General features: G+C 37.5%; 5 protein-coding genes across 7 annotated transcripts in view; 1 reads left to right on the forward strand and 4 right to left on the reverse strand.

The window, feature by feature from the left end:
- The first annotated feature begins 7,447 nt into the window (after window positions 1–7,447).
- On the forward strand, window positions 7,448–20,767 carry ccdc33 (coiled-coil domain containing 33). Its single transcript, XM_084396303.1, has 11 exons — window positions 7,448–7,501; window positions 8,350–8,522; window positions 8,637–8,700; window positions 13,080–13,275; window positions 18,363–18,451; window positions 18,821–18,952; window positions 19,344–19,437; window positions 19,694–19,818; window positions 19,970–20,059; window positions 20,422–20,538; window positions 20,671–20,767. The coding sequence occupies exons 1-11, from the start codon at window positions 7,457–7,459 to the stop codon at window positions 20,731–20,733; spliced, it is 1,188 nt and encodes a 395-aa protein (XP_084252429.1). The 5' UTR covers window positions 7,448–7,456; the 3' UTR covers window positions 20,734–20,767.
- A 734-nt stretch (window positions 20,768–21,501) lies between these two features.
- LOC311282917 (cholesterol side-chain cleavage enzyme, mitochondrial-like) lies at window positions 21,502–29,321 on the reverse strand. Its single transcript, XM_084397030.1, has 9 exons — window positions 29,002–29,321; window positions 26,372–26,527; window positions 26,098–26,297; window positions 25,307–25,510; window positions 24,050–24,210; window positions 23,511–23,677; window positions 22,524–22,602; window positions 22,248–22,439; window positions 21,502–22,144 (listed from the first exon to the last, which is right to left on the reverse strand). Exons 1-9 carry the CDS (start codon window positions 29,256–29,258, stop codon window positions 22,022–22,024), a joined length of 1,539 nt encoding a protein of 512 aa, XP_084253156.1. The 5' UTR covers window positions 29,259–29,321; the 3' UTR covers window positions 21,502–22,021.
- A 4,751-nt stretch (window positions 29,322–34,072) lies between these two features.
- On the reverse strand, window positions 34,073–39,765 carry stoml1 (stomatin (EPB72)-like 1). Of its 2 annotated transcripts, none has more exons than XM_084397034.1 (7): window positions 39,395–39,765; window positions 38,813–38,919; window positions 38,584–38,733; window positions 38,294–38,497; window positions 37,992–38,208; window positions 37,092–37,280; window positions 34,073–34,472 (listed from the first exon to the last, which is right to left on the reverse strand). In XM_084397034.1, exons 1-7 carry the CDS (start codon window positions 39,567–39,569, stop codon window positions 34,273–34,275), a joined length of 1,242 nt encoding a protein of 413 aa, XP_084253160.1. In that variant the 5' UTR covers window positions 39,570–39,765; the 3' UTR covers window positions 34,073–34,272. The 2 variants fall into 2 exon arrangements, with proteins under 2 accessions (XP_084253160.1, XP_084253161.1); XM_084397035.1 differs by having other exon boundaries at window positions 37,092–37,274; window positions 39,395–39,707.
- Window positions 39,766–40,170: 405 nt separating this feature from the next.
- On the reverse strand, window positions 40,171–44,869 carry nr2e3 (nuclear receptor subfamily 2, group E, member 3). The gene is made up of 8 exons (XM_084397031.1): window positions 43,608–44,869; window positions 43,136–43,286; window positions 42,920–43,023; window positions 42,558–42,830; window positions 41,714–41,895; window positions 41,268–41,508; window positions 41,064–41,169; window positions 40,171–40,935 (listed from the first exon to the last, which is right to left on the reverse strand). The coding sequence occupies exons 1-8, from the start codon at window positions 43,693–43,695 to the stop codon at window positions 40,803–40,805; spliced, it is 1,278 nt and encodes a 425-aa protein (XP_084253157.1). The 5' UTR covers window positions 43,696–44,869; the 3' UTR covers window positions 40,171–40,802.
- Window positions 44,870–62,774: 17,905 nt separating this feature from the next.
- Window positions 62,775–71,928, reverse strand: part of hexa (hexosaminidase A (alpha polypeptide)) — a 17,100-nt gene continuing 7,946 nt past the window's right edge. For both annotated transcript variants that reach the window (XM_084396350.1, XM_084396349.1), the window contains 13 exons: window positions 71,388–71,492; window positions 71,138–71,203; window positions 70,990–71,036; window positions 70,790–70,900; window positions 70,233–70,334; window positions 69,953–70,085; window positions 68,678–68,858; window positions 68,494–68,580; window positions 67,629–67,701; window positions 64,812–64,986; window positions 64,151–64,241; window positions 63,951–64,058; window positions 62,775–62,989 (listed from right to left, as the gene is read on the reverse strand). In XM_084396350.1, coding sequence (XP_084252476.1) covers window positions 62,926–62,989; window positions 63,951–64,058; window positions 64,151–64,241; window positions 64,812–64,986; window positions 67,629–67,701; window positions 68,494–68,580; window positions 68,678–68,858; window positions 69,953–70,085; window positions 70,233–70,334; window positions 70,790–70,900; window positions 70,990–71,036; window positions 71,138–71,203; window positions 71,388–71,492 — 1,343 coding nt within the window. In that variant the 3' untranslated portion in view covers window positions 62,775–62,925. The remainder of the gene's footprint in view (window positions 62,990–63,950; window positions 64,059–64,150; window positions 64,242–64,811; window positions 64,987–67,628; window positions 67,702–68,493; window positions 68,581–68,677; window positions 68,859–69,952; window positions 70,086–70,232; window positions 70,335–70,789; window positions 70,901–70,989; window positions 71,037–71,137; window positions 71,204–71,387; window positions 71,493–71,928) is intronic.

Consider the following 71,928-nt stretch of genomic DNA (forward strand, 5'->3'; position numbering starts at 1 on the left):
CGTTCACTTTGCTGACGAGGCATTACTGAGATCTTGCCTAGCCAGTCCAGCCCACTTGGGAATCAACTGATTTAATTCATGTAGTGCCGTATGTCATATCCAAAGGCAAACAATGGAATTTAGTTGGATTTAAGCCGTGATAATGATGTTTTAGAGTAATAGATGTGAATTATGATCAGTTATTGAAGCTTATATGTGCACGATCACATCCAATAAACATGATTACACTAAACAAATAAGATTATCAGCACTGTGATTTTAAATTATTAGTGACAGGTCTTGGGCTGCTACACTAAAATTTATTTTATATTCTGTATATAGCATATTTAATAATAACATAATATATTCATAATGTACATACATTCACTATAGAATAAAATCTTAAGACAAGTGGCATTTTTTTCTGGTTGTTAAAAATTATTTGAACATTATATAATATAATATATTATATTTTTATATATTTTTTTATTTAATTTTTGTATAATACATAATGTATAAATGAGATTTTAAAAATGAATACAAAAAATAAATGAATAAAAATATATGATAAAAAAAATAAAAAAATTATATACAGTATATAGTATACAACTAACAGTGTATATATATATTTTTTCTAAATAAGCGAGGAGATTAACATTACAAGCAGTATAAATTAAAGAAGTTGATCTCTGCTTCCTGTTAAAGGAAGAGGATGTGGATCTGACCGATGCATTAAAAATTTATCTGGCTTTCAGATTGTCCACACACACACACACACACACACACACACACACACACACACACACACACACACACACACACACACAGAAAAGAAAAACAGACGCTTGTGTTCGGCTTGTGTTTCATTCCCTCATCTGAATCGCTTGGCAGGGGGTGTGATTCTTTATATTGAACATTAATATGAATGAGACACTTTGGAACAGATTGCTTTTTCAGAGAGTCTCATTTCAGTGTGCTCGTATGGACATTGATGGGACTTTTATTTATGCAGGCAAATAAATGTGTATTTTAGGTGTTTTTGTTCAGGATAACGCCCTCGTAGTTGACTTGAACGTAATGCTAGTTATCTGTATGCATGGCAAGTTTTATGAAGTGGAATGGTGAAATGTTGGTCTGCATCTCACATAAAACTATCAGAAGACTCCAGAAGATTTGGACTTTACTTTTCCTTTAAGAAACTCAAAAACAGCGGGTGTATAAATCTATCCTTTCATTTTTCTTCACAAACACTCTTCTCTATGTCATGTGCACACACACACCATCATCGGTGCCTCCATTAACACGTCCAGGCGCCTGTCACTAGGAGGGCGAGAGTCGACAGGGAAAGTGTGAGAGAGAAAATTGCAGGCCGTTTTAAAATCAAAAGGTCTTTGAGACCAGATTGAAAGTGAATGAAACCTGATTCATTTGTAAAAGATCATGTTATTTATTACCCTACAGGATTTTCCCTGTTCTTTTGAAATCATTAAAAAATTGGCATGTTATTGACATCTCAGCCATGAGCACATTAATATATGACGCCCACACTTGCATATTCAACATTCAAGGGTTACTCATTTTACAAGTGAAGAGCTTAACCAATCATAAAAGAGTTGATTTGCATATGAAACTCTTAAAGGTACAGTATGGTTTTAAAAGCCGATTTAATTCTGATGTTCAGCAAGAGGGTGAAAAATAGTTGTAAAAAGCTAAATTACAATGGTTTTTGATGCAAGAAACTAATGAAAATGATAAGTAAACTTCAGGGGGTTCAAATTTAATTGAAATAATAATAATAAAAAAAAAGGACTATTAAGTTCTGGCTCAACCAATGGGCATGAGTTTTGGGTGAGACTATATGCTTGTCCAACCAATGACACACAAGGAAACTTGTTTGGAAACTTCAGTTCAATCATGACAACTCTCAAAATAGTTTTAGCATGCTAATGAATATGGCAGTGGTTATGTATTTGGTCTTGGCGGACTAGATCTGCTACGCTGCTGCTGCCAATACTGTCAATAGATAAACTGGCACGCTGTATGCTGTTAAAATATGCTGCTACTGCATAAATTGACATACAGTACATACAGTAAATCCCATTGCAGATCTAGGCAGGTGGAGCTGGGGAAGGAGGAGGGTTTCAAAGGGAACTGTAGGACCAGCCTACAGAAAACACTGACTGAACTACTTATTCTTCAGATTTGGTTTGTTGCTGTTTTAGCCTAAAGTCGGCATTAAATGGAAGTTGTGATGTTTTTTCTTCCCTATTGTGACATATATCCAAGTGAAACGCTTCTCGAACTAGAACAAATTTCCCCCATTGGGAATTGATTGGATGGTTTGCTATTGGTGGATCTCATATAATGATGTGCAGAGATAAATCATTTATAAGAAATACTGCAATATTCCTTAAAAAAAAAAAAAGAATTGTATTTTGATTGTGTTGTGTTCTCACTAAAGATATCTGTTTTTAAAACGTGTGCGATTATTAAAGGGGTCATATAATGGTACATGCACTTTTACAAGTTGATTGTACTGAAATGTGTGTTGGCAGTGCCTGTACACAACCATCGTAAAATGATAAAAATCCATCCAGTGTTTTTTTTTAATCTCCTTATATGTTTTCCCCCATCTCAAATCAAGCCGTCCGATTTTGTGACGTCACAAAATCGACGCCCCTCCCACGATTGTTGATTGACAGCAGCGTTTCAACACAGACCCGCCCTCGCTCGTGAGCGAGCTGTCAATCATAGTCCGCCATTGTTGATACGCTGGAGCAGAATGTCTAAGAGATTGTGGTGTTCTGTTCTTGAGTGTAATGAGTGTAATAAGGAACACAGCAGTCATTTTGATGTTCCTAAATCCGAACCGCTGAAGACGCAGTGGCTGAGTTTGTTTTCGAAGGGAATATTCCCCACGATCAACGTCAATGTTTTCATGTTTGCGCGAATCATTTCACACACCAGACTGCTTTATAAACGAGGGTCAGTATAAAGCTGGATTTGCTAAGAAGCTGCTCCTGAAAAAAGGATCGGTACCAACTATTCGTGTTCCTGCTGCACCTCCAGAAGAAGAAGTGAGTGTAACGTTTTATTAACCTTTATATTAATCTTTATATTAATCTTTGCAAATCGCTTGCTGCACGCTTCACGATGAATGCGGCTGTTTACACTCGGTACATTACGGCATGTTTTCTATATACGACGTTCTCAATATAATTCATAATCCCACGTTTATAATGAACAACGCGTTATGGTTATTGTGTTATTGTGTTACGGTGTACGCACAGAACAGAGGGGCGGGGTGAGCAAAGCTCATTATCATTTAAAGACACATGCACTTAAACGGTATGCTGAAAACAGAGCTGTTTTTGACCAGGTAAAATGAGTGTTTTCTTACAATACTAATGAGAATTTTTAATTAAAATATATTACAAACTTTTCATTTAGACCCTAAAGAATCATATTAGCTTGTACAAAAATGGCATTATATGACCCCTTTAAGGCAAATAATGTGATGGGTGTTAAAAATAGAAAAAAGGTGAACCAAAAAGCATACAGGAAAGGACATAGAGAGCGACAAATGAAGCGAAAAAGGCATCTCAGTGGAGAAGACTCTGGAGACGTCGCCCCGTTCTGAGGGTAATTGAGCTCCGTGTGGCGGCAGACTCAGTCCTGTCAGTCTTCTGAAGCCCCATTTGCTGTGTTTAGCAGGTTGTGTGCTGAATACAGATGTAGGGATGAAAAGACAAGCACAGACCATACGGCACACCGCAATCACCGGCCAATCTAGTGTCACAGCCCTCTTACCCCCGTCTGTCAGTCTCTCTCTCCCCTCACATCCAGATCCGCCCCGGTCTGATGGACACGGATCAGTTCTCGGCTCAGCCCGAGGTGGCAAACGTTCTGCTGGTCTGAATGTGAAATGAAGGTTTTCTAAACGTTGGACGCAGTTTGCTTTCTCTCCTGCTTTCGTCGTCTCTTTCTGAGCACATAGCTGCAAGGACAGAGTGAATAATTCATTAGGAATTTAAGTAGTCGGTTTGGAGGAGTAATATTTACCTTATTAGATCTTCCTTATGGTTAATATTTTAAGCCTGAGAGGAAAGTCTGGGAAAATACTTCCACAAATTGAAAATAGACATGCAATTAATTTTATTAATTGAAAAGAAAAGTCTCTTTCATTTCGCCATGAGAACAAAATAAGCAGCATCTTTGGCTTTTGGTTAGTTATTTTTTGTTTTAGTCTGACTGGCGGTCAAGTGTTCGTATGGTTGAAACATTCTCTGCTGCACTCTTGATTGGTTTTAGTCTGCGGTGTTGCCATAGTAATGCAAAATTAGAGAGACGAATCATTTGATTAATTCACATTGTTATTTTTAAATGGAAGTAATTTAAAGAAATGAAAAACCCAAACAATAGCAATTATTGCCTCAAATTATTGCCTCTTTTTTATTCAAAAAAAGAAAGCTGTCTTGGTTCTAAACTAATTGCATATTGTTATTGGACTCAGCATGGCTGTTTGCCGCAGTATTGCTTTTTCTCTCATGAGAGGGATGTGATAAACAGGCTCATCTGGACGTGATTGACACACACACATACACACACTCTCACACAGCCTTAAGATAACACCATTATTATTTAGGTTATTTCAGTATGTTAAGATTTTGGATTTTGAAATTAATATTTTTATTCAGAATTTAAAGGATGCATTAAATTGATCAAAAGTGTCAGTAAAGGAATTTTAGAATGTTTCAAAAGATTTCAAATAAATGCTGTTCTTTTGAACTTTCTGTTCATCAAAGACTCCTGAAATAAATATTAAGAACAATAATAATAATGTTTTTTTGACCAGCAAATCATTATATTCGAGTGATTTCTGAAGGATCATGTGACACTGAAGACTGATGCTGAAAATTCAGCTTTGATCACAGGAATAAATTATTTTTAAATATATTTAAATTAAAAACAGTTCATGATTAAAACAGGTAGTAGTATAAACAGATAATATAGATAACAATTGTAATATGTTTAATTAGTACTATTTTATTGTATTTATAATGTTAAACTAAGTATTTTCACATGCATGGCTATTTTCCACCCTTTTAGTACCTTTAAAATCTCTATATGCAAATGGCCTATGTCATGATTGGCTAATCGTATAGTATGTTCATTTCATCATGGTTCTGAACATACTTCAGAAAATCCTTTTTTAAATCATGTCCTTTAAAGCAAAACCATAATATTCAGAGTTCCTTGTCGTCAGATGATTGTCTAATGGCTCATGGTGGCACTTAATGAATATTAATATGCGGTAACCTTTGTCACGGGGAGAGGAACACATTGTATTTGGAAGTGTACAGGTGTCATGCTGAGCTGACAGAATAAGGAACAAGCTCCTCACAGCATGAGCAGAAGTCATTAGCAGTCGCTGCTCATCAATCTCCTGTGTGCCACAGTCCAGACCACAGCGCCATTGATTTAACATGGCCTTTCAGGAAACAAGATGGTGGAGTTCACACATGTCAAAATTTAAGGTCATGTGATCTCAGTGTGAGTGCCGTCATCAGTCAGTGGAGGTACGAGAAGAAATTTACATTGCCAACTATATAGAAAAGAGCCCAGACATAAGTTTTATTCTGGGCCCAGGGTGGAACCAACCTTAATTAAGCATAAATATAAAAGAAAAAAAACTGAATACATTATCATTTTTCAAAAAGTTTTTTTTTTATTTTTTTTTTATGTATTACACTTAAAGGGATACTCCACTTTTTTTGGAAATAGGCTCATTTTACAACTCCCCCAGAGTTAAACAGTTGAGTTTTACCGTTTTCGAATCCATTCAGCCGATCTCCACTTTTAGCATAGCTTAGCATAGATCATTGAATCGGACAGGACCATTAGCATCTCTCTCAAAAAAATGACCAAAGAGTTTCGATATTTTTCCTGTTTAAAACTTGACTCTTCTGTAGTTAGCCTACATCGTGTACTAAGACCGACGGAAAATGTAAAGTTGCGATTTTCTAGGCTGATATGGCTAGGAACTATACTCTCATTCCTGTGTAATACTCAAGAAACTTTGCTGCCGTACCATGAGTCCAGCAGGCGTAATGATATGACGCAGCGCCTGAAAATAGGTCTAATAGGTCAGACAAACTTAGTCCCGGTCACGTTGGAAGTTACTGAGCTGGGGACTATTTTCAGGCGCTGCGTCATATCATTACGCCTATGCTAAAAGTGGTACTGCCAGACCCGGAGATCGGCTGAATGGATTCGAAAATGGTAAAACTCAACTGTTTAACTCTGGGGGAGTTGTAAAATGAACCTATTTCCAAAAAAAGTGGAGTATCCCTTTAAAGGGATACTCCACTTTTTTCGGAAATATGCTCATTTTACATCTCCCCCAGAGTTAAACAGTTGAGTTTTACCGTTTTAGAATCCATTCAGCCGAACTCCGGGTCTGACGGTACCACTTTTAGCATAGCTTAGCACAGATCATTGATTCTGATGAGTCCAGTAGCATTTCTTTCAAAATGACCAAAGAGTTTCAATATTTTTCCTATTTAAAACTTGACTCTTCTGTAGTTAAACCGTGTACTAAGATCGACGGAAAATGAAAAGTTGCGATTTTCTAAGCCTATATGGCTAGGAACTACTCTCATTCCGGCGTAATAATCAAGGAACTGTGCGGCTGTACCATGAGTGCAGCAGGCGTAGTGATATGACGCTGCGCCTGGAAATAGGTCTAATAGGTTAGACAAACTTAGTCCCGGTCACGTTGGAAGAAGTTACCGAGCTGGGGACTATTTTCAGGCGCTGCGTCATATCATTACGCCTGCTGCACCCATGGTACAGCCACATAGTTCCTTGATTATTACGCTGGAATGAGAGTAGTTCCTAGCCATATAGGCTTAGAAAATCGCAACTTTTCATTTTCCGTCGATCTTAGTACACGGTTTAACTACAGAAGAGTCAAGTTTTAAATAGGAAAAATATTGAAACTCTTTGGTCATTTTGAAAGAAATGCTACTGGACTCATCAGAATCAATGATCTATGCTAAGCTATGCTAAAAGTGGTACCGTCAGACCCGGAGTTCGGCTGAATGGATTCTAAAACGGTAAAACTCAACTGTTTAACTCTGGGGGAGATGTAAAATGAGCTTATTTCCGAAAAAAGTGGAGTATCCCTTTAAGGTAAACTTCACTTTTTTTTATTATTTTTTTTATATTTATAATTTTAAAATGTATATTTCATATTGTACATTTATATTAAAGTATTGTTTTCTCTCATTGTATCTGTGATCTTGATTAGCATGAATGTTGTGCTGTCTGTTTAGCTGCTATAAATGTTGCCAGGCAGGGTTTGTGTTGTGGTAACCCAAGCTCAGGTTGCTAACAGAGTCAGAGCTGTCTCTTCATCCAGCCATTCATTCACCTACTTAATATTCCTGACAAGATCTCAGAACCTTTCAGCCTCATGCAGAACTCGGAGAATCCACAGAATGAACCTGCGAGCGCACAGGTAAATAACCTGTTAACAGATGCTGGTGGTCTGATGGATGGCCTTTACTGCTGATCTCAGAACAGGTCTTTGCGTGTGATGGTTTATGGTAGAATGGAGAAGAAACAGGATCCTTGAGTGAATAGAGAAAGAGTGAGGTTACATAGGGGGAGTGTGTGTGTGTGTGTGTTTGAACGAGATGGGTTGGTGGTAGTTGGACTTCTGTCCTATTTACATTACACTGAGGCAAAAGCGTTATGTAAGGCTAACTGTGTTTCGCGATGAGTTTAAGACCTTCATTCTCATGAAACTCTCTAAGTGGCCACGGTTTGGATTGTATGTATGTAGTTTATTACTATACATTTTTGAAAATGCTGAAATATTACAGGCCAGTAACCTGCTCTGTAAGTACTGGGATATATAATACACTGTAGTAGCTTAATGTTTGTTGTCTAGGCTTAAAAATAAGCCGCATTTTTACATTCTCTACTTTACATGGCAGGTATGTAATGTGTTATACAAACAAATTGTTACAATGACCTCTATTGCATTTTGTCAGGATCTGTTATTAAAGTCGGCATGAAACAGAAGTTGCGCTTGTCTTTTCTTCCCTATTGTGACGTATGTCCAAGTGAAACAACTTCTCGAAAAAGAAGGAATGTAGGGCGGGACTTGATTTTGTCCATTGGGAATTGATTCGATGGTTGTGGTTTGCTATTGGTCGATCTCATGTGAGTGACAGGTTGCCCCGCCCTCGCGCCATTAAACACATCATCAGAGAAGAGAAGTTTCTGTAAGAGGGAGGGGAAGTTATTAGAAGATAAAACATTGCAGTTTTCTTTCAACATTATGTTTGTTTTTCCCCTCAGATGGAAAGGGATTCCTATGATTTACCATCACATGACGCCCTCTCAAAGATCCTCCAGGAGTATCTTCACCTCGTCAAAAATCCTAAAACTCAGACCAGGACAGAATCTCTACCGCAGAAAAAGTCAAACTCCCGGCTCAACCGAACCTTTGACGTGCATTCAGCTAAAAAAAGGTAAAAGAATACCACATGATGGCCACTATGATTATTAATTACAGCTTTTAGCTTTGGATTGAACCTATAATTTCCATTTACTTTTATTTGTTGCTGTAAATATTTCCTTTTCAGTTCATCACTACCTGATTTCAAAAATGATCCTCATGCAAGTGAAGTCACTGAACATCAAACTAAAGTAAGTAATAAAACTGTAGATCCTTCTAGAAGTTTCCCAGAAGTGTTGCCTTTCCTCAAAGAGACTTTCAAACTCATAACCAGACTTTGAGTTGTTGGCATAAGGTGTAGTCCACTTTCCATCTTCGGACGAAAGTATAATTCAGTTTTAACGCGAACACTTCCGCACATCCGAACGCATAGCCTTTCAAATTATATACTCCATTTGATGGTGTAAGCGAACACCGGTGCTCGACATGTGCGCACTGGAAAGTTTAAAGATAGAGTAGGCAATGTTTTTCATTAACACTTTTTTGTTATACTGGTTGAAACTCTCTTCACATCCTGATAGCAATCAATAATAGAAGTGGTCTAAATATTAAAACATGTACATATATCCTCTGTGGAAGTCTCAGGACCAAAAAATATTCATCCAATCATTGCATTCGGTCCGGATGCATTGATAGGATGTCCTAGCTGCCTGTCAACATATTCATTTCCATAACTCCACACACCTCCTCCACGATAAAAATACATTTGTTGTTTTAGTTTAAACTAGAGTTGCGAGTATCTCTTTAGCCCTATTCAGACGGGACTAGTTTAACATGGAGAGGTGGGGTAAAGTAATAATTATCAGAGCTTCTCTGTGATTTTAGTCCCGTCCATCTCAGTAATCATTATGGGCAATGTCAGTAAAGATTACAGCGACTTTTACCTTCAGTAAAAAGGTCTGGAAAAATTACCTCAGGCAATACTAATCCCGTGCGAATAGACCCGCTGTAAATATGTACGAAAATGTTTCGTCATTTCTTGTTTAAAAGCAGTTTTCCGTGGTTTTTCAAGCATGGAGAAAAGCATTCAGTCGCGTTCTAGACGCTGGAACGAGTCTGTGGCAAAACTCAAGTGTTTTCCACACACCATTCAGATCAGAAAGAAGATCGAAAGCACTTGTTAGAGGCACGAAACATCTTTTAGCGTTAATTTTTTAAAGTTAATTAATACATCGTTTGACCGGACATAACTGTTTTATATATATAAATATCTTGTTTGCGCACGTGATATCAGGAAGCAACGTAATACGCACATGACGACAGGAGGGTGACGGCGATGCGCAAATCGAGTTACTCCTCCCACTTCTGCTAGATTTACTGAGATTTGGCGAATTGGCCATTTCTATTACAGACGTGCTGTGGTAAAATTACATTACTCCATCTACCCTTGTAAAGTTCATCCCGTCCGAATAGGGCTTTAGCCGCCTCACAAAAGTGCTTGTCAACTGTTGTTGCGTCTCCAGTAGTTTTTTTTTTGCTGCAAAACAATAGCTCAGGGCGGTGACACCATCTTGTGAACCAAGTAATTACAGCAAAAATGCCTTCTGAGGACCCATACAGATTATCCCTGCGTCCGAATATGCATAATTCCACACTTAAGTAGGCGAAAAACAATATGTGAGCTGAGTCGCATGTCTGAATTCACAGTATTCATAAAACAGTAGGCGAAAAGCACCCTGATGACCTACTACGTCCGGCGAGATTCTGAAGTGCGCATTCACTGGACACTTTACTATCCCAATGAGGCCACGGGAGAGGATTTATGAATGGAAGTGAAACTGACGCCGTAGGTCACATGACAGTGACAACATGGCTAATGTAGTACGCCTGAATTTCATTCATACTACACACATCATACTATATAGAATGTACTTTTTAACAGTCGGAAAGTAGGCCTACGTTTCAAACCAAATGTAGTACTTACAGTATGCAACAAATCTGGCTGCGCGCCTACAGTACCGATGACGCTGAGTCACGTATACTATACGTATACCCTAGCATATGCGTAAAAATCTAAGTTTATTTCGGCTACGTAATTATTCGTCATGAATATTCACACCATGATTCGGGAATTCAAATAAAAACCCCTCCAGACCATCTCAAGGTGACCCTTATATATGTCCACAGTGTTCATTCTACAGTATGAAGGTTTGATGAAATTGACCGTCTTTGCTTTTCTCATCATATCGGAATCATTGCAAAGCACCCTGCTGAGAAAGAAAGAGAGCGGGAGAGCAGCACATATGTGCTTTTATAATGTGATTGTTTGAAGCAACAGTATATACAGACTGCGCAGGACCTCTGTCTGCGGCGTCTACGGGGACCAATCTCTCTCTCCATTCACTTTTTCATTGGGCTCAGATGATTCCCTCCGTCTCCTCCCCTCCGCGGGCCCCATCTCATCACCGATCATCATTCTCACCTTGCATGTGTGCCCTTTCAATTAAGCGCTCAATTTCTTTCAGACGACCCCAGGGAGCCACAAGCACGCTGGCCCAGATTGGAATCGCCTAATCGGTCCCTCTCCCACCCCTCCCGTTTCTGCGCGCCGACCCCCGACGCAGACCCCCTTCCTGCACACAGTGACCCTGAGTGAAAAGCAGACGCCTCTGTGGCATGTTACATGACATGCGACATACGAATAACACAATGGCACAAAAGGATGCCTGGAAGTGCGGCACATCCCACAATGGCCCTGGTCTGCGGTCTATTTAGCACAATACAATGTCTCAAAAATGCTATTGTTCAGTTCTATAGAATGAACTAAGGTAAAGACAAGTTGACAAATGTAGATGTGCCGACTTTGTTACACTTTGTTCATCCCATTTGTGTGAATACGCTTTAGCTTATTTTTTGAAGAGCACTTATTACAGAAATAATATATTTTAAAAGAATATACTTAAAGTCCCCCTGTAGTCAATCATTTTATCCCTTAAAACGCATCATTGATCACCAAAATGAAAAGAAAATGTTGAAAAAAAAATTCTTAATGCCTTAAAATAGCTTGTATGTAACTCTACACCCTTGCCTCATTTAGTATATGGTTCTATGAATATGCAAATGAGCCCCGCCTCCACTCACTCACACCAGCTCAGAGATCTGATCGTTGACAATCACACGTTGATCTCATTGGTTACAAGGTAGTTTGTGACGTCTGAATTTCAAACCGCGTTTTTGAGACTGTCTTTGGTCCACTGCAGTTTTAAGGAGAAAATACTCAGCAATGGTGTCGACTTATGAATTTACACAAGGTTTGTCTTAAAGCAAACACCACACAGACATATAAACAACATTAAAAGCTTGATTTTCACCACAGGGTGACATTAAATGTGAACTGAATGTAATGTTTTGGACACTTAATTGCATGCTAGTGCTTTTTTAAATCCACTTAAGTAGTAATTCTATAATTCTATTGCCTTTGAAATATGGTGATATTTATAAGTGTAGGCTACTGCCGAAGTAGGCCTACTGACAAACATTTGTGGTAAACTAAAATATACTTTAATGTCAGTCCTATTAAAACATGCATGTCATGAATTTAAATGTATAGTTTTTAGGGTGTCTGTTAGCAACTAGTTGATGAAAGCGGCTGTTTTAACCCAACTACACTTTAAAAACGACAGTACCTTACCTTTAAAAATGGTTAAATGGTACAAGAGAAGCATAAAAATGAATGTTATTTGGGCAGATATAGTCAGGCTCAGGCGAGCAGACTGAGGATCGGTGTTTCTCTCAGCATCCCGACTGAACATGTGACTTTGATTCCACCTAGTGGCGGGAAACTGCATCTGCCCCTCCCAGACAGTTGAGCTGTCAAACGAATAATTTTAAAACTAATTATGCCAGTGACCTCCAGCTATGATGATCCTGTTATGAAGAAACTACTTACTAAGATATAAAGTCAGCTATATATTTTCATGGACACAATCCCTTTTATAGTCTGACTTTTACAATGTCATTGAAGCAAACTGTTAACATATAATATGTAAACAAATATTTCCTTTTTATTAAGTTGAAAACATATATTTGTCCAAATAGGCTATTATCAACATTTGGCTAATGAGAATGTAAATAAATATATATAGGCTATATATATATCGTTAACATCATTTTAACTTTGAAACCCTTTAAATACTTCTTTTTTTTTTCTTTTTTTTTCTCTGATCCTCTAGAACAACTTTGCATCCTTCCAATATTGAATCTTGAGTATTGAAGCTTTCAAATAGAATATTGTCAAGATGAATTAACGATCATGCTTAAAACACACACACACACACACACACACACACACACACACACACACACACACACACACACACACACACACACAAAACACCACCATAGCACCTTAGGGTAGCCTACCATTTAAACTCTTTGGTTGGCCCTATATCAAAGTACCATATACTATGGTATCACCATCTGATACTAGGATGGGTTTCTGCTCTTGGAATTATTCTTGCTGTATTATACTTTGAAATAATATCCTGAATGGAAATGGATGGTTCACATTTGCAATCTATAATTTGCAGATAATTTTGTTTGTACAAATCCATTTTTATATCTCCTCTAGGAGTTGGAAAACTATCGTGCGGCTATGCACAAGATGGCGGATGACATCATCGGCCTGCGCTCTCAGGTGAGCGGACTGGAGTCTGAGAACGGTCGGCTCCGGCATGACCTCTCCCAGCATCAGGACCTGGGCCACAGCCTGCTGGACGACACCGACACGGACATCATGACCAAGACCGAGATTGCTGACCGGATCGGTATCATTTCTCCCACTATAACCTCGTCTTAAAAGCATAGGCCTATTATTAGTCAAGGGTAACCAGTCAAAAATTGTCTTTGAAAAAAATCATCTCAGTTTTCTATCATAATATCATCCTGGAATAATTTATTACATTTTTACAATGCCAGAAAGTCAATAGCGCAAATTAAAAAACAAACTACCTTGCTTAGCAAACACTGCTAATGTGCTCTGTGTGATGTTAGCTAGCCTAACGATTTGCAGTATCATTCATGTCCGTAGTACAAACTAACACATTACACACTGATGAGTATAACATTAAAGGGATAGTTCGGCCAAAAATGATATTTAACCCATGATTTAAGCCGTTCGAGATGTATATGTCAATCTTTTTTCAGACGAACACATTTTCAGTTATTTTAGAAAATGTCTTAGATCTTGTGAAGCAATGGGGTCCACCTCCTTCAAGTCCCAAAATGTGCATGCATCCTTCACAAAAGTAATCCATCCGGCTCCAGGGGGATAAACGAAGGCCTTCGTAGGAAGCGTCGTGACGTAGAACGAACGTGACAGCGCAGCCAGAGAGCAGAGCAAAACAAAACTCTACGTTCGTTCTACGTCACGACGCTTCCTACGCTACGTCCTACGTCATACGCCAGCATCCATCTCCGTGAACGCGCGTCGACCGCTACCGGAAGCCAGTTATTTTCGTTTATAAAGTTTTAAATATGTATATTTTTACGACAAAACCGCAGGGATTACCCTCAGAAGGCCTTCGTTTACCCCCCTGGAGCCGGATGGATTACTTTTGTGAAGGATGCATGCACATTTTGGGACTTGAAGGAGGTGGACCCCATTGCTTCACAAGATCTAAGACATTTTCTAAAATAACTGAAAATGTGTTCGTCTGAAAAAAGATTGACATATGCATCTCGAATGGCTTGAGGGTGAGTAAATCATGGGTTAAATATCATTTTTGGCCGAACTATCCCTTTAAGTATTAGCAATAGTTAGCAAAACTTACTTAGCAAACACCATTAGCAAATGATTTTAAGTATCATTCATGTCTTTACCACACAACCCGATCTCACTGCAATTCGTACGTATTTTACAAGGTGGCTAATTCGTATGAATTCGTACGGATGACCTACCCCTGACCCCGCCCCTAAACCTACCCATCACTGGGGTTAAGACAAATCGTACGAATTTGTACGAATTAGCCACCTCTTAAAATACAGTGCTATGCATAAGTTTAGACACCCATGCTAAAGTTGACTAAAAAGAGGAATAAAAAATCTTCTTTTGGAAATTGAACTTAATGCCTTAATTTAAAAAAATAGGAAAAATCCAACCTTTAAGGACACCAATTTTCTTTGTGAATGAATAATGTATCGTAAATAAATAAATGTTCTTCCTTAAAATACAGGGTGCATAAGTTTGGACACCCCTATGTTAAATTCCCATAGAGGCAGGCAGATTTTTATTTTTAAGTATTTTTTTTAATTTTTTGTTTAGGAATACTATGCATCCTGATAAAGTTCACTTGGCCTTTGGAATTAAAATAGCCCCACATCATCACATAGCCTTCACCATACCTAGAGATTGGCATGGGGTACTTTCCATAAGATCATCTCTCAATGCAAATCAAACTAGCTATTAGGCTAACTGAAATAAAACCATGCCAATCTCTAGGTATGGTGAAGGCTATGTGATGATGTGGGGCTATTTTAATTCCAAAGGCCAAGTGAACTTTATCAGGATGCATAGTATCCTGGATCCATGAAGTAACTGGCCTTTAAAAATAAAAATCTGCCTGCCTCTATGGGAATTTAACATAGGGGTGTCCAAACTTATGCACCCTGTATTTTAAGGAAGAACATTTATTTATTTACGATGCATTATTCATTCACAAAGAAAATTGGTGTCCTTAAAAGTTGGATTTTTCCTAATTTTTTAAATTAAGGCATTAAGTTCAGTTTCCAAAAGATGATTTTTTTATTCCTCTTTTTAGTCAACTTTAGTATGGGTGTCTAAACTTATGCATAGCACTGTACGTACGAATTGGCCGTGAGATAGCGTTGGACTGACTGCTCTGAAGATTAATACTTTTGGTAAATACCAGCAATAGTTAGCTTGCTTTTTCTTAGTGTTATATGATTGATGTTTAGCGCATGAGTTGAGGTATCACTTATGATCGTAGCGCAAACTAAAAATTACACAAATTTTAAGTAGTCCGCTTACTTATCAAACACCACTAAGCCGTTCTGACTGGTTTTTAGCTATCATTCCTGCCCATAGCAAAAATGATGCTCTGATATACCTTACGCTAAGTTGCTATTAGCAATAGTCGGCTTACTAACACCACTAAGGTGTTCTAAGTGGTAGGGCTGGGCGATAAATCGATTTTATCGATTCATTCGAATGTGCAGTTTACGTCGATTTTTTTAAATGAAAATCGGTTTTCTCTTTAACATTCGGCGACGCTCCCCTCTGGGCTCCCGTAGCTCCGAACAGGCTCAGCTCTTCCCTCGCGCGTTTGGCATAGAGATACACAAACAACACGGCAAGACTGCGGCAGCACAAACACACCCGCCAAAAAACAACCTAACGTTACAGTCTTACAAACTGAATCCGCAGAGCCATCAACTCTCACGAATTCACCGTGTGACTCACGCAATCGTCACTTTTTAAACGCTCTCTCAGGCCACACATCCATTTTCTCACGCAGAGAAGTCGCGAAGCAAAGAGGACACTGACACCGACAGACAAGACAGAGAAGGTTACTACTGCTATGAAACGAAGTCTCAGATTCAGTCGATTTAATTACGATATTCAAACAATAAACACCGTTTTGGCGCTTGACAGATCGCTGACAGAGTTCAAGCGGCACGTGAACCGATCATCTGTTACTCTTTACTAACTTACTAGTTAATAGTAGGCTAAATAAACACGTAGGATCAATAGGTCATTTGAAAGATACAGTTCAACTTACCGAAATGAAATAAAATCGATCGATCTGTGTTTTTCAACTGCGGAAATAGGTCTATAATAAAAGCTGGAGGACAATACGTCACGTAAAATTACTTTTACCTCTGGAAAGCCCATTAATGACCATAGCACGTTAGTTGGACTTTAAAATAATTGCTGTAGAGAGTAGTATTTTGCTAAATATAACTATATTACATATTTATTATATTTTTACCTATATCGTTAAAATATTATAATGTTGAACTTGTTATTATAAAAAAAACACATTATATTTAATTTGAGATGTTATTTTTAACCTTTAATAATAATACCAGCTGAAAGGCCTTTAAATTAACATGTATCTACTGTACCTAGTATTTATCCAAAGGAATTGATATTGAATCAAGATCAGAATCAAAACACAAGAATTGAATTGAAATTGTGAAAGCAATAATAAAAGCAGTAGCATAACAGTCATTGTAGACTACCATGTAAACATTGTGTTGTCACTAAACTTAATAAAATTCTGTTTAGTTACCAAATGTTTTGACAATCACAATACACTTTATTGTGATGTACATTTTTTTTCCACGTTCCCCACCAATCCCAATCCCTTGTTGTTTCTGATTGCACTTTAACCCCAAGGGGAAAATCCAAATCAAATCCCAGAAGGGAAATTCAAAACAAAATAAAGTTAAAAATTGTTTTGAACAATTTCTTTGTCATCTGCAGATTGATTTTAAAGGGGAAGGAAAAAAAATCGATTTAAATCGTAAATCGGATTTTTTGTGAAAAAATCGGGGATTTTTTTTTTAGGCCATATCGCCCAGCCCTACTAAGTGGTTTTTACTGGCAAGTGATTTTAGGTATTATTCATGTCCGTAGCATGAACATTCAAATTATGCTCGGATTAATTCTTAATAATTATTAGTAATAGCTTGTTTGCTTAGAAAACACCACTAAGGTGCTATGAGTGAGTTTTAGCATGTGCGGCTTTGAGGTATAATTTCCGTAGTAGCAGAAACTTACAAATGATCTCATTCCTTAATGGTAAGTATTCTTGCTTAGCAAACAACACACTATGGTAGTCTGAATGGTTAATAGCACAAAATGATCAACATTGATAATTCAAAACTAACATTATACTTAATGGTAGCATTAGCAATTGTTAGCTTGCAAAGTTAACAGTGCTAATTAACGTGGAGAGATGATGTTCATATGTACGTGCAGAAAAAAATAAACAACATCAGACAAAAGTTTTGGGGGAGTTTCACATTTCAGATGTTAAAAGTTGAGCCTGAAATGATTTGCACAGGTTTCATGTCCTCTGAGCTGTGCTGAGGATTGATAAGACTTCTCATTTAGCTAAGGGAATCTGATAAGCACTTACTGCCTTATCTGCTGAAGGACAGTTTGTGCCCCTCACACACTCATATGCACACAAACACAAGGCTCCGCTTAAAGGACACGTCAAAGACCTTAGAGGCCTTCAAAGCAAATGCAGGCTTTAATTTCCTCTCTCTCTGGTGAATGCACTGCTTGGCAAACAGGGGTTTAGATAATGTTTCCTCCAAAAATATCTCCACAGTGTCATGGTCACACCATTTGCTGATGTTTCTGCAATGCTCAGAAAAAAATGATTGTCTTACCATAAATACTTAAAATTAAATTATATATATTCAATTTAATAGAAACAGAAATATATATGTCCCCATCTAGTTTCTCAGAAGTTTAGCTAACGTTCTGGCAAGGTTCTCTCAAAGTTCTTAAGTTATCTGGTCAATAACGTTCTCAAAACGTTAGCACAAAAACGTGATTTATACATCTTTCATAGAAACCTGTTTTAAAACATTTTAGTTTGAACATTTTTTTTTAATGTTACTACTTGTTTCAGAATGTTTTGAGAATATTTAAAAATAATGTTTCCATAATGTCTGTAAAATGATTAAATGGAACGTTAGCATAACCATATTGCACATTCAGAGAACATTTAGAAATAATCTTTTCACTTAATAGGAACATTCACTAAATGTTTTCAGAACATGTTTTTTTTATACAGTAATGGTCTTTTGCATTGTTGTTGTAATATGTTTGCTGGTTCATTAAGCACTCATGAATCTTCTATGGCCCTTTCTGCAGCCTCTCTGAAGTTCAAGCTCTCCAGTGAAAGCAGCAAAGCCGCAGCCCAGAAGGACAGGATCCAACAGCTTCAAAACGAGCTCATCAGGGTGGGTTAATCAAGGCCGGCCTCCCTCAGATCATTTCAAGTTTTTAATAAAAGCTGCAGCAGTGCTCAGAGACCGCGTGTTTCCTTTCTGAAGCTCAAGGGGTCCATTGACTGGCATACATTTGTGCTGTTTGCTGGCAGTTAGGAGATGCTGCATCAAATGCATTAATGGTTTCCTCCCAAGATCATTGATTGGATCAGGTCATTGAATTTGTCTCCAGACTGCATGGCATATTGCTTGTTGTATTTGATACAAAGCTAAAAATACACAAATCTGGCTGGAGCCTTAATAGACCCCTGGCAATTGAGTTAACCCACTGCATGGACTCATTGGGCCTGAGTTTTTAGCTCTTTATTTTGCTTATTGCAGAAGAACGACATTGAGAAAGAGTTTGTCCAGCTGCAAAGAGCACATCAACAGCAGCAGGCGGTGCTAAAAAGATATCAGGCCCGTGACAGTAAAATAACTGTGCTGGAGGATACAGTTCGCCAACAGGAAAAGGTATTTAGCTCTACTGTACATCAAAACGCCGTTTCTGTCATTTTTCGACCACCAAACAATCAAGCTATTAAAACACCAGAGCATGAGTTTAGGACAAAAGAAAAATTCACCCCAAAATTAAAATTCTGTCATCATTTCTCACTCATATGTCATTCTAATAGTGTTATTTTAGTATTAGAAGCTCCTAAAAGGACATAAAGGTGCCATGAAATGAATCCATGAGACTCCAAGTCCTCTGAGGACATAGTTAACGTTGAAAAAATAATAATTTTATGCATTCATGAAAAAATCCCTCCACGCTCTTGGTTGTGGTTGGATGAACTATTTCTTTACATATCTAGCAAGGATCTAATGTATAATGTGTTGCATTATGTTTTAATTCACTGTGCAGGTCATTGAGAAGATGGAGAAGATATTGGATGCAAAACTGAAGGAAATAAAGAAAGAAAATTCAGAGATGAAGAGAACAGCTGTGAAACATAAAGGTGTGCCTTTACGCTTTTAGTGGAAACACACACACATACAAAACATTTCAGTTATAATTTATTGGTCAGAGCCATGGCTTAGTGTTTATGGTGCTCATGCTGGAAATTTGGGTTCGAGTCTGTCCTGCGTCATGCCCTAAAAACTGTCTCTCTGTCTCCATAATTTCCAGTCCTCTCACTACTCTCGTTATCAATAAAAAGTGTGAAAAGCTTTCCAGAAATTGCCACTGATAAGTAATCGTGCTGTTGTATATAGATAAAGAGGAGCTCAAGAGTAGAGAGATCGAGTCTGTGCTGGCGGCAGAAAACTCTCGACTGCGAGCAGAGCTGGACAGGCAACGTAATCTACCCCTACCTATAATCATTCAACCGCCTGTGCAGGTAAACCCCTCAAACAGCAAACACAGAGATCCGGCCCACATCTGGCATCCACATGTACTGTACCAGATCTGGCCCGGATCTGGGCCGACACTGTCTGGGATTCTGCAGGAATGCTTTATTGTGCACATTTTATTCATGTTTTTGATCTCAGTCCCATCAGCCTTTCTCAGACAGCGAGAAGCTGGACTTATTGACGCAGCTGGCGAGAGCTGAGGGTCGAATCCAGACACTGGAACAACAGGTTTGATCCTTTAACACTGTGAGAAGACGTTTCACGTTCACACATAGTGTAAATTATTGGTTGGGGTGCAGTGGTTGGTGCGAGCGCTCTTGACACATTGAGCTGTTGATGTGGTTGATTGAGGTTCGAGTCAGGCCAGACACCTTTCCCATTTGTTCTTTCTTTCCCATATAATTTCCTATATCATCTTATTACCGAAGAAGCAAGTCCTAAAAAATGACATTTATCTGTTCCTGTGTAGCTCAATAGGAATGTATGCTTTTGTTCGCACACACACTGGAACAAGACACTTCAGTCGACACAAGAAATTGTAATAAATCATGTTTTTTTGTTTGTGTTTGTGATATTGGTAATTTGCGCAGCTGAAGGAGAACTCCAGACAATGGGGGAAAGAGAAACAAGACATGTTGACCAGACTCAGTGAATATGAACATGGATTCACTCGAACATCAACCATGATTCTTTTTGATCTGCCCGTGGTGAGTAAATAACTGCTATTTACTTAAACTTATGATCATTATTATTATTATATTTGTGTGACCTAGGAGATGTATATACTATATCAATGGTATCTATCGTCTATTGAGTCTTCCTTTTTTATTTCCGAACAGAAAAGTGTGACTGATTCTGTATTGGGACATTCTCGACACAGGCAACTGGAACCTCTGAAGTGATCACGTCTAATCAGTGTTAGTATTTTGCTAAATATTTTTTTTTTGGGGGGGGGGGGGGGGGGGAGTGCATTTTTAATATCAAAAACATCATAACATTTTTATATGCCAATTTTCATTTATTCATATTAATTCAAACCCCTTCAGAATATTTGGATAGATTTGTTTAAAAAAACAAAACATTTTTGTTTCTGAAATATAACAAGACAGCCTGACATTTAGTACCAGTCAAAAAAATTTTTTACTATTATTCAAAAAATCTGGAAAATATTGATAATAAAGTCATCAAACCTTTTGAACAAAGTTGGAGAGTCGTCAAAAAAGATTTTTTTTTTTTATTAAAATGAAATTTTAAATCAGTGTTATTTTAGTATCATTGAGAAACTAATATAGTTTTTATTAATATTTTAAAATAGATATTATGTTTATGTTTTCAATTTTCGTTTTAATTTCAGTTAAAGTTTTAGTAATTTTGTAGTGTGTTTTTGTCATTTTTATATTGACATTTTGTCATATATATTTCTCAATGTCTATTTAGTTTTTATAAATTTTTTATTTCAGTTTTATTTTTATTTTTTAAGTGCATCAAGTTAAACTAAATAACAATGAGAATATATATATATATATATTTTTTATTAAATTTTATTAAATTAAATTTTGTTTTATTTTTAATTTCAGTTAAAGTTTTAATAATTTTGTAGCGTGTTTTTGTAATTTATATAAGTTTTTTTTATATATATATATATATATATATATATATATATATATATATATATATATATATGTATATGTCTATACAGTTTTTATTAATTTTTACTTCAGTTTTATTTTTATTTTTTAAGTACATCAAGTTTTTTAAGTATATCAAATGTTGCCTTGGCAACTTTTTTGATTTTATTTTATTTTATTTCAGTTAATGTTTATTTTATTTCAAATACCAAAAATTGTTATTATGGTTTTAGTTTTAGCTTCAGTGATATGCATATGAATAACCCTATTTTAAATTTAAAAAAATTTAAACATATATTTAGAAAAATGTCTGATGTTTTTCTTTATCTTTTTTTTTAATGTTGTTTTGAACATTCTTCAAAATATCTTCTTTCATGTTCCAGGTTAGAATGGCATGAGGGCGAGTAAATGATGACACAACAATCCCTTTAAGATCATGAGAAACTTAAATTGAGTCCAATCTTTTGACAGGTATTACATCTCAAAGACGGATTGTTCGCCGTCCCTAAAGCTCAGAGTTGCGTCCAGTCCAGTTCAGTCCTCGACATCATTTGCAGCTCTGCTATCTGCTGGCGTTCAGTGGTTTGATGGTTAGTATGATGGGCTTCTCGGGCAGTAAGATGAGCTCAAACGTGCTCCTAACCTCCACCTGCCTCTGCTTCTCAAACCTGAAGTTCTCCAGCATCTATAAAGATGACAAAACGACAAATAAGAAAGAGAATCAGCCCAACGTTATTAAGCCACTTGAGAGGATATGATGTTCCTCGTCATTTTAGAAATCCACATACATGAATAAGGAAGAGCTGCATCTCTGTCTCGGCGATCCTGCGGCCCAAACACTGGCGTGGGCCGAACCCGAAGCTCAGGCTCTTGAAGTAGTGGGTCTGGGATCTGACCCAGCGAGCGGGACGGTACTGTTCTGGGTGCGGGAAGACCCGATGATCACGACCCATAGCGTACAGACCCAGCTGAACTAAAGTCTGATCCAGACAGACAAGAAAACAGTCGTATTGTGTCCAGTTTGTCGTGAAAGAACTCAGTAATTTCCTTAAATTCACACTCACCCCTGCTGGAATGTGGTAATTTTGAAGGACGATGTCTTCAGTGATGTATCTTTGTAGACTCACAGCTACAGGATGTAACCTTCAGAAGGAATTGTATGATTTTAGACACATTATTCTTTTATTTCTGGGTGTTTCTTCACTAATTTGAACAACAAAAAGTTTAATCGTTGTCAATATTGTTGCTTGTGATGAAACTAACATTGCAATTTGTGTAAATATTGACAAATCAATTTCACACATTAAATATTGAAATGGTTTATAATTATATCACTGTAAAAGTCTATTTTAAAAACAATATTTTTTATGATGGATATATATATATATAGACACATAAACAAACGTTTATGTTAGATGTGATTAATCGCGATTAATCGATTTGACAGCATATATATATATATATATATATATATATATATATATATATATATATATATATGAATACAGTATATGTATGTACTGTATATATACAGTATATATACATACAGTATATCTATGTATATGTATATATATGTATGTACTGTATATATACAGTATATATATATATATATATATATATATATATACACATATGATGTTGATTAATGGATTTGACAGCACTAGGAGCCTATATAGATACATACATACAGTGCTGGGTAGTAACAGATTATTTGTAATCTGAATTACGTAATCAGATTACAAAAATGAAGTACTTGGATTATATTACATTTTAAAATTCAGTTCGAAAATGATTCATAATTTACTGATTCTCCCCAATTCTTATTTTTCATTTTCCTTCCTAAAAAAGCCTATCACTTATAATACTGTATATGTTTAGAAAGTCTTCTAGATTTGTGGAATTGCACACACCAGCCACTAGTAAAGTGGCTTTAACCTTGAACAAAGAGACAAAATATTGAATAAAAATCAACTCCTGAAAACTTAGAGTCCCTATAGTTGAACAGAAAGGTGTTTTATTCCATAATATCTTGGCGTGAACTGTTTGTATACCTTAAAGTTTCCTTCAGGGCTCCTTTAACCAGAGGAACCATCTTAAGCATCTGCATCACGTCTCCTTTAGAGGCGATACGAGCAGCCGAGATTTCCGCCCGGATCTCCTCCTGCAGGTCCGGGTGTCGGGCCAACTCATAGAGCGTCCACATCAGTGTGATAGACGTCTGACGCACACACAAACACAGAAAATATCCCAATACATACAAATCATTTTAATTAAACACACTTTATATAACCCGGGTTCATATTCTGTTATACCACCCAAAAATGAAAATATATAATAATTTACTCAGTCATGTCATTCTCTTACTTCTATGAAACACAAAAGATGATGTTTTTAAGAATGTTTTTGTCCAATATTGTTTGTTTTGGACCCCATTGACTTTCATTGTATGGACAAAAACATTCTTCAAAATAACTTCTTTTGTGATCTGCAGAAGAAAGTCATACAGGTGTGAAATGACATGTGGGTGATTAAATTATGGCATTTTTATTTCTGGTTGAACTATTCCTCTAGCGTTGATTATTTATCTTACCGTGTCGACCCCTCCAGCCATCAGCTCCGTGACACTGGCCTTTATGTCCTCGATGGACAGTTTGTCCAGCATTAGAAGACTAGCCAGCACACCAGGGTACTTCTGGATCGCTTCTGGATCTTTCCTCAACTGTCGGTAGATATTCTGGATACATCGGTCGGCTTTGGAAAAAACACATTGAGGGATGAAAAATCAGTCGAAGTTTCAAGAGGAAAGGCCCCGGTATACTTCGAAGAACTGGTGTGATGTAATTTCGAACAAAATCATGCCAAAGTTCAAGTTTTGGGAGTTCGAAACAGCTTGCTAAAGTTAACTTTCCGGAAAAGTTCGCTCCGGCTGGTAAACACCTTCGAACTACCATTGGTCCGTGGCGAGGACATAATAGTTAGGTGTGGCTCTGATGTTTGAGGTGGAAATCTTCTCCGGTTCATTTTTTCTATTCAGTATGTCGAGGTCGGACGTTCGCGAGTAAAAACATGAACACACTGGAGAGCTGCTTTATAGTAGAAAATTAAGTTGTAATTGTAATTGAAAGCGACACTGACACTGTTTTTTCATGTTTAACTCTTTTCCCGCCAGGGTTTTAAAAAAAAGTTGCCAGCCCCGAGAGTATTTTATGAATATCTGAACATGCAATATATCAAAAGATAGAACTATGCTTTAAAAAAAAAAAAAACCTTTTATTCTTGTTTCATGTTTCCTTTTTTATCAACACTTGAATGTGGGTAAGTTTAAAAAAACAAGAGAATGAGAAAATCGGATTTTTGTCAAAGACTATATTCAGATCAGATTCAGAACGATGATCAAAACAAAGATGGAGTAGATCGATCAGTCCTGTAGCTCGTCCTGGGTCGACATTTCATTCAGTAACATTAGGCAGTTTTGATTTATATGCTTTATATCGCGTTATTTTACTTATGTATATGCTTTTGCTTGTTTCTGCTTCTTCTTCGCCTGTTTTGATCAGGAGATTCAGTAGCCTACTCTTTCAGAAGATGTCATAGCGCCCCCTACCGTATAACAGTGAAACATGGAAAAAAAAAAAACGTCAATGGCGGGGAAAGAGTTAATACTGAATAGCTACTTGCAGCGTGGGCAGCATCGGGATGTTTGCTAACAGTATAACACTTGTCACATATTTTGAAATTCTTTTTACCCCTACACGAAGAACTTCGCAGTGAGTATATCAGAGCCTGAAGTGTTTCTCGCCATAAAGACCAGCATGGATTTCATCCTATGCAGCCAGTGTCGTGTTACCCTGGTTAAAGATGCCGTCCCAGGCCTCCACGTGGTCCTTCCAGATTTTGGCCCCCATGCGGCGGAGCAGGGCCGGAGGAATGAACAGCATGGGCGAGGTGGTCTTGAACATGACGGTGATGCAGTCGATGAAGTGCTGGGCATCTGGATCAATGTAGTCCAACAGCAGACCCAAACGCTCACCGTACAACACAGCACTCACGGCTGAGAGGAACAAACAGGGTTAGCTTTCAAATCCCCTTCACTTCCACACAAGAATGATACCGAATTTTCAGTTTTGGATGAACCATCCCTGTAAAAATCATTTGTAATTTTGATTTAAAAAAAACCCTGTTTAATTAAAGTAAAAAACATATTTCATCATAAATAACTTTCTTTTGTAATTTTCTTGTATACATTTCTCTAATGCAGGATGATCTTTGGTAAAATTTTATACAAAGCTCAAAGGCTAATATTTGATTTATTTTTTAAGTATTATTTAAAAATGTATATTACCATGTAATAAGAAAAATTATTAAAACAGACATAAATTGATATATTCTACAAAATGTATACATAAAAATACCTACAAAATTGTAAGTCATTTTGGATAAAATGTAAAGGGATTTGTTTTTAAATTGAGTAAATAATGCTATATAATACTCTGTGTGAGAGAGAGAGAGAGAGAGAGAAAGAAATAATTATATATATATATATATATATATATATATGTATATATTCACATTTCATTGTACAGACAATTATAATAAAATAAGAAAGTTGTGTTTGTTATTGATGGTGTCAAACCTTACATTCCAGTGCGTACTTGAAGAGTTCATGGGACAAATCTGTGGTCCATTCATTTTGTCCACTCCTCTCAATCTTTTTATAGACTCGAGCCACAAAGTCCTGACCGACCTCGTCCAGGAGCGGCACGAAGTTCCCCTGCACCTTTGGAGAAATCACTTCCTTGTTTAGAATGATCCTATTAGACTTCCAGTCCTCTCCATCTCTGCAGGAACAAATCAATATCTTTTACTATTCCAGTAAACGTGGTTGTAGCAGATCTGGAAAGACTCTGCCTACTTTAGCAGGACGCCATATTTGCGGTTCCTGTAGTCCCTGTAGGAGGTCCACGCTTCCACCCGGAGTCTCTTGGGATAATGGCCCTCAGCTTTGAACAGGATAGCAGCGTCTTCAGGCTTGATGATGTTCACACTCTCGTAGTATCCAACTTTTTCCCTGATCAAATTTATTGTGCAGATATAGGCATCATATAATGTTAGAATATGGTTTCAGGTGTTTTTGCATGATTTTGAGATCCATCTTTTCACACTGAGGACATCTGAGGGACTCAAACACAACTAGGTCAAAGATTCCCTGATGCTCCATAAGGAAACACGATGCTTTAAGGGGGTGAAAACTTTTTGAATTTGAAGCTCACGGGCAATTGTACTTAATTTGTTTTCAGGGGAAACATGTAAGTATCTTCTGTTGCTTCCCAAGGGCAGTACTAAATAAAATAAAATGTTGATATTTAAACAAAATAAGAAAGATTTGGACATCTTCATCTGGTTCAAAAGTTTTCACCCCCCGGCTCTAAATGCATCAGTCGGCTCAAATATGCAAAAATGCTGGAAAATGGAATAATTTTTGGGACCTGAAGAGTTTTTCTGAAGAACATTGGGCAGTTTAACTGCTCTTGACAAGCAAGGGCCTCAAGAATAACTATCACAAAACACACACAAAAAAAACAGTCGTGGATCCTCCAGGTATACGACACACAGTATTGAGAATCAAGGGTATGTGAAATATGTGTCAGAATAAAATAAATAAATAAAAAAAAATTGTCTTGTGGACTAAATATCTCTAAAAATATCTTATTCAGGACAGTACTAAATAGAAAATAACATGCATTTTGTATGAATCCTCTTATTTTGTTAAGCAGATTCTGCAAGGGGTGTGTAAACTTTTGAGCATGACTGTACTATGGGGTCAAATGGGGACCATGTTTGAGAGTGAGTTAATGATGACAAAATAAAAAAAATTGGGTGAACTCTCCCTTTAAAGCGGGGCTCAGTAGTTTCGGGATTTCTTCGCTGTATTCTCGCTTTTTGCTCACAGGTTTCTCTCTAGAGCTCCCCCCACAGCTTCGGAATAGATATTTGACAACACTGTTGTAAAAACTCGTTGGCGATTCTCAGACACCAGAGGCTAGTAGATCAACGACATCAAAGCAGATGGGACATTCTTTAAAACGTCTTCTTCATTCGGGTTCGAACAGCGTGAGGGAGCGCAATAATGACAGCATTTTAGCAGATTTCTTTTGGCCGTAAAGCAATTGTTTACATCGCAAGACCTGATATCACGCGATACTTCCTGACGCGGCGGCCGGCGGGCGATATTTTTTTTCCAAGGATGGTAGGGGAAGACTCATGAATATTCATTAGGGAAGTCATCCCTGATTGGTCTGATGACCTACCCCTAACCCCACCCCTAAACCTACCCGCCACTGGGGGTCTGATGACCTACCCCTAACCCCGCCCTAAACCTACCCGTCACTGGGGTTAAGACCAATCAGGGATGTCTTCCCTAATGAATATTCATGATTCTTCCCCTACCATCCTGGGGAAAAAAATATTGCGGCCGGCGGCCCGCCGGCTCAAAGTTGCAAGTGCGGGTTTTCCGCTCACGGGCACCAGGGGGGTGCGAAACGAACACCATTCAACCCGAAATAAGTAATATAACCATTCCAATGACTCCGAAGCTGTTCAGTTAAGGTAAAAAAGTTACTTAGTTCACCTTTAATATACCTCTTTGATGATGAACAGGGTCACATGAACCCTTCAAGCACAGACTATTATGGAACAATTTCTATATTAAAAAAATAAAATAATTGGTGGCATAAATGATTGTACAATGAAAAAAGAAATGAGGACAATTTTTATCATTCTTTCTTAAAAAAAAAAAAAGCAAAACGTAAGTAGTGTGGTGTAACAACATGCAAGTAGCCATTTGTTGTCATATGACAAAATAAATAAACTGCATGTCAAGGTCAGTATGGTTTATTATTATTATTTTAAATGTCCAATATTTTGACCTTTATAAATGCTCCTTTTGTTTAGGTCAAATGGAATAACCCTAGGAAATCTTTTTTGATATTCATGAGTCAAAAATGTGTGATATTTTGAAGAAAAAAAACTGTCTGAAATTTTTTTTAAGCTATTTTAGTACTTTTTATGTCATTAAAAATTTCTGTAGTATACAATTTATTAAATGAACATAAATACAGTCATTTAAATTCTTTTTTTACCACCTTTGACCAATTTCTATGACTTTTCAAGTTGTCTCTTTGATAACTGGGGGAACAAAATAGTAACACTTTATTTTAAGGTGATGAAGTTATACGTTACTACATGTACTTACTATAGTAATAACAGTGCAACATTATGCATATTACAAGTAACTAACCCTAAACCTAACCGTAACTCTACATGTAGTTAATTGATATTACTCAGTACTTATTTGAGCAAGTAAAATGTAACTAAAATGTAAAAAAAAAAAAAAAAAACATATCCCAAAGAAATAGAAATGTGCATGACTGTATTTTTGTTTGTTGAATTTATATGAATTTTTAAGGCGTGGAATTTTTCATGTCCATGCAAATCCTGTATATGGCACAGACTATTAGTTGTAAAAAAAAATAGTCATTTTACCTGTAAATGGGACCAAACATATTGAAATTGTGCACCATAATCCGGTGGATATTCCTGAGGCCATCCATTTTCCAGAAAGTGTAGAGACTCGCCGCACCGTTCTTCCACAGTCCAGGAACCTCACTGAAGGGCAGTACGGTAGAGTCGTCCTTTCGGACTGTAGGTGCTCGTCCTGCATGGTTCGTCCTGACTTGTGGCAGGTGCTTAAGTGTGGACAGACACTGAGCCAGACGGGCCCTCAGACTCCAGCGGTCCATCACACCCTCTCACTGCCTCTCTCGCTATGGAAAGAACAGCTGCTGTGGAAAGCTGCTGTTTGCTTTAATATGACTTCCCACTTCACATGTCAAGGATGATGTAGAAGTGTGCTGAGGACATAAGAGACCACCCAAAATTTTCTGGGACATTCATAAGATGTGGTGCCCCCTTCTGGCTATTATTGAGGGCCTTATTGTGATGGACCTCCTGATTACACTTCTTCTCATTCTATTTTCTATATTTTCTATTCATTCTAATTTCCTAAATTCTAAGTGGATTTTTTTTATATATATTACATTATTATATATTTTTTTATATGGTTCTTCTGATGGTCTTTCATTTTTTTGCAACATGTAATAAAAAGTTTCAATAGTAATAATAAAATATAAATTTTCTAGGACCCTGTTTCCCAAACACTTGAAAAAAAAAAATGTTATTTGCTTGGGAAGACTAGAGTAACAAGTCTTATCTGTTCATCCTTCAAAAGCACAATGCTTCCTAGTTCAATGCCAGGCTTAGTAGAGGGGCACTTTCTTTTTGGTTGCAAAAGAGTTACTTTTCCATTATTACTCTTCCATTAAGAGTTTTTTGTTCAAATGTTGTACCCGGCACATTCATAAATGGAGGGTCAATGGAAAACACGATCTGTTGGAAGGTCAGCCATTTTTTGAGCCTGTGGTTCTCTTCTAAGTCTTCTGCATGTAACACATTCATGAATGACACTGCAAACTCGTCTCTTGCCACCAACTATCCAATAGCCAGCATCACGCACTGCACCCTCTATGTAATGTCATCCCTGGTTTTTAGGGTGATGTACCCCAAAGAGAGGCAAATACCAATGAGACTTTCCATGAGATGGGGGAGCTTCTTCAGCATTGGTTGTTACTAAAAACCTTGCCCATAAAAGTAAAGTGCTGTTTCATCTCTGGATTTCTCTATAGATTACATCTCAAGCTTGACAACCTTCTCATGGCTTGACATCTTTTGTTAGGAAGTCTGCACCTTGGAGCTTTGAAAGGCAATGGCGCTACCCAACTGTTGCTTTCGTCTTTCTCCAGCTCTTGTTCCATAATAATGTGAAGGAACGACAGGTCACTGTGCGTAAACATACACGCCACTTTCAAGTCAAGTGGCGTGTTATCTATACGCATTTTGAGCTATCCGCGTGTATGTTCACGCCGAAACTAACCGTCATCTTCCGCGTGTATGTCTACGCCGTTAAATGTCAGAGTGATTTCGCGTGTTGTGTACGCCGTTAAATGTCCGAGCGAAACGGAGCAAAATGTATATCTACATCTGGGGATCGATATTTTTTTTTTCCTAGGATGGTAGGGGAAGACTCATAAATGGTATTAACCCCAGTGACGGGTAGGTTTAGGGACGGAGCTGGGGTAGGTCATATTTATACAGTAATGTAACGTTAAGTCAACGGCGTTGATAAACACGCTGAAAAGCGATTATGCGTGTTGATAGCACGCCAAAAATGGAAATACGAATTGGCGTGTCATACATACGCCATTTCATGAGATCAGTCTGGATAGATGACACTTTATTGTCATCACAGGTAACCTTAAATACTTCTTGACCAAACTAAACACCTTTGTGATTGTAAACAAGTTGATCCACAGAACACATTCCATCGTAATTTCTCCAGTCCTTATTGTTGGACACTGGACAGGCATTGCTATTTTGTGTTAGTGAAGAATGTACTCACAGTGGTAGATTTGTGAATGTCGTTCAGACAACTATCACCCATCCTAGGTCAAGCTACTGTGCATAAGAAGCATCATGAGGACAGCTTACCTGTCCGCGAACCTTATGTACCCTGATAACGTCACGACCCAGGAGAATCATGATAGGAGCATCTGGGTCTAACTCTGGTATGAATGGAGCTATAGGCTTCAAGTGAGAGTGATATAGAACAGCATTGGCTGTGGGAATCTCTGCCCTATTGTCCGGAATGTTGTTACTCTCTAGCAAACTTGGTAGAGAGAGGATTACCTTTACATCTACAGACTCGATTTGGTAGGTAGATGCTTTTCGACCAATGGTCTTTCTTCTAAGGGTATTCGGAGAATCTGTGCCACTTTCTTTGAAGGCATTAAAGAACTCAGAATGAGCTAATGACTTAGGCCACATTTACACATAGCCGGGTATTTAGAGAAACGAATATTTCCCCCCCTCCGTTTTCAAAAATAACATCGTGCACACAACATCTTTTTCAAAAAAGTTGTCGTTTACATCAACCCGCATAAATTCGCCTTCGAGCGCCATCATAACATATGGGCAGCGGAGGGAGGGAGCGGAGGGAGAAGGATAAAGCCATGCAAGCCAATCAGAATCCTCAAAATCGACAACAACAAATAGCACGAGCGACTTCCAGTTCCTTTCAAAACAACAGACGTTGGGAGGCAATGTACCGGCGTCTTGGAAGGAAAAGCTGCTGTAAAAATGCTGATTTTCGTGTACTCCTTCGCCTCTGCTCCTCGATATAGTTCAGCAGTTGTGTTTTGCAAATGCAAACAGGCCAAAAGCGTTTGCACAAAAGTATTTCTTTTTTCTTTTTTTTTCACAAAATCACCACCTTAACAGCATCCATGATCAAACAGTAGCCAAACAAACTCTAAACATAGGGTGCTCACATGACATAAGCATTTTCTGGCGCATAATGTGATGTTTGAGAACCTAAAACCCCGTTTCTCCCAGTTGACACGGCAACACATAACCGGCGTTTTCAGAAATCTCCACTTTGGCCGGAGTTTTTAGAAATAATCGTTTTCAGGGATAAAAACGGCGTTTTCGTGTAAATGACAGGCCAAAACGCAGGGAAATATCTGCGTTTTCCCATCGTGTAAACGGGGCCTTATTCCACTGCTCATCAAGGATCATTTAGACTTTCAGTGCTTTCGCAGGCTGGCCTTTGGGATAGACTTTCACCAGGCTGATTTTTGAACATGACTTATTACCAGAGGTGTAAAGTCCATGTTCAGAAAGTAAAAGTCCTCCTCAGTATTTTGTTCCAATCACCTGGATTTGCTAATTAGCACAGTTTTTCAGCCAGGAGATATAACTAATTAGTGAAATCAGCTGGCCCAGTTCATGGGTGGAATAAACATATGGCAGGACTTTTACTTTCTGACCCCTGGACTTTACACCTCTGCTTATTACTAAGGTCACCTCTGCAAACACTTCTGTCGGTGGCGTGGAAACTTCCTCCCGCCATGCTGTGATGAGGAGGCTGCTCCTCTAGCTTTTGGAGTGAGGTCTGGGTGTAGTGCAGAAATGTGTTTCTCACTTCTACACTCAGAACATTTGGTCCCAAATCTGCAGTTTTTAGCTGTGTGTTTTGTGGCTAAGCAACACTTGAAACAGATTCTCTTTTCTTTTAAAAATGCAAAACGTTCCTCCAAAGTCTATGTTCCTCTAAAGTCAAAGTAAGTGAGGTCTTTTGTGAATAGCATCCTCAGTTTTCAGTTAATCTTTATCAGTGTCAAAATAAACAGGGGAAGACACATTTGTCTTGTTAACTGAGACTTCTCTTGATTTGCTTGGCTTCCAACTAGCCTTGTCTGTTTGATTGGCAAAATTAAACCCCGGGTCATTCCTTATTCTAGCTTGCTGGCTTATAAAGTCAACCAAGAACTCAAAGGGGGGAAGTGAAACACCATACCTCTCTTTGTAACCAGATCATTTGTGACAGGAAAAGTGCTCTTTCGATAACCTCTGACTGGAGCACCGTAACACTCTTCCAGTCTAGTCTATATCATGTCAAGACTGATTAATGTGTACAGGCCTCATGCATTTAGCGTGTTTCTTTTCCCAACCAACAAGTCAATTTCTTCACTAGGTGTCAAGTTCAAACCACTAACAGCGTTTTGAAAGGACCGCTGTCAGGCTCTGAAGCTTTCTGGTTAGTCACTGAACTGTATTAAACCAGTGCTAGCAAGTTCAAGCCGAGCAAAATATCTGACAAAGTCTGAAATGTCTCTCTTGTCTTGTTGGGAAGGTTAAGGTGTTGGACTTGCCATTGTGAGAGGTGGTGTGCTGCTTAGGTGAAACTTGTGTGCCTTCTGCGCTGGTTATTATCTGAAGTGTTACCAGAAGGATGATTCACACCTGGTGAGAACTGTGATGGTTGAGCAGAATGTGGTCAAATTCAGTGTCGTCTGAGCAATTCTCTGTCTTGAAACAAGGCATGTAGATTCATCTGTTCAACGCATTCACATGTCCACTGCATAACATCAACAGGAGCTGTTTCCAGTGAACGATCATGTTTACTATGGACGCTGGTGTCAACACCTAGAGCCTCTGCTTCGGCTGCAGCAGTTTCTCTCAAGACCATTTTATCCATTTTTGCCTACAATTTGTCTTTCTCCATCTTTATTCTTTCCTCCTCATCTCATCATGTTTCAATATGCATTGGCACAAATGACTTTATTTGAATGCTTCATTGATGAAACCGAGCTGTTCATCTCTTTGAGGTCTAATCTCCCTTTAGTAGTGTGCAGAAAGAGCCTTGAATACTCATTCAAGTGAACAAATATATATACACCAAAATGCTATAGTGGAATAACCTTGTTGTCCCTGTACTCCCTGTACTTTCAGTATAAACAGTTGCGCAAGGGCACCAAATATATGAGGGTCAAAGGTCGAGAGACAGTCAGCCTTGGACAAGACAACGAATCAGCCTATAAACACAAACCTCAAGGATGTTGCTAAGTGTGTGTGCAATAATCCAAGACTCACCGGATTAGTAGAATATACATTCATTAGAAAATATATTTCTGTAATGTCAAGACAAGTCAGTCATAAATAGATTTTCAATCAGCAGTTTATTGGGTAAATAATACATACATTGAAATGGTTGGGTCACATAATACTCACAATAAAATGATTTTCAAAATATAATTTAAGCCCTGAAGCTATTTAAACATTCACAGTGTAAACCTTAAATTATTTACAAAGGCCTTTGGTCAATTGAAATAACTACAAACGAAAGCGTTATAAGTCATGTCATGTTGTCTTGAGGAGTTTGATGAGTGTCTCCAGCTTCATGGCCGTGTTCAGATCTCCCTGTACTCTCAGTCTGCCGCTGCTGTAGGCGGCGAACGGTCGCAGGACGCCCTGGAACATGGCCAGCAGATCCTGCTCGCTCATGCACAGAGAAACGTCCGGCTCTCTCGGCAGGACGCCCGCACCACACGCTCCACGTCCTGAACACAGACACGGTAAACCGCTGAGGCAGCATTCAGGGGATTTCACTACAATGCACAAACGGTCTAGAGACCGTTCCCAAACGGGGCAGTACATGATCTTAATACATGGTTATCAATTGTCTCTGCATGTAATCATATACTTTGAATAGTAGAGTAGGGCACGAGAGATTATGGATGATGTTGGTCTTAATTTGGGAACCATGTTATTAAAGCACAGTGTAAAAAATGCATTTCTTATGGGCAACCAGATATTCACCATTCAATAATCTTACCTGATGTTTCATGCAGTAGCACATCTTTATTTTAGCATTATCGTTTTATTAATAGCTTTTATCTTTAGTTTCATGTTTAGTAGTTTCTTTATGTTATTTTTTTATTTCAGTTATTATAATTTTACTTCTTTTCAGTTAAATTTCTAATATTTATATTTTACTTGATTTCAGCTGTATTTCAATTTACAGAAATGTTTTTTTAATACTTTTAGTTTTAGTTCTGACCTCCCCTCATTTGTAATGGCTAATGGCAGAGTCCCAGCAAACACCGAATGTCGCCCTAACGTTAGTATTTGGTTCCCGTTTGGTTATTGTGATATGGATCACGATACCTGGTCAAAACCTGAAAACTTTTGCACACCTTAGAAAGTTTGTCAACCAATCAGATTCAACCATTCAACAGCCCCATAGTATATAATTACTTAGAATTAATATAGATATGAGAGTAAATATAATTTTGGAAAGATTTGACGTCTAATTGAAAATAACATGATGTTAATTGAGAAGAAACAAAAGAAGCATGTCATGCTAAAGCGTACAATTCAGTGGTAAGAAATAAATGTACTGATATCCTACTTCAAGTCAAATAATTGTTTATACATTTTTTTAAAATCTATATTTTAAAAACCATAGATTGTGTTGATGTCATTAGGCGCGTTTCCATTACAGATTTGCACAAAACTTTTGCGATTTTTTTAAAATGTCGACAAAAAAACTATTGCGAAATGACAGTGTTTCCATTGACCGATCTTATGCGACTAAAACTTCATTTTTTTCCTCTCGCGATAAGTAAAATCATTCCAAAAACCATGGCAACGGACGTTGGTAGGTTTATGTACTATATCCCAGCCACTGCACTGGCCATTATTATTAATCGAAGGAGATGTATGTGTTTTCCAAGCATTAAAGGAGCTGTATGTAAGAAATGTATTTCAATTAATCATAAAATGGCCCTGATATGTCACTAGACATTAAGAAATCATGTTCATTTCAAATACTTATATCACTGACAACAGCAGTCCGGCCAGGATATTGTCATTTAAAAAGTGAAGTTGCAGCCCTCAACTGATGTTGATGTTGTCATCTTGTGTTTTGGCCTGAAGCTCCACCCTCCACCTATCTACCAATCACGAAGTCAGTAGTGTTTCGGCATCAGGGTTGCCAGCTCTGCTCTAGTTACCACAGCTGCGTGTCAGCCTACGTTCCTGCTGGATCCTGCAGCCTATCTGGCAACCTGGAGTCAGGGGGGAGGGGGAGGGGATACACCGCTCTACAGTAATTTGAAAGTGAGTGCAGTACCAGTTTTGGCCACAATCTTACATACGGCTCCTTTAATGGTAAGGAACGACCCTTATTATACTTGAGAGCGGCACATATGAGGTGTTTCTGGGTGTTTCTCCCTCATATCTGCTTCGAGGTCTTGATTGTGGCATTTCTTTGAGGTTTAGAATCCAGTATTCCCGTAATTCTTTCGTCTTATATGAATTTAATAAAGAACTCTGTCTCGTATTCTGTCCAAACATACCGCGTCATCTATACGTCAGGTGACTGTAAATGCGCAAAAACTGTTTCCATCGCAGTTTTGCGAAATATTTCTTTTTCGAATTGCCTGAAAAACCACCTCATGCGAGCGTACAAACTTTTTTGCGATAAATGGGAGTTTTTGCGAAATTGACGTGTTTCCGGTGGGCGTATTTTCAATTCGCAATTTCAATTTGCGCAATTTGAAGGGTAATGGAAACGCGGCTATTGTCTGCATACCCCTTGAAATCTAGTAAATCTTACATATTAATGGACAAATTGAATCTTATTTAATCTTCCATAAGATGTATGATGTGCTCGGATTATTTTTATAAATTAAGCAATAAATAAAAACAAGATATGTTTTTTTTTATTCTGAATATAAGCATCCATATAATACTGTTTTACTTATGATTAAAGATTAAAGAATATGTAAGAATAAACATGATGAACTGAGTGTAGGGGACCGTTAGACTAACGTTAGAAAAATTGCTCAACAAACCAAAAATTTCTGTTTAGAAAACGTTCCTGGTTAACCAAAAACAAACCTTAAAAAAACTAATTTGGGAACCAAAAATTGTTAGCTGGGGTAACAGAAATAAGCCACAGTAGAAAGGATTTCAGAGATGTTGCAAGCCAGGCCCGAACCCAAATCACCCAAATGAGCTCCATCACTAAGCCATGGCTCCGTCCTGATATTGCTCCTAGGATCATAATACCAATGGCAGGCACTACACCAGGTGTAGGCAGTGAAATGGCATTGGTAAACAGGCTTTTTTTGGTTTATATAATAGCGTTCTCTCACACACAGTCTCAGTCTTACCTTGAGTCAGGTCCATATAATAGTTGTTGGCCTGTCCAGAGTCAGTGGTGATCTGAAAGTGGTAACAGGCTCCCACCTGATGAACCAGCTCCTCTGACAGCACTGATCGGACCACATCCATCAGTCCATCCACACTGCTGACACTCGCAGCTGAAACTGAACGCAGCTCGTCTGCGAAGCTCACTGTATCTGGAAGGAACCATGACATTTATTACGATGGCTTGAAAATATTTCATCATAGGTGAATTTACATTTAATATTAGTCTCTTATATTCTGTCTGTCAGTCTAGCAACACCTTACCAATAGCCTAGCAACCAGTAAGAACACCTTGGTAACAGCCTGGCAACCACTCATAACACACTAGACACACACGGCTTCTATAAGCTTCCACATGAAAAGTATTTAACTACATAAGCAGGGTTTGACATTAACATTTTTGCTCACCAGCAGCTGTGGCTAGTGGTTTTCCAAAGATACAGCATTTTCACTGGCCACAATTTTGACATCGAAACCATGGGAAAAAACTGCCATATAGATATTAAAAATATTATCTCATAATTTGGCAGCGGGTATATTAGGCTGCTGTCACTTTAAGACCTGACGCACGGAGCCATTATACTGTTACACATGCGTTTTCCTTCTCAACCGTTTACATTCACTTAAAAAAATACAGTAACTGACTGTTTACGTGAATACTCGGCAAGACCGGCATTTTGACATTATTTTGTGTGTATTTGATTGCTCAAAAAGCAGCAGAAAAGAACTCAATTTAGTACTGAGAGTTTGTCAAGCCAAGATTCAGAGTTAGTCTTGACGCTTCTAACTTCAGAATCCAACCATATCCTTTATTCTGATATTTTTTTTAATCGCTCTGAATATGTGGAGGGCTCTAACATCACCTTGACTGCATTGAGACGCAGCCGTCTGGCTCTGGCTCAGGAAGTGCATTGCGAGCTGCTGTATGGGTCCGGTGAGACCTTCCAGCCCCGGGACAGAGGGGGGCATAATTAAGGGCCCCGAGTGACCCCCGTCTGGTTCCCGGAGCACCCCCTCCAGGATCAGCTCCACACGGTCCACCTCCAGCCCCCATGGCTTCGTCATCTCATTCATGTCCATCTGCATCACACAAGCAAAAAAAAAATAATCTTGAAAAAAAAAAAAAAATCACGGAATTCAGAAAACAGAATGTAATATTTCTCACCCCGAGATGTTCCCCTAGTTTGATTCTCTCTGTCTGTATCTCCCTCAGGGTCTTTTTGCTCAAGTTCTGCATCATGGCGTTGTGTGCAGTGAGACGGGCGGAGGCGTTCAGATCCTGCACGGCCACCACTGACATCACCGGACTCCAGATCCGGAACTGGATATCCGCTCCAACTGACACCAGACCACCGTCTTTGGTGGTTACCTTTTGGCAGAAAAAATTGTGGGAATGTCAAAATACTTGGTATACAAAGATGAGTTTTTAAAAAAAGTACTGTTATTTCATCGCACCTTGCACGGTGGGACGTTAAAGGCCCTGGTCCGCAGGTCAACTTTCTGCCACTGATCAATCAAGGGCAGAACCAGGACCACTCCTGGACCTTTAGGGGGACGGATCCGACCCAGACGAAAAACAACTATCCTCTCATAGTTTGGTACAACCTAAAAATAATACTGAACATTTAATAAGTGCTTCATAAAGACTAAAACTCTGATAATAACGTGCTTAGACAGAACTGACCTTTAGGACAAACCATCCGGATATGGGAAAAGTTATGAAAGTAACTAGGAAAACCAGGAACGTAACGATCAGGTTGCAAATCCAGGACAACAATCCTTGAGATTTATCTGAAATAAGAATTATATAGATATATAAGTTATATACAATATGTAATAATTATATTTAATCATACGAGCTGTCAAATCGATTATTAATGATTAATCACATTTAACATAAGTTTGTAAATATATATATATATATATATACACATCTATAAACATGTGTATGTTAGATGAGATAAATCGATTTGACAGCACACATACATATAGTATATTATATATTTACAAACTTTTATGCGATTAATCATGCTTAATTGATAACAGCACTAATAATAATTTGTTGTTATTGTATAATAAATACAAATATATACATATCAGTATAGTAAAGTTACATATTTAAATAATGGTGTGTGTGTGTGTGTGTGAGTGTACATATATATATATATATATATATATATATATATATATATATGCTACATTATGCAGTGTTACTATCAAAATAATATTGACTATTTGCACCGTAGTAACTATAACGTAACCTTACCTGTGAAGTCGTTTTGAGAGACTTTAGGGACATAATCGAATGAATGTCCTCTCTGGTCATGATTGTGAGTGAATTGAGCATAAGATGAAAACAATCCAGGAGTGTCGCTGTACAATTGATCTTTCTGCGACAGACACTGATACTCATGACCCGAAGACTTCCCGAACATTGTCATGCCGTATCAGAATAGATCTTGCTCCCTCCGTGATGACTATGATTGTTTATTATTGTTAAAAAAGGTTGTTGTTTTTCTTAAGCTCAGTGTGTGGATGGACAGTCAAAACAAGAAGCACTTCCGCGTTTTGCGACGTCTAACATGACGTCATTTGCTGAGGGGCAACGCAACAGCGCCCTCTATAGTAACGGAAGAGATGTGCATCATGTTTGGAAAGGTATGATTTTTTTTATTATTCGTATGGAAAATTGCATTATTTTCAATATCAATTATAGTCTATCCCCTTTTTTCCTAACGGTTTAAGATTATGGAAGGCAGTTTGACTGAATGAGCCGAAAAAATCCCTTCACGTTCTCATATTCAGAGACTTCAAGAGACAGTTTGGTATTTTAATGAGACGTGGTATTACAAGAATATGGAAAGAGCTGTTTTCAGTCGCTGCATTCATTTCCTCCTGATTATTTTCTTGTGAATGCTTTTTGGCAGATTGATTACCATTTGTATAACCACAGTTTTACTACAAATACCATGGTTAATGCTTATTCGTGATCTGTGGTTGGTAGTAGCCTACTAATTTGTTACTGTATTATTATTATTTTTTTTTAAATGCTTAATATTGCGTTCATAGAGTGAACCTTTCGCTGATTGTTTACAGTTTAAAGTCACTTCCATAAATCGCACAAAGCCAACCCCAAAAACAGGCAACACTCAGAGAGCAACAGATAGATAGATAGATAGATAGATAGATAGATTCCAGGTTTCAAGAAATTAAAAAATCAAGAAGATCATTAATACATTTTATTTATAAGTGACAAGTCCTACAAATATGAGACATATCTTCAAACTTTTACCAATTACCAATTTATTTCACACTTTAATTTCAAACTGATCATAGAACATATTCTAAATAATCTTGAATTATAATGGCTTTGGAAGGCAATTTGCATTATTTACATAACCAGGCTGTCACATAATTAAGATGCATAGACTTATTAGCATTATTATGAGTATAAAAGCTACCGTAACACAGATAAAAAGAGACATAAAATAAGACATAATGAGAACAAATAAGCAACCTATGCAAAATAATAAATACATTTGTGTTTTTTGTTTTGTTTTTTTGCATTCAGGCAGATTCATTGGCATAGTACTGTAACTAGCATGGCAGTAAAGCAAAGCACCTGAAGTCTAGAGGATTTTGTTCCTCTGCAAACTGTCTTTCAGGAAGGCTCCTCAGTTTTTGAACATGTCACACAGCAGTTTCTCCATGGGCGTGTTGCCGATGGTTCTTTGGAAGAAAAGGTGCTCGATTCTTTCTGAACTCACAAAGTGAAGGGATGGAAGGAGAAGTAATAGTCTGCCAAACCTATAGACAGAGAGATTCATACAAATAATTTGTGTTAGTTGTGTCCTCTCTCAAAAATACTTTTTAACTTCTTTATGCAAATGTGTGTGTTTGTGTGTGTGTGTGTGTGTGTGTGTGTATTTGCTCACCTGGCGACTTGACTGGGGTAAAGTGTGTGGATATGTTGAGCTAGCAGCACTTGGGACTGATCTTGTAGATTCTCCACCTGTTCTGGGTCTTTAAGTCCTCGTGTTTCTGTTACAGAATGCATAGATTACTCACTCAGAACACCAACTTAGTTTTTGTTTGCTATCATTTATGCCCCCTTGTGGTAAGAAGAGGGAAAAACCTACCTGGTTTAAACAAAACAATTGCTTTCAAGCATGCAAACTCAGTTGGATCCACTTGCAGGGGCTTGAAGCGGCTAAACACTTCTTGAAGGACCCTCAGGTCGGAGGCGGAGGGGCTTCCCTTGCCCTGTCCTGGGGGTGAGAGGTCAGGTAGGGACAGCAGGGGGCAGTTGTCCAGAGGTAGCGACCACTGAATTGCACAAAGTAGAAACAGCTCACTCCATGCTTCCTCAAGTAGAATCACCTAAAAATCACAAAAATGGTGGGTTAAAACTTGCAGTTATGGATGGTGAGAGATTGTTAGGGCGATTATTTAACAATATTTGTTATTTTGATTGGCATTGGCAGATAATTGTACCTTGCCGATTAATATACCGTGTGTCTGAAAATATCTTACTTTGTCGGCAAGAAACAGTAAGGTGAGAAACAATAGTGCACCTGACTCTCACCTGGTCTCTGAAAGGTAGATGGGAAAACACTGGCAAATTCTTGGCCCATTTAACAGACATGAAGAGTAGGCGGGCTGAAGTCTCATATACACTCTCAGGGCCGCGCGAGGGGTAGAGAGCACTGCCGTACTCCGGAGAACTCCTTTCGGGTTCATTACTGGTCACGTCAATGTTCTCATCCACTGTAAACACAGTTACATACAAAATTTTTAACTGATAAAATGTGGATAAAGAGTTATAAGCCTGTTGAAAAGGTCAGCTTAGACCAACATAAACGCATTAACTTGCGCTACAGTATTTAGGGTTGGTCTGACTGGTAGACCAGCGTAGCTGTGTCCAAAACATAAGGCAGTACTGTCTCGCTACCTAGTCAGTCAGTGACTTAACATGTATCATTTTGTATATTAAGGTACCTTGTACATTGTCAGAATTGTGTTTTTTTTTGGTACAACAGTTTGTCACACATAAAGGGACACCTTTATACCTTATATACCCCTAAAAGTGGCATATTAGTACCTTAGTACTAGTAATATGTACCCTTAAGTTACTACTATAAACCTTTTAGAGGCAAATAAGGTACAAAGTTGTCCCTTTAAGGGTGCTGCCTCAGTGACAAGCTGGCCCCTAAAGGTACCATTTTTGCAGATTTTTCTGATAGTGTAAGGAGGTTTCAAACTGCCTTCCAAAGCACCATAAAGTCATAAAGATCTAGAACAAATTCAAAGTTCAAAGTGAGCTTTACTTTAAGTGAGTTTTACTTTGTTGCCATCCTATTTCCGAACTTTCGGACATAGTGCTCATTAGCAAAACATAGTTGGTTGATCAAGGTGGTCTCATTCCTTACCATCCTCTGGTTCTAGCTTGGCGCAGGTCTCGGCCGTCATCAGACTGGCCATGAAGCGATGTCCGTTCTTGGGGCTGTTGGAGTGGTGGATAGCATCTGTGGAGCTGATGCTGGAGCTGATGGAGGAGCCCAGCAGTGGGCGGTTGATCACAGAGCAGGTGGATGAGGAAGTGGGCTCCAAGGTGGTGGCGAGGTGCTCCTTGTCTTTATCCACATCCAGTGAGTCTAACCTGACTTGAGCGGTGCTGCGGGGCTGACGCTCATTCTGAACAGCTGACAGGAGATGGATGGAAAGGTTTAGGAAGCGGAGACAATAGAGGAATAAGTCGAAAAAAAGAGGATGCCTTTAAAAGTTGACTCACCATCCTTGTTCATGCCAGCTTGAAGGCATTTCTTTAAGCGACAAGCCTGGCACTGATTCCGATGGGCTTTATCCACAGGACACATGCCTGTACCAGCTTGACATCTGTAAATTTCAATATCAGTTTCTTAGTTTATGTTATTGCACTGGTTTTAAAGAACATTCTACCTTCAATCTTCTCTGCTCCCAACTTTGAATATGTAAGGTGTTTTCTCACCTGTAGATGAGTCTGCGCCTCACACTGCGCTTGAAAAAGCCACTGCAACCATTGCAAGCATATATCCCGTAGTGTTTCCCACTGCTGGTGTCCGAACACACTTTACAAAGAAGTCCCGAGTTCAGGATCTTGCCAGGAGCGGGGCTTTTACCTGGGAAATCAAGGAAACAACTATTTGTTATTCCATGTCGCAATCACTTATTCCCAATCCAATCATTAGGAAAAAGTAATCACTAGACAGTGTTTTCTTGGTGTTTCAACTGCCAGGTCATACTTGTTGAGGTACAGGGCAAAGTGTCCAGATTTTGTCTACATAAACCTTGCTTTTAAGAATATAGTGTTTTAGGACTTTCGTTGAAATATTAAAACTGAAATTGAAGAATACCAAAAGTTTGAAAGTTTATTGATTGCAAGAGTCTTTGCCACTTGTTGCATGTCCACTTCAAACTAAATTGAAGAAGCAGTTACTCACCCTCTTGACTGTCATCTGAGTTGCTCCTGGAAGACTCTGATGGTGATACAAATTGTACCATCGACATTTCTGACATTGGATCCTCCATTCAATGTAATGTAGAAGTTCACACAAGCTGTTTCTGAAGTGTACCCTAAGAAGGTTCTGGTTTTTGAGGTCAAAATATCTGTCCCAGGTGAATTAATTGGAATCCTAGAGGGTCCTTAAAAAGATCCGTCCAGCCTTGAGACTGTTAGATGTTTCTTCAAGTTCCTTCAAGGACTCTATCCTGGTCCGTTCTTTACTCGGAGTATCTCTGTCCTGTAGAACTTCTTGTCTGTTGCTTTTGTAAAGTGCAGTGTGGTCTGTCACCTCCTCCTGGTGAGTCTAGCGATGCCGGACAGTGAGTGACTCTGAGGCTACCGTGGGCTCCCTAAAGGAAGACAAAGGGATTAGCAGCAAGCGCTGTGTAAGCAAGTGCCTATTTGTCATCCTCTTAATCTTTACTGTCCATCTAGGGGTGGATCAATCAGTCACACTCAGTATTAGCTCCATCCACAACAAGTGTGGATAGAAACGAATAAACAAAAGGATTGGGGTTGAGTCATAACTCTCCATCTAGCTCTCTTTCATGCTCTCATCTCTTCTCTTTTGAGGTTTTCCCTCAAAATTCATGAATGAAGACTTTGTTAGCATCACACCAAAACTTTCAATGGTTAGCTATTGATTTATTTATTTTTATGTGGTGAGTTGGCTATCAGTGGTTTCTAAGTTTCAGGAATCAATATTGATTTCATGGGTCAACACCTGTTTTTGATATGATCGGTGATCCAAATACACATTGATATTATTAACTACACAGGGCATGAGATTTGAAGGAATGCTAATGTCTATATGTACCTACAAATTTAGATTTTGATACAATTGCTCTTTCTTTCTTTTAATTTTTTTTTATCATATTTCTTATGGACATTGCACAGGCTGTAGGGAGCATCTGCTAGGGGATTCTTCCCTAAAGTTTTATGGTATTTCATCATTGTTTAATCCTCAACTGTCCACCATTAACGATGAGGCAATGCTAATCTCTATTGGCTCGAGTTAGTCAAATCTGCTGGATTTAAATCTTGTTTTTACTCAAAAAAATGATGTCCAACAATGATTGACTGTGGCATGTTTGCCTATAAGGACACTGAAATTCAAATAAAATTTTTATGTTGTCATGATGTTTACAAAATGTTTGTTCAGCATCAATATTTTAGGTTAACGTTTACATGAATTTATTACGGAAAAGTATGTTTTTGGTACTCACTTTTTTCCTTTTTTTCAAACATTGATCAACATTGATATGAACTTATGATTTACTCAACTGATGTCAGCTGTTATATTATCATGTTTAATTTACATAAACAATAAATAAATGTTAAACATTTTAAGAAAAATTTATTTAATAAGATAGGCTATGTTTTATGTATGTATTTTTTACTGTATAATGTACTTTGTGCATTGCACCTTTATATTTCTATTACTTTACATTTTTATACATATTTTACATTAAATATTATTATAAAATAAATACACACATGCATAATATTTTATTAAAATATGTAGTTTTACATGCCGTACAGCATGTCACACTGCAGAAAACTGTCCATTCTCTCTTCATGAGTCATACAGTATTTACACTATGAACCAAATTGTCTTTTTTATGACCAAACAGCTACTCTCAGATCAACAAATGTTAACTCTCTCTAACTTTCAGAGCACAAATACGCATCACCTCAGCAGAAGTCCTGTCTGCTCCTGTACCCCCGCTAGCATCCGCTAGCACCCACTTCAAATCAGCTAAGCGGCTTAGCCTACCATAAAACGTGTTCTCTCAAGATAACAAAGACCTCAAATGAAAAGAGGGGGAGCAGGGAAAGAAAACAATTAGCCGCTTGTGAGGCTGTGGGAGCCGCGCGGGCCCCGACAATGACACCGGTGCCATATGGTGGCTGCTCTCTGGATCCAGCTCTGCCTAATTAGTGACCCCTGTGTGATTTACTGGTAATTAGAGGGCTGAAGTCAGTGATTTGCTTTTTTCTTTTGATTTGTGTATCTATCTTATTAAAGTCTTAAGCACTGCAAGGTCACACACAAAAGCCAGACAGCAGCACATGCCATCTTAAACCCATCTCCCCACCACGGCGAAGGGTCTGTCATTGGAGCCACAAGCACAACAGGTGGTCAAATTGCTCATAAACATGTAACCACAATCAAGTGACCTTTTAATTGCAAAAATCTTTGTTTTGTTTGAACCTATAACAGGACTGTTGACACAAAACAATAGATTTGAAGAAGTTTAACATGCCTTATCTTGACTCGGTGGATGTAACTTTTCTCTAATTGGTTTGTTTAAACTCAAAAGATGAATAAGCAGCAGACAGCGTGTAGTGTAGTCTGATGAGGAGATGATCTCTGTGAACCAAGAATCCTCCTTAATACTCCGTTGGCATTAAACTGGTGTCTTAGTCCCACTGACAGAGCCCTCTCTGTTGACCTAAACGGCTGTGTAAAAAGATTACGGCTCCTCGATTATGTTGGGGTCTTCTTGGGGAGCAGACGGAGCCATTTGAACTCTGAACTGGAGACTTTAAATTTGTTCTGTCTCACGAAAGCCTTGAAACATAGACCTAAGTGAACAACGATCTCACACCTTTTTTGGACGCATGTGTAATATGTGATTTACTGTCATATTTGGCGTCAATTAGGTGTGTTTAGAATGTGTGGGTTGTTGCGATTACGTAGCGAAACAGTAACTGTGGAAGTGATTCAGCTGAATGAAATGCATGGTTGCCAAAATTACTAGACAATACTGTTTTGTGTGTGAATAAAGAATGTTTGGCGATGGATGGTAGCTCATAATAATATACACATATATAATACACCTGAACTTTGCTGGAAGGTAGATTTCCTGGAACAGGATTGGGCACACCTGGTTTAGGCAATAAGGCACTCGTGGCCGTACAATTTTTTGTGAATCTAGTCACAACAAAAATAAATAAATAAATATGATCAAATATAAAAATATTTTATTTGGGGTCTATTTAACTGAATAAAACAAATTGTCTGTAAAAAATGATAACACTGACACAATATATTTTTCTTCCATTTGTTCAAATATAATTAAGTGACATTTTTAATTTATTTGTTTGATCCTATATAAACATCATTCTTATTTAGGCTAATGATTGTTGGGAAGGAAAAAAACAATCAGATCAGTGGTTACTACAATACATCAGTCACTCTCAGTTGCTGATGAGCCGATCGATCGCACTACCGCCTGGGTTCTCCAGTTCTCCATATGGACTGAACAACTTTTGCATGGTTGAAGTGGATTTGTTTAAGTTGTGCGTCTATGATAAAATGTAAGTCCTTTAATGAGTGTTTTCTATTGAATGTCTTATACAATGAATAATTAATAAGACAACATGAGTTTGTTAGACCGTGAAGTGACCCCTATCCTAGCATCTAGCCTAAGATGTTCAGTTAATATGTAGGCTATACTGTATATTTAAAATATACTTGAGTTCAGCATAATAATGATCATTGATTGATGCTTCCTGTATGTATAAATGTATATGTTTGAATAGTGTAGGCCTATAGATTCGTTCTGTAATAATTATATATCGTTGTAAGCTGGATTGTATGATGAATCAGCAAAGATACAAAAGAATTTCATGTAATCATATAATGTTATTATATAAACATTTCATATAATGGACAGTCATCAGGATAAATGCAGGTTATTGTTAATAATGATGGAAGTGTTTGATACTGGCTAAATATTGTTAACGGTTTTAGACCACACAAACATACACCTGTTTGTACAGTTGTACTTGTACAGAAGATATTTCCAAGCAATGCCCCGTGGTCTGACTGTGCTGTTCATTTGTGCTGATTATTCATGCTGGACTTAATTAAAAACTGTTACTTCTGATACCTGCCTTGTTCTGACAGACACATCAGTGTGAGCACAGTGACCCTGAACCAGTGCAATAAGTAAACCAAATCTGGTCCTTCGAGCCGAATGATTGTGCTTACACTGGACCTGAATGAATGAATATCAGTCTCAAGGTGCATGTCCTATACATTCAGTCCACCATCCAGCCTACTTGGAAGAATTTGAAGTTCAGGATCCAAATCTAAACTAGAGCTGCTGTGGCAGCACATCAGTCACATGGGCGAGAAGATTACCAGCACAGTGATATAAGGATGGCACACTGGCACCGTTTCAGCCACCATAGTACAGATGAGGGACCTGGCAGCCGAACACCTGATTTGTTAGATGCAAGAGTCCCAGAAATAGAGCCCTGGTGTCTCATAAAATATCAATGGAGTAAGAGAGATGAGTATTCTCCACATTGGAGACCTATTCCATACCTCGGGAATCCAGGGAAAGATTGCATGACCTTGAAAGAGAGAACAGCCAGCTCCATCAAGGACAGCAAACAATGAAGGAGGAAATCAGACAACTGGAGATCCAGAAAGGTACAGAGATACTAAAGAGAAACCAGCCAAGTTCAGCTTCTCCACTTCCTAAGCAACAGCCCTTAACACCTCCATTACCCTCACCTAGAACTGTCTACAGAGAATCAGAGAAATATGTTCCAAAACCAGCCCCTCGAGTCCATCCAATACCAGCCCCATGCAGACTTCCTACCTCACAGAGTAAAGAACATATTAATGCTACAGGTATTGAGACTCACGTTTCTCCATCCCCAGTCCAGAGTCATTACCCAGAAAGCTTTACTAGTAACTCGTGTTCCTTCAAACACACTTGAACCCTTCAGAAACCAACAGGTCTCATGGCAGGTGAAGACGGAAAATCTTTTAACTTCTACTCCACAGCCAACCATACCTGATTTCATCCATCGAGACCCAAGTGAATTTGCCCGCTTTAGGTTAGCTTTGTGTAACTTGTTGCCAGAAGATGCAACTAAATTGTTCAAATATCAGGTGCTAGTTGATCACTTGAAATTAATGGAGGCACGCCTGATAGCAGACTCCTGAACTTACCCCATATTCAGACATCATGGTGGCGTTAACTGGGAGATATGGGCGTCCTCATCACCTGGCTCTAAACAAGACAGCAACTGTTATAGACTCCCCAGATATTCAGCCTGTTGACACAGTGAGCTTTCCAAGCATGTCCAAGCATGCCTCCTCAAGACTTTGAGAATAGAGGGCAAGGTTGAACTACGCTTTGGTTCCCATGTAACACAACTTCTCACTAAATTACCTCCAGAGCTATGCGCAGCCTTTAGAAGGAGCATCAGCAATAAACCTGGTACCGTGTGCGCACTCATTGATTTGGCAAAGAGGCTGAAGTTTTGAGTCATGGTGTCAAGACCATGAGAGCTTTGGTGGAAACAAAGCCCAGAGAGACAGAGTCAGACACAAGCTGGACTTAAGCAGAGAACCCAGATTTAAACCCAAAGAAGCCCTGCCGCAGGTGTAATGACAAACATTTGCAGATCGTACACAACGTCAAAGTTAAGACAGCAAATGAGGGCACATGTGTCTGGTGAGTTCTACCACAAAACCTCCATACTTGGACAGAACGAGTCCTTTTGAAGGTGATTAGAGTAGTCCTGCAGCATACTGGTTAGAGTTTCGCCACCTATGCGATGCTTGATGATGGAGCACACCATCCTCCTGTCATCAGTAGCCCAAATGCTAGGACTCACAGGAAAGGCAGAGGTCTTAACTTTAAGAACCAACAGGCACGATCTTACTACACTCAAAGGTACATCAGTGTCTTTCAGAATTTCAACACCCTCTCAGCCATACAAGCTAAAAAATCCAGAATGCATTCACAGCTGAACCCTTAAGCCTTGCAGAGTACATGTATCCTGTGGCAACCTTACAGCAGAAATACAGCCATTTGAAATACAGCCATTTGAAAGGCCTCCCACTCCAGCCCATTCATAAGGCTCATCCACTGCGTTCTGAACAAGTTTGTTCTCAGATGATCCCATCCCGTTTTTCTTTCAGGTGGCTGCTGGCTAGTTCGCTCTATTTTTATTAATTTTTTTTATGTTCAACAAGACATCTTGCAGCCCCAACAGCACTTTCAATGGCTGTACTTTTTAATGCAGAAGCAATCACTATGTGTGGCCAGTGCAGCAGATACTGGCTCATCCAAGCCTCTTCTCCAGTATGTTTGCTGCAGTCACAATATTAGGGAATATTGGGGAACTATATTATACATTAGGGAGTTTCATACTTTGCCTCTACATCCTCCAACTATTCTGCGATGTTCATAGTTGTAATGCCAAGGTAGGCTTCAGTGGCTACACCTGTCTCAGTATTGTTGATGTCACCCCTTTACCTTTTGGAATGGCCTATCTCCTGATACTTTCTCTCCATCAATTTAGTAAAATGTGCTCTTGAGGGAAGTGTGTATCCTGGGTCGAGGACACTGATCATGCTTTTAAAACCTTGGTCTTCAACCATTGACATGTCAGTGACCAGCATTTTGAGGATGGCCTTAGTTACAACAACTCAATCATAGTGCGCTGTTTCTTTCTGAAAAAAAAAAAAAAAGATGATAATATAAGCAGTATTTATGCATTACACTGCCTTGCCAAAAGTCGCTGCTTGGATTTAAATAGGCAAATGCTTAAGAGTCTATAATTGGATCATTATTACAGGGATTATGTTTCTAGCATGCTATATGTTTGCCAACGGGCGGGCATATATATGAATAATGACTGTTTACTATTGTCTTTTAAGAGCTGCTTTACCATAGAACTGAATTCTGTTTCCATCATTGAATTGATTTTTTCCAGTTTATCACTGTATATCTGCTTTAAAAAATGTGTATTTTATAAAGTGCTATATAAATAAAGGTGACTCGACATGAACGGTGACGTTATTTTTGTGTATGAAAAACAAAGCACTGATAATTAAACTACGTTTTAAATTAATATTTATATATTTATGCAATATTTATACCATTTTGTGGATGCACGCAAAGTTTGCAAGTTACAACCTTCTTCACAGAATTTAATGTAAAATGCTCCCATGCCATAGAGGACTTGGGTCGCACACATTTTTCCACTGTTACTTTGCCTGTCCGCCATTCTTCCGATGTGCATTTGTCGTGACGTGTGTATGCCAACTAGTCGATAAAGATTTTTATGATAGATTATTAATGATTTTATTGATTAGTTGTTGCAGCCCTAGAGCTATGGTCGTCTCAAGCGACACCCAGGAATCAACTTGAAATGGCACTGTCAATTGGATACATTCGCTTACAAACCCCACCACGTAAAGCCAGAACAATGTACTCTGTGTCATATCTATAGAGTATTGGCAACTCAGTATGATCCCCATGGCTTTATCCTTCTATTCACCACATGGTCTAAATTGTTTCTCCAGAGACTGTGGGATAAGCAGCGGGAATGGGATGACCCTAATTTGCCTGAGGGTCTCCTGAAATCCTGGAATAACTGGGAAAAAGAACTCCCTTTGTCTCGTTGTCTTGTGACATCAAATACAGACCAGTCTAAGGTTACCAGACAGATCCAAATAGTCTGTAACGCTTCTGAGAAGACATATGGGTCCGTCACCAACCTACACATAGAAAATCCACAAGGCCAAGTCCGGCTTGCCTTCATTATGGCGAAATCCCAAGTTGCCCCTAAGTGACGGCAAACCATTCCCCGACTGGAATTATGTGCAGCTTTGAATGGTGCTCAGTTGGCCAAACCCCTTGAAACTGAAATCAGTAAAGTGGTCATGTAAACATATTCCACAACTGTCCTGGCATGGATAACTTCTGAATCCTGTAAATTCAAAATATTTGTTGGGATAAGGATAGCAGAGATTCAGGAACTGACTGGATGTACATGGACTCGCAAAGCAACCCAGCTGATGACCTTACCCGAGGTAGAACGCTTACAAAGCTATCAGTATCCAACATCATATTTACTCAAACCCAAACTGGAATGGCCAGTTACTCCTCTTATACAAACTCCTTTAGATAAAACTGAACAAACGAAAGGGAATTTTCGATGGCAGAAACTACTGCCCCTAACATTCCTGACCCTGCTAACTATACTTCCTGGAGTGATCTCCTAGAAACAACAGTTCAAATCCATAAAACCAATTGAACAACCATTGGCAATGGATTACCAGGCCGCAGAAATGCTCCTCTTCCAGAAATCACAAATTGACAGTTTCCCTGAGGAGTATAGACTGCTCAAAGCTCAAAGCAAAGCAAACCAACCAATCACCGACAGGGGGTGGGTGTTGTGGGTGGTGGGCAAAACCTCACAACACCCACCCCCTGTTGGTGATTGGTTGGAACACTATTTATTTTGGTTTTGGGTGGTTGGTGAAACCAGTTGTTTTTGTGTGCAGATCTCAGAGCCTAGGCTGCCTACAGAGACGCGTTTTTTGACGGCCTGCTTATGGGGTGGGCAGCTAGCGGATCGTTAGGAAAGATTAGATGAATGTGATCATTTATGTTTGGGCCTTTTTTGGGCCTGAAATCGCTGCTACAACCTTTAAGAAACCACCTTTATAGAACTGGTATTGACTGTTTTGGACAATTTCAAATCAAACTTGGCAGATGCTGTGAGAAGAAAAGAGATATTCTTTAAGTGCCTTACCACAAGTGTTCACCTCGACCTGCTGATTCTTTCCTAATGGCCCTGAGTTTGTAGCCCGTCGTTATAGGCCTTGTACATTATTCTCAGACCAGGACACAAACTTTCATGCTGGGGAAAGAGACATTCAAGAGGCCTTTGCATCCCTCAGCCCTCAACTGCAACAGCATCTGGCCAAGCAGAAAATATCTTTCCACTTCAACCCTCCAAATGCCTCACACAACGAAAGATTCGCTCTGTAAAATTGCCCTTTGTATCACCATCGGCTCACAGACTGTAACTGAGGAGGTGCTCCTGACTGTACCTATTGAAGTGGAAGGGAACCTGAATAGTAAACCACTGGGGTACACATCTTCCAGTGTAGCTGACTTCAACCATGTTATGCCCAATTACCTGCTCATGGGGTGACCTGATAGTTCATTCCCACCGGTTGTATATCCAGCTAAAGAGCTCATGGTGTGGCGAAAATAGAGGCAAAGCCAGGTGCTAGCCGATCAGTTTTGATCAAGCTTCATTCGCCACTACTTGCTTGTCACAGATGGCATACAGATGCGAGTGACATTTCCCTGGGAACTATTGCCATGCACAATAATGATGTGGGAAAAAATAAAATAAACCAGGAACTCTACACAGGACAAGTGGTTTGGAAAATGGAAAACAAAACAAAGAATCCATGGCCCATACATAGGACAAGCAGTAAAAATGTCAGGGATTCTTTTGCTTTTTGCTTTTCACCTGCTGATCTAGAATTGTAGTGTTTACCTGACCTCTGTACCCACTTTGTTGTGTTTTGTTGGTTTGCTCGTATTTGTTTCCAGACAGCGTGTTCAGCATGGGAGAATGAGAGCTGAAAACAGGGGTGTCAAAACATGTGAGTGCGAGTTTCCAGAACTAAAGCTCGGCGCATGACACATTCCTGTTGATGTCATGTGTGAGTGACACACCTGAGCGTGTGCTTCACAGCAGCTCAAAGCGACGCCGGTCACAACGGCTTGGCATTAGCTGTGTTTATGTAACTAGCAGGTGGCAATAACGCATAATGTTCCTAGTGGCTTTTTAGGACAAGACTTGCTTAGATGAGCAGAGCAGAGATTACCATAAAACAAAGAGATTAGATTGGCCTAAAAATAGACGGAATATTACACACTATGATTGATAAGGTTTACAGGTAACCCTTTAAGTTCAACTTTGGATCATTTCAGGTCAAGGCTATTTACTAGGATGCTGGTTAAGCATGTCTGATGTTCAAATGGTATTTTTTATAATCATCTTTAGTGTTCAAGTTCTGTATCTTTTATACAACTCATATGATGATTCATTTCAAAGTATACACACAATGGCCAAAAATGTTTTGTTCATATATTAAAAAATGTATGAATATATATTTCAATACATTTTATACAATAATTATAATTTATTTTATATAACAACTATATTTTATATAACAATTTTATATAATTTAACTTATATTTCCTCATATATTTTTGCCTATTCTGTATACTTTTATATAATATCGGTAATATATTTTAAATACAAAAAATATAAATATATTTATGCTGTCCAAAATACAAATTTGCATTCATCCTTAAGAAATTATCATTACAACATATATATCATACATATATATACACACATACAGTACATTTCTGTATGGGAAACATACAAATTTGTTATAACTTAAAATATAAAATTATAAACATAACTAATATAAAATAATATATTAATAACTACTAATAAAAATCATAAATTAAGCTACAACTGTAAGATAGGTATAAGACAATATAAAATTACTGACATTTAATTCATTAAAATGCATAATAAAATAAAAGCGATTTGGGAAAAGGATGAAAAATAAAATAATACAATAAGATAGTCCATTATATTAGCAAATGTTTATGATTACACATAAAATAATGACAGGGATTCTTTTTCATTTTGCTTTTTCCCTGCAGATCTAGAAGTGTTTGCCTGGCCACTGCACCCACTTTATTGTGTTTTGTTGGTTTGCTTTTATGTGTTTGCAGAATGATAACTAAAGCTATAACTATAAATTAGACATCAGATAATATTCAGCTATACTGACATTTCATTGTATTCACTGACTTTAAACACTGATATTCAGATTACATCAAACACATTTAGCTGTGAACATCCCTTACAAAAGACTTACACTGATCACAATGGCATTTCATAGGCACAGGTTTAGTAGCAGAGCAGTCATGGGCCACAGTTAAGGCTTTAGAGTCTGATCTGTGCAGTGCTGACAGTGTAACTCAGCAGGTGTTACATAACCGTAAGCTGAAGTCTCTCGCTGTGTGCAACCAGACCGTGAACGCCACAGATTACTATAGGCTCCCTATACGTCAGGGGAAAGCTGTTGATGTAAGACGCTCCACGCACAGGATAACATAACACCCCTGCTTATTAACACTTCCATCCACTGTCAAATCGAATTAGTCTATGATATAATTAAGGGAAATAATTGCATTGAGAAAATAAGTGAACTAAAATGTCTTTTGAACTTTATATGGTAGGATATATATCCTACCATATTAAGTATATATATATATATATATATATATATATATATATATATATATATATATATATATATATATATATAAGTATATATGTGTGTGTGTGTGTGTGTGTGTGTAAATAAAAAGGCAAATAAAACATTTTCCATATTGTAACTTTACCATAAAATATTAGTAATGTTACTGTAAAAAAAAAGTAAAAAACTGTAAAGTAAAACCCCATACATCCACTGTAAAAACAAAAATGGTAGTGATGTTAATTTTAATAAAAAAAAAACCTGTTAACTACTTAAATTAGCCTGCCATATATGGTAAAAATGCACATACGAATATATACATATTTGTAAAAAATCAGTAAAAAAAATAATTTAAGGAAATTCTATTTATATAATACTGTACATTTTAAAAGGCATTATGCATTCAAATAATGTAGAAAATATGTTTAAAAAATACAATTCACCTTATAATTTATCAAGGTTCATTGCCAGAATTCATGAAATATCACATTTGTTTTCACTTTATTTTAAAACATTTATTTTTATGTTTGTTATCAGTTATGTGCACTGATATAAATATGCACACATTTGTAAATTATATACATACACTGTAAAATTCGCTTAAACTTAATAATTTTAAGGCAACAGGTTTCCTAATTTTTTTAAGTAGCCTTAATAACTTCATAAGTAATTGAAGAAAAAAAAAATTAAGTTAGGCTGTCAACTTGACAATTCCACAGAACTTAATTTCTTTCAGTAACACGTGAAGTTATTTACTTAATTTTAAGGCAATGGGGTTCCTAATTTTTTTAAGTTAAGTCAACTCATCACTTTTTACAGTGTAGACACAAAATGTAAATTTAGGGGTCTCTACCTATTGTTAAGCATGAAATAGGCCTATTATATTGCCTTTCAAAAATGCTAACCAATGCTAATGTAGCATCATAAAAAAATATATAATAATAATAATATTTTATTTAGCCTATTCTTTATAGGTCTATGTTTGAAAGTTAGTTGAAGTTGCAAAGAACTTTAGAAAGTTAAGGCTAAACAAAATGATCACTTGGATTATGTCTAATGAAGATGAAGAGTAAAGTTGTGTCAGTTTCTCAAATGCAAACAGGCTTGGATGGTTCTGGAGGCAGAACGCAGGGGTGTGTGAGTGTGTGTGTGTGTGTCACACACTCTCAGCACTCGTCCGCCTCAAGCACGGCCTGACCTAGATCTCTGACAGTAAACAGATGCCGTAGCGCTGCTGCCATCAGCAGAATGCAGCGCTGGGCGGATCACTGTCAGATTAACCCTGAGGAGGAACGAGCATCACTCATCACTGCTGCAGGACAGGAGGACGAGCAGCTCAATGACTGACGGCTGACCCGCAGACGCCACGTGTCACACACAGTATCTGCCACGAGCGGAAGGAACGCGCGATGAAGCATTAAATCAATAAACACAAAGGGCCCTATCATACAGCCGGCGCAATGCAGCGCAAGTGTTTTTTGCTAGTTCCAGCCCGACGCAGTTATCATTTTCCTGCGCCACGTTGTTTAAATAGCAAATGGGCTGTGGCCCGTGGGCTGCTGGTCTGAAAACGAGGTGTGTTCTGACGCATTGTTGGCGCGTTGCTATTTTAAGGACACTGAAATAGACACATTGACCAACTCAAACCTGCATGGTCTAAAGTCAATGGCGCAGATTTTTTTGTAATTTAAAGGGCGCATTAGTAATATGCGCCTATAGGCGGGTCCACAACGCACGTACAATCTGCTTATTACACACACAGGGATGCGCAGCAGCACACAAACATGACAAATATTTAAAATAAAAGGATTACAATGTAAAAGATTAATATTGTGTACATAAAGATATGGTGAATCCGGCTTTTCCCGTAGATGTTCTGCTTGTGGGCTTTAACCTCGCGCATGAGCAGATCCATTTCCTCTCTGGAGACGCATTCAATTTTTCCACTTGCAAATTCTGCCATGTAAATAGCCAGCCCGATTTCATCCCAAGGCGTCATATACTGACGCTTTTGACATTTCGTCTACATCCAACGCACATGGCACCCTTTAGCGTCAATATGAGACGCAGATAGATATGGGCCAGAAGGCGCCTCCTAGCGGTCTAACCCTAACCCTACCCCAGACCTAAACCTACCCATAACCGAACAAAGCTCTGTGCGTGTCATATTGACGCTAAAGTGTGCCGTGTGCGTTGGATGTAGACGAAATGTCAAAAGCGTCAGTATATGACGCCCTAGGATGAGAATGCGTTGAAATAGTGAATCCGCCATGGCACGAGCGCAACTGGCTTTTAAAGGGAATGGGAGATGAGACTCTGGTTGGTGTATTTCACGTTACGCCCAAAACACACTCATTACTCATTAAGAGAATAGGGACAATACTTTTAGACCATGCGCCGGGAGCGCCGACCATTTTTCCCATCGTTAAATTAGCAAAAGTGGATTCGGACTCGCCCTAAGTGAACTTGCGCTGTGCTTTAGACCATATGCTTAGATCCTTAAAATAGGGCCCATGATATCATATTTAGTGAAGTTTAGAACTTTGTGTTAGAAGTTTGAGTGAAAATCTGTTCTAAGGGTAAATAAATAGCCTAGATATGTGAATGACTGAATGAATGAAAATTAAGGTCTGGAATCATGGTCATTTATTGTAAGAAATATTTATTAATTAATTAATATAAGTACGTTTTAAAATAGTGATGTATTAGCATAGTTTAATTCATGTAGGCCACCATGATACTCATAAAAGGTTAAAGAATTTTTTGAGACTGCCATTGTTTATGTCCCAAAAAGTTTTATTATAGATAAAATATACAAATATGTAAATAAATCCAGATGTAAACAAATAAAAAAGCATCAATATTATATTATATTATATTATATTATATTATATTATATTATATTATATTATATTATATTATATTATATTATATTATATTATATTTGGAAGCGTGTGGATTTGTTCCATTTGTTTCCACAGTGGATTAAAAAAACAACAGTTTTTTTCCCTCACAATTCAGATTTTATTTCTCACAATTGTGAAAAAAAATGTAAACTCAAAGTTATAAACTCAGAATTACGAGAGAAAAAAGTCGCAATTTCCATTTTTTTTTTTTTTTATTCAGTGGTAGGATCAAGCTTCCATAAATATAATATCATATAATGATTGTGTAAATATATTGAATAATTGGTGTACAAATAAGAACAAAGAAAATATACAATTGACTGTTATTTTATATATTTAGATGATTTTGTTTAATGAATGAAACAAAATTATTATTTATGCATTGTAGTGTTGATTAATTATATTGTATTTGCTTTCTATTAATTGTAAGTGTAGGATAGGGGATGTAAGTGAAGAGGACAGGGGACAGAAACAGGCACCTGCGCAGCAGAAATCGCCGCGTGTTTTCCGCAGGTGAAGTGTTTGTCCTTGAGTGCGTATTGACAGAAGTTCACATCTCCGTGCATCACATAAGGCGCTTTGTGTATAATCTCTTTGAATGTCAGCTCTTGTCAAAGAGTGAGGGTAACTTTTACAGTGTGCAAGAACATGTGCCTGAAACAAGCCGGCGACATATAGTCTAGACATGAATCTATATTTATTTAGCTCGTTATTGTTTGATTATGATTTCACTAATGTTTATTATGGTAATAGCACTTTTAGGTATCTTTACTTTTTACACACCTCACAAAAACATGGCATGATCACATTTCAACAAAACAAAACAAAACAAGAATATATAATTGTTAGGTACAATGTACTTACTGTGTTCTTGTTGTACTGCAAAACACTTGTGCTCCTTGTGAGGTGGGATACTGTGTGAAGGAAGGGTCAACTTTGTCATTATACATTATAGATATTACAGCTCATAGTAACACCTGCCCTCATACATAGCTGTATTTACGTGCAGGTATTACATTGTAAGTACAATGTAAAAACATGTATGAACACAATACGTGCATTGTATCAAGTAATAATTTAAATGTTAATACACAGTAGTTAAAGACACCTAATATAAAGTTGGTCAAAACAAAACACACACACACACACACACACACAAAAAAAACACAATATAAAACTCAATACAATACAAAAACAAAAAATACAAAACAAAACAATTAAAAAATAAATAAATAATACAAAACAAAACACAATTAAAAAACAAAATACAAGAAAAGAAAAACACAAAACAAAATACAAAACACAAACATTATCAAATCAAACTAATTTCCCCCAAATACTAATCTATGCATGTGTTATTTATGTATTTATTTATTTATTTTGTAACTCATAGCTCATTTACAGATTCTCATAAGTAATATAGCCTATATATTGTTTTTACTGCACTACAATTTTTTAAATTACAGTAATTTATAATGCTGACGTTTACATCAGGATCATTTAATTTATCAATAATGGTTTGTATAATGTTTACAATTTCAATATTATTTTTTATTACAAAGTGATTTTTTATTTTATTTATTGTTTTAGCATAAAACAGTAATGAAAATGGGGGAGGACGCTAATTTCAATTAAAATAATGAAACAAAGCAAAAACAGTCTGAATATGTTTAATTTTAAAATTTAATTTAAAGTGAAACCTGTACCTGCCCTGTTGCCTCCTGTATGAACTTTTCTCAGTTCACTGTAGCTTTATGGCTTAAATCAGAGATGAAGAAGCTGTCTTGACAAACTACACACAGATCACTGAGCAAAGTAAATTAGACAGAGACTGAGATAATCACTCCAGGATACGGATGCGAGTTTTCAAGAAAACAAACAAGGTGAACAATTAGAGATCCTACATCCCACCCATTTCTGATCCAGAACGCTCATTTGTTGTAGCTCTTTGTCTAATGGCTGAGTTTTATTCATATAAAACAATGACATCTAACACTTTTTAGATCATTTAAGTAACTTACACATAGTTTTAGAGCTTCTTCTATACGGTGAGTGAAACAATCCAGCTGTCCTTTATACAATGTCTTATGTATACAGTTGCCAATAATAGGCTCTAATCGTGAAATAAAAACTAATACGCTCTAAAATCTAATTAGGGCCATTTATCATATTCAGAAAAAGCCCCTAATGCCCCCTGTCACGGTGGAAGGAAGCCAGCGATTCATAAACCTATGACTCATCGTGATTAATCTTTGTGTCCGGGATTAAACGCATTCATGGACACGAGCGAGTGGCCATATGCTGTAATGCTGAACTCGTATATTGAGGTAGGCTACTGAGGAAAAATTGGCACAAAACAACACGCCATGTTTTAGCTCTAATTAACTAATAAGATTATTAACTAGATTTCCGAATGACATTAACCGACAGAGAAATTGCAAGTCGCTTGCCAAGTGAGGAGAATTTGGCGGGAAATCTCTTCAGCTGCGCACAGTCTATAAGCTACTAGTCGTTTGCTCACAATACATATTTGATATGCGATATCTAACTTTGTTAGATGATGTTTTATCAACAATGTCAATATGCAAGATATGCTTAATATGAGTCGCTTTTGCTGTATAAACACAGTAAGAGTAGCTATCCTTGCCATTTTTGAGTCATTCCAGGTCATTATTGTCTACACATCCAAAGGTCATGTAGGGGTCAGTCTACCAACCTTCACGCTGGACATGTGGATGTAGGGGAACAGAAAAGGGCAGGTGGGAATGGGGCGGCACCGTTGCCTTCTGGGATTAGCCAATCCGTGCCATCTGCTAGCGGCAGCATAATCCCGTCAATGAGAAAATCAATTGTCTAAGTAAATATCAAAGGCATGTAAGCTCATTTTGGCAAGTAACTTAAACATTAGGAGGACTTAAGTTAAAAGACCATGTTAGTGCTGAGCAAGGCATATAGGGAGGCTTATTCATTAGGTGCGACTCGCTGCTGAATCGTCAAAAAAGGATCAAGATGCAGTTAACAGAGACAACAACAAAAATTAAGACTCACAGTAATAATAAAAAAAAAGTGTTTGATAATGTGGAGGCGTTTGTCTTTATACAAACTAGAAATACTAAATCTCTTGCGTTACATGAAAAAAAATATATATATATATTTTTTTAATAATTTATTTTTATAAATACTATATATATGTGTGTGTGTGTGTGTGTGTGTGTGTGTGTGTGTGTGTGTGTGTGTGTGTGTGTGTGTGTGTATATGTGTGTATATATGATTATCATTATTAAATACTTAATATTTATTTATTTTGTAATTTGTGGAAAAACGTTTATTTAAAATAATTTTAGACCCTAAAATTCACAATAATAAAAAGAAATGTATTTATAAAGAGTTTTCCAGACACTGTTGCTATTGTTAACGAAAACTGAAACTATTGAAAGTTGTTTTAGTTAACTGAAATAAACTTTTTAAAATAACATAACAACATAGCATAACATAACATAGTGATTGCATAAATATATTGAAATATCGATGCAAAATATTGTAGAACAAAAGTTAAATTGCAATCAACAGAGAAAACAAATTAAGATAAATACGTAGGTTTTGTCTTTAAACTAGAATTTAAATATTTAAATTATATAAATGTGTACAATTAGATGTAATTTTCATATATATGTGTGTGTGTGTGTGTGTGTGAGAGAGAGAGAGAGAGAGAGAGAGAGAGAGAATATTTTAACTATCATTACTAAATATTTAAGATAATTTTAGACCCTAAAATCCACAATAATAGATAGATAGATAGATAGATAGATAGATAGATAGATAGATAGATAGATAGATAGATGCTAAAATAATGTTCCAGACAGTAATATTATTGTTAACTAAAACTTAAACTATTAAAAATCATTTAACTGAAACAAATCTGAAAAAAAAAAAAGAGTTAGACACATTTTTTTACCTCTCAACTAATTGAAATAAAATAAGTTGAAGTTAAACTAATATACTAAACTTACTAAAACGGAAGTAAATTTAAGTTGAAGCTAAATATAAATAAAAAAAGGTAATAGAAAATATTATTAAATACATAAATAAAACTAAAAAAGGCATTGGTTCCTATAACAACAGCAGTGTGTCGTTTCGGACATTCGCGCCTCAGTGTCCTTCTTCAGCTCCTGTTTAAACCCCATCAGAGTTAATAGGATCTGCTGCCGTGAGGATGGAGAGACGGGATTGGTGTCGTAGTGCCAGGCGATTTCATTAAATGTGTAGCTACTTTACATCAGCCATTTACCTGATGGGGGAGAACGGGGTGATTTAAACCTGTGGGGAAGTTGAGCCACCCTTTGTTTCTTAACAACCATAAAAAAAAACAACTCTATTTTACTCTATTCTACATTTCAATCTTATATTTTATCATTGAAATGACGTGACATTTTGAAATTTAGACCAAAAACCGTTATACCACGCTTAAACAGAAGACAAACGGGGGCTTAAAGTCCTCTCGTAGAGTTGGACAGATCAATGGAGACAGTGGACCTCCAGGAGCCGAGTCTGACACCCATGATATAGCATATGAGGTGAAAATGTTCAGGTTTGCTTCAACATAATCAGTGGCACAATTTACTCATGTGGCTCAACTTACCCCTCACTGGGGGTAAGTTGAGCCAAGAGACCACTTTCTTTTGGAAAGTCGTGTTTTGAAAAGAGTTCATTTTAGACCCAATGTGATTATTCCCAGGGATGCACCACATCCTGAAATGTATGCACATTTTAGTTGGACGCATTGCTATTGTCATGCCTTAACTTTAAAGACACCTCAAGTAAAAACTGGCTCAACTCACCCCGCTCTCCCCTACTCTACAAATTTAGGAAGTCAGTAATAAAAATAACCTTGGTTAAATAAATGACAAGTTTTTAATTTTATACATCTGCACTATGACAATATTTTCATATCATACAGTTATTCATTTAATACCAACATTTATACAAGTGCAACTTTAGTGTCCAAATACTTTTTGGGGCCATTGTATTTAAAGGATAAATACATTATTAAGAAAGAAGATCAACTTGCAAATCATTTTCGCAGAGGTCTTTATTAATCAAATTAAAATTTTCTTTAGAAAAAGTCAGTTTACATGATCATAAAAAAATATTGTGCAAATTCAGAAGCAATATTCCAGTGCACAAATGAATCCCTCTTCAGTGTTAGTGGCTCATCGGTGAACTTACAGCCCGTTATACTCATGCTTACAGTGGCCAACAAACAGAGGCTCCGCCTGAATCCCCCGCCTGCAGAAACACAAACACATTTTTATCATTTAAAACTCAATTTCCTCACTGAAAATCTTAATTAATACGCTTTAACCCTGTAAAGCCTGATATATGAAATAATAGTCAAAAATGTTTTAAATGTAACAGTTTATTGAAACATTAGACAACATATTTAAAATAAAATTCAAAATTAAAGTTGCATATGTGTTTTAGTTGAGTATCATATTTGATGTCAGGCTTTTATAGCTTATGTTTGTAGCTCGTGTTTGAGGAGGAAAGAAACGCATTCATTTTATTTAGAGGCACAAACTGAGCAAAAACATGCAATTTGATGCAGTTTCTGATGTTTATATGGCCAAAAAGTAAGATGAAATTCTAATAGCTTATGAGATCTTTATAACAGTATAATAGACGACTTACATAAAACGCATATAAATATCAGTTGTCACTCTATATCTCCCAATAATATGTCTTAGTAAGATGATATGCTTAGTTTTATGATCAAAGCTCTATCGTTTTTATTCTGGAGAGGAAACAATGCAATTTAATGCAAGAATGATCAAGAGATGAACAAATAAACATCCCTAAAAAGCCTAATGTATCATATTTGACACTTACATTTTAACATAAATTTTTCAAAAAGATTATGTATGGATAATCAACAGAAGCTGCTTCAGTCCAGTCTCGAAATATTACTAACAGCATAAAAGATTTGACAGCAAAAAGACGTGTGAACTACAACCTGAAGGTGGAGGTTTGTAGAATTATACTAAAAGGTATTTTACTTGATAAAAAAGCATAAACAATCAGACGACAGAAGGCATGTAGTAGATTATTCAGCAAAGTTTTGATCATGTTGATCATTTGGAGGCATTTGTGTATCATACAGTAGGTTTTATAGTGTTAATAATATGAAATAATGAATTTTGTATGTGTACAGTGTGACTAATAGAGGTTGATAAAGGATCTATTTGAATACCTTAGAAGTTCACAGCGAAACGCTTCCAGGCGAGGGAAGGCCAGGTCTGCGTTCAAAGTTTTTTCTTCATCGCTCCACAACCTCTCAGCTGCAGCACAGGCTCTAGGCCTTCACAAACACAATCACAAAGATATAGAAAAGCGAAGATTTTGCGACAATCATAATAATATCATTAATGATCTCATCTTAGTGTCTCATACCACAGACGTGGGCTCAGATTGGTGGCGTCGACGTATTCACCCCACATGGCGACCTCTCCACCGATCACCAACTTCTTTTGCTCTTCTGTCCCTAAATCATAGAAAAAAAATGCACAAATTTAATCAAATACACTATAAAAAATAAGGTTCTATGGAATCACTGTGAAAACCTTATTTTGGAACCTAAGTGTATAACCGCTATAACTTTATAGCTTAAGTTTAAAACTTAAATAAATGCAAATTATAAATGCTGCATTGGCAACTACCTGAAAATAAGATAAAATAAAGTGGCTTAAGCACTAAAAATACAAAAAATGTAAGTTAAAAAGAAAATAATGGAAGAATATGCACAAATTTAACCAAATACACACTGAAAATACACCAGCACTTCACTACAAACCACAACAAAGCAAACAAAATAGTTAATTATATTAAAAGTTAAAGTTAAATAGTTGGTTTATCATTAATTATAATAGTTCAGTGTCATTAATTAGAGCTAACTGACTAATTCTATATGCTGAATTTACTAAATTAACTCAACCACCAGCCCATAAATTAGAATCAACTGTATCTGAACCAGGAAACGGCATCAGGTTCTTATTAATCGAATTTCGATTTCATATTTAATATCGACCCCAGCCTAACATGCTGCTCCACACACCGGAGAAATTCTGCGGCTGCACTGCGTAGGACATACGCCAGTCCTGGCCGTAGGTGATGTGGTTGATGTACCAGGGGGCAGAGAGCAGAACCCTGTGCCCGGCCTGGGTCATCTTGCTCAGTTCAGCCTGGTAACCTTTACCCTTCCAGATCTCCAGAACCGTGTCCTGTGGAATCTGAGACAGTGTACAGACAGGAAACACTGGGTCACACGCATTGCACTCTTCGCACTTTATCGGCCTCTTTGGATTGATCAATAAACTCTGCTTTATCAATCTGCATGAATGCAAAATTTTTTTTGCCACTAATCCACAGTTCTGACATACAAAAATGTATTTTGTGCATACATGCAACGTTTTTGGGCTTTTACCAATTTTATTGATCTTATTGTGGAGCGAGGATAGGAAATGATGGGGTGAAGAGGTGGAAACGAGATTTGAAAAATGTTGCAAGCTCAACTCAAAATCAAAAAGCCCAAAAAAGCACCAGAACTCAACGTCTTAAAGGGGTCCTATAATGGTACATGCACTTTTACAAGTTGATTGTACTGAAATGTATGTTGGCAGTGCCTGTACACAACCATCATAAAATGATAAAAATCCATCCAGTGTTTTTTTTTTTATCTCCTTATATGTTTTCCCCCATCTCAAATCAAGCCGTTCGATTTTGTGACGTCACAAAATCGATGCCCCTCCCACGATTGTTGATTGACAGCAGAGTTTCAACACAGACCCGCCCTCGCTCGTGAGTGAGCTGTCAATCATAGTCCGCACGGACCGGCGCGGTCATTGTTGATACGCTGGAGCGCTGTCTATGAGCAGAATGGCGTCTAAGAGATTGTGGTGTTCTGTTCTTGGGTGTAATAAGGAACACAGCATCATTTTGATGTTCCTAAATCCGAACCGCTGAAGACGCAGTGGCTGAGTTTGTTTTCGAAGGGAATATTCCCCACGATCAACGTCAATGCTTTCATGTTTGCGTGAATCATTTCACACACCAGACTGCTTTATAAACGAGGGTCAGTATAAAGCTGGTTTTGCTAAGAAGCTGCTCCTGAAAAAAGGATCGGTACCAACTATTCGTGTTCCTGCTGCACCTCCAGAAGAAGAAGTGACTGTAACGTTTTATTAACCTTTATATTAATCTTTATATTAATCTTTGCAAATCGCTAGCACGCTTCATGATGAATGCGGCTGTTTACACTCAGGGTACATTACGGCATGTTTTCTATATACGACGTTCTCAATATAATTCATAATCCCACGTTTATAATGAACAACGCATTATGGTTATTGTGTTATTGTGTTACGGTGTAGGCACAGAACAGAGGGGCGGGGTGAGCAAAGCTCATTATCATTTAAAGACACATGCACTTAAACGGCGTGCTGAAAACAGAGCTGTTTTTGACCAGGTAAAATGAGTGTTTTCTTACAATACTAATGAGAATTTTTAATTAAAGTATATTACAAACTTTTAATTTAAACCCTAAAGAATCATATTAGCTTGTTCAAAAATGGCATTATATGACCCCTTTAAACACTAATCCACAACTCTGACATACAAAAAAAGTTATTTTGTGCATAAATGCAATTTTTTTTAATTTTACACATTTTATTGACGCAAATTGTGAAGCGAGGACAGGATATGAACCACTAATCCACAGCTCTGACATGAAAAAAAAAGTTTTTTTGTGCATAAATGCAACATTTTGGGCTTTTACCAATTTTATGGAGCGTATTATGAAGCGAAGACAGGAAATGATGGGGTGAAGAGGTGGAAACGAGATTTAAAAAATGTTGCAAGCTAGACTCAAACTTAAAAACTCCAAAAAAGCACCAGAGCTCAACGTCTTAACCACTAATCCACAGTTCTGACTTTCTTTCTTTTTTGTGTGTGTGCATAAATGCACATCTTTTTGGCTTTTTTCACTTTTATGGAGAGTATTGTGAGGCGAGGACAAGGAAATGATTGGGTGAAAGGGTGGAAACGAGATTTGCAAGCTAGACTCAAACTCAAAAACTAAAAAAAAGCACCAGAGCTCACAGTTCTGACAAACATTCATTTTGCTTTACAGATTCTGGGAGGCTGGTCTTGTGTTACATGTACACAGACATGTTTCACCTCAAAAGTCGACTCTTGGTTGACACCTTCTGGCAAGAAAGTGCTTTGCAACGATAGTAACGACAGGATTTCATGCAGCATTCTGGGCAAGAGGGCAGCGGGGCACATGAGATGTTACATTCTCATGTTTCTCTTAAAATATTTATTTACTAAGTATTAGACGCAATTCCTATTGAAAAGGGGTATAATACCAAAATAGAAAGTCCAGTGTTGTTACTGTTAACTAAACCTACTCTATTAAAAATGTATTTAAAGTTAATTTAATAACATAATTAATAACAGATAAAGTAATGCATATCAATAGCATGTTTGTTTGATTCTCACACAGAACACACTTTCACACTGGACTGAATTAAAATGTTAGAAAAATCACTGCACTGACACAGCACTGCAATCTCTAGTACTTGTTAGTGTTTTGCACTCATGCTCTGACCCCTAAAGGCTAGGGGCCGCACGCCGTAGTAGCGGGCCCAGCTGTGAGTGGGTATCGGCAGGTCGAGGTAGAAAGGAGCCGCCAGGATGACCTTTAACCCTGCTTTAGTCACCCGGCGGATCTCGCACAGGTAACATCCCTGCTTCCAAACCTCCACCACGTACTTCGATCTGGGCTAGAAGAGAAGTGTCTCGATCCAGTTAAACCACACGCACTGCTTTGTGAGGTTTGAAAGCATCCAGTGTAGAGCAGATTTCTACTCACTCGCTCACGGTAGTCAAACACGTCCTGCCAGACAATGGAGGTTTTGTTGAGAGCGGCAGTCATGTTCATTACACTAAAGAAGAACATAAAGAGAGACATAAAGACACATAGAAAAACCATAGACACTGCGTTCGCGAATGCTCTATTTCTTATGTTTATGCAGTAAATCTGTAAAATAAACAGTTTGTTCATAATTTGATTACATGAAAATGTATATACTAAACATTAAAACATAACTGAATCAATGCAGAGTCACAAATGTGCTTATATCTTTTTTTTTCTTCTTTTTTTATGGTTTCAAACACGGCTTAACACATATTAGAAATATTAATTTTAGAATCTGGGATTAAATTTGTTCAAATTAAACTTGAAATATTCATTAAATTATTTAATGTTTTAAATATATATTTATAATTATTTATTAAAGGATCAGTTGAAGGAAAAGCAGCCAACAAGTGATGCTGTTATTCTAAAACGAGAAAAATATTAATAATAAAGAATAGTAGCTGCATCCTGGTATATGTACACTACTTTTCAAAAGTTAATACTTATATTCAGCAAGGATGCATTAAATATTGTTTTCAACTGTTTTTTTCAACAGCAAATCATCAAATTAGAAAGATTTCTGAAGGATCATTTGACACTGAAGACTGGAGTAATGATGCTGAAAATCTTAGCATATATTAAAATTGAAAACAGTAATTTAAAATTGTAATAATATTTCACAATATTACTGTTTTTACTGTATTTTTGGTGAGCATGAGAGACAAAAAAAAAAAACATTTAAAAATCTTACCGACCCCAAACTTTGACCGATAGTGTGTGTAGTTTTGGAAATTTGAAATACTCTCACAATTCTACTCACCTCTCCATATAGAATGATTCCAGTTTGGTAAAATCCTTCCCAAAGCCCATCTTTGCCATAAACTTTCGCACATTGGGATTGGACTGCCTGTTTGAGAGAATAACTTTGTTAAAATCTTCACATAAAAAAGATCCCACCACCTTTTTGCTAATGCAGGCACCCAAAACATGTCAAAAGTGCTTACCAGCAGGCAAAACTGACCTCATCCCCTCCTAAGTGAACATATGAGTCAGGAAAGACATATTTCACCTCTTTCAAGAGGCGTTCCATGAACTTATAAGTGGTGTCTACCGTTGGATCGACGGGTCCAAATGAACCAGAGGGTACATCTCCCTTGTAACAAGGTGTCAAGAGGTCTGGCTGTCCTGATAATAAAGGACAAGCATTGTTATTCGTTGTAGGGTTTTCAAATGATACCAGTTGGTGTTTTAAAAAAGAAGAAAGTTGACTGAACCAGCATTTCTGCAGTACCGGTAGTACAAAAACCGGGCATATTAGGTACCCAGTGATAGGTTCTATTTACAGCATGTTTTAACAAGCGTTGAGCATTGTAGCCAATGAAAATCATATCTGTTGAGCGCATGAACGCAATAGCCTATCAGAGGTGCTAGTCAGCAAGTCAGTCAGAATCTGCTTAAACCCGCTCTTCTCTTGGTTTCTGTTTATTATCCATTCACAATCTGAATACAAGTTTAGCTCTTCATGCTGCTCAGTACACTGCAAAGTTTAAGGATTGACAACCGTATTTAAATTCGCGTTTCAATCGGAAACTGCGTACCGTTTTTGCTCTGGTACCGAAATTAGTACCGGATATTGGTACCAAATACTGTAATTTTGGTATTGTGACAACCCTAATTCTTTAAAATTATCATTCATAGTATCTGTTTTCTTATTCTTCTAGGAGATGTGTGCAGTGTCGGCCTTAACGCATTACAAGTAACGCGAGTTGTGTAATCAGATTACTTTTTTCAAGTAACGCATTACTTTTAAACTTACAACAAAATATCTGAGTTACTTTTTCAAATAAGTAACACAAGTTACTTTGTTTTCCCATGTATTGACTGACAGCTCTCCTGTCCCCGTGTTGAGAGAAATCAGGAGTAAGTGCCGAGTAAACATGATGGTATTGTAGTTCTAGACTGAATGCGAGCAGGATTTACTCATCTCACTTGCACAAAAACAGATTCAGTATTCCTCAAAACTATCAAAACAGCTAAATGGAAACTCAGAATATTACGCAAACCTGCAATTATGAAATATACTACATAACACAAATAGCCTACTTTATGTATTTAATCTCACTTTATTAACCAATGTCTTTGCTGCTGACCCTTGATGATACAATTTTGACAATACGAACATCACATTTGTGTTTAATTTCTTCTCCTTCATCTTATTCTTCTGTAATCCAGAGTGGCAGCGTGAGTGTGTGTGTGTGTGTGTGTGTGTGTGTGTGTACCTTTCCCCCACGACTGAGTGTGTCCAGGAGAGTCAAACTCAGGTACGACTCTAATGCCTCTCATTCTCGCATGTTCAATCACTCTCATCACATCTGACTGCGTGTAGATATGAGTGAACGGATGAAAAGCTCCCTAGAAGAAAAAGATATGCCAGTGTTGTTGCATTGGCAGCTAAAACTCTTTTTTTTTAAATCACTAATTAAAACAAAGCTAAAATAAAATAAAGTTAGATGAAAAACTCAAACTTAAAAAGGTAAACGAAAATTACAGCCCCTTTACCTTATTACTGAGGTCAGGAAAGGTGCGGCTCTGATACGGAAAAGAAGGATCATCCACGATGTGCCAGTGAAAGACGTTGAGTTTACTGTAAGCCATAGCATCCTAAGGAAAATTAAAATTGTATTGATTTATTTCACAATACTTAAAACATTTATTCAGCAAGGAATTAAATTTAACATTTATTATGTTACAAAAGTTTATATTTAAATAAATGCTGTCTTTTCATCATTATAATAAATATTCTTGAGCAGCAAATCATCATATTAGACTGATTTCTGAAGGATCATGTGACACTGAAGACTGGAGTAATGATGCTGAAAATTCAGCTTTGATCACAGGAATAAATTACATTTTAAAATATTTTAAAATAGAAACCCTTATTTGAAATTGTAATACTATTTTAAATTATTATTGTATTTTTGATCATGCAGATTATGCAGAATCATGCAGCCTTTGAGAGCATAAGATACTTCTACCGATCCCAAACCTTTGAATGCTAGTGTATAATAGTACAAAAATATTTTTAATATTTTTAAATACATACAGTATATACATACCAGGGTCTTCAAAATAGCATGGAGGGGTAAATAATGCCTTGAAGTGTCCAGTAAAAGTCCTCTAAATGCAAACCGTGGGAAGTCTACAATCTCTGTCTTGTTGACAAAATACTGCATGGAAAAGTCGATTAAAAGAACATATTTAACATGCTAATATACCGCGACAATCACATGACTAAACACCGTCACACAAAACTTACAGAGCCATAATCATCCTGGTACACAAGCTGACTGAAGGACTCCAGACCTGATTTTCAGGTTTCATAAGTTGAAAAAGACAAATATTTTAGTTATAGTGCTGTTAAGCAAAGAAAAAACAATAAGCATAAAATGCAAGATGAGTCGCACCTCTCAGAGAACCCCATACAGTCACTGATCTCAGAACAGCCTGGCCATCAGAAACACTCAGGTTATCTGCAACAACAAAACGTGTTAAGCATGTCATTGGAAAATCTTAGCATATCACATATCGCTTTATACTATGGCACAAACATATTCTTTTTTGAATCTGGACAGTGTAATTACACCTTCCAATCTAGCAGACTTTCTCACAAATGATCAAAGTAAATAAAAGATCACATGATCAGGAAACACTCACAGCTCTCATCTGAATCTTCATCAGGGTAACCGTCACATCCTCCGCTTTTGACACTCACCGTCACCACAAAGGGTTTTGACTCCAACCAGTAACGAAGCCCGTTTTCTGCTCAAATAAGCGTCGACATATCAACACACATTATTTAGTATTGCAAAATTGTTTCATTTGCTATTTAGACGCACACAAGCTGTCTGAACCCAGTTAAAAAGTGTTACTTTAAAGGGGTGGTATAATGACCTTTTCACAAGATGTAAAATACAGTAAGTCTCTGAATGTGTGTGAAGTTTTAGCTCAAAATACCCCACAGATATTTTTATATAGCATGTTAAAATTGTCGCTTTTTGAGGGTGAGCAAAAACGCATCGTTTTTGTGTCTGTCCCTTTAAATGCAAATGAGCTGCTGCTCCCGGCACAGGGGGCGGGGCTACAACAACTTGTGTCCTGAAAATTTCAAAAACTTTTTGCCTTTTATGTTCAAACCGGAGTCAGACAAAGATGGAGAGACTCAAGAAGAAGTGACAACCTTTCTGAATGGCTAGTT

The sequence above is a fragment of the Rutilus rutilus genome (genome assembly GCF_951802725.1).
Source record: "Rutilus rutilus genome assembly, chromosome: 23".
NCBI classification, from domain to species: domain Eukaryota; kingdom Metazoa; phylum Chordata; class Actinopteri; order Cypriniformes; family Leuciscidae; genus Rutilus; species Rutilus rutilus.

Excerpts from the sequence above, each read along its gene's own strand:
- LOC311282917 (XM_084397030.1), bottom strand. The coding sequence starts at position 29,258 with ATGGACCGCTGGAGTCTGAGGGCCCGTCTGGCTCAGTGTCTGTCCACA. Across the intron at positions 26,298-26,371 it reads AAATATGGCGTCCTGCTAAA|AGATGGAGAGGACTGGAAGT; the intron begins GTAGGCAGAGTC and ends TTGTTCCTGCAG. Across the intron at positions 22,440-22,523 it reads ATTACCACATTCCAGCAGGG|ACTTTAGTTCAGCTGGGTCT; the intron begins GTGAGTGTGAAT and ends TGTCTGGATCAG.
- nr2e3 (XM_084397031.1), bottom strand. The coding sequence starts at position 43,695 with ATGGAGGATCCAATGTCAGAAATGTCGATGGTACAATTTGTATCACCA. Across the intron at positions 41,509-41,713 it reads ATCTACCTTTCAGAGACCAG|GTGATTCTACTTGAGGAAGC; the intron begins GTGAGAGTCAGG and ends TGTGATTTTTAG. Across the intron at positions 40,936-41,063 it reads TACCCCAGTCAAGTCGCCAG|GTTTGGCAGACTATTACTTC; the intron begins GTGAGCAAATAC and ends CTCTGTCTATAG.
- stoml1 (XM_084397034.1), bottom strand. The coding sequence starts at position 39,569 with ATGACAATGTTCGGGAAGTCTTCGGGTCATGAGTATCAGTGTCTGTCG. Across the intron at positions 38,734-38,812 it reads CCGGATGGTTTGTCCTAAAG|GTTGTACCAAACTATGAGAG; the intron begins GTCAGTTCTGTC and ends TATTATTTTTAG. Across the intron at positions 38,209-38,293 it reads AACTAGGGGAACATCTCGGG|ATGGACATGAATGAGATGAC; the intron begins GTGAGAAATATT and ends TGTGTGATGCAG.
- ccdc33 (XM_084396303.1), top strand. The coding sequence starts at position 7,457 with ATGCAGAACTCGGAGAATCCACAGAATGAACCTGCGAGCGCACAG. Across the intron at positions 8,523-8,636 it reads GTGCATTCAGCTAAAAAAAG|TTCATCACTACCTGATTTCA; the intron begins GTAAAAGAATAC and ends TTTCCTTTTCAG. Across the intron at positions 18,452-18,820 it reads TTCAAAACGAGCTCATCAGG|AAGAACGACATTGAGAAAGA; the intron begins GTGGGTTAATCA and ends TGCTTATTGCAG.